The sequence below is a fragment of the Enoplosus armatus genome, chromosome 7 (genome assembly GCF_043641665.1).
Source record: "Enoplosus armatus isolate fEnoArm2 chromosome 7, fEnoArm2.hap1, whole genome shotgun sequence".
NCBI lineage: Eukaryota > Metazoa > Chordata > Actinopteri > Centrarchiformes > Enoplosidae > Enoplosus > Enoplosus armatus.
In genome coordinates, this window is record NC_092186.1 from 22,445,959 (window position 1) to 22,499,950 (window position 53,992).

General features: G+C 44.4%; 3 protein-coding genes across 6 annotated transcripts; 1 reads left to right on the top strand and 2 right to left on the bottom strand.

Moving 5' to 3' along the window:
- Window positions 1-15,625: 15,625 nt before the first annotated feature.
- Window positions 15,626-16,324, top strand: LOC139288263 (transmembrane protein 125). Its single transcript, XM_070909540.1, has one exon. It carries the CDS (start codon window positions 15,626-15,628, stop codon window positions 16,322-16,324), a length of 699 nt encoding a protein of 232 aa, XP_070765641.1.
- Window positions 16,325-19,529: 3,205 nt separating this feature from the next.
- ap1m3 (adaptor related protein complex 1 subunit mu 3) lies at window positions 19,530-44,924 on the bottom strand. Of its 2 annotated transcripts, none has more exons than XM_070908572.1 (12): window positions 44,790-44,924; window positions 39,552-39,708; window positions 38,794-38,861; window positions 38,425-38,555; window positions 33,320-33,467; window positions 31,889-32,015; window positions 28,350-28,492; window positions 27,009-27,080; window positions 26,549-26,707; window positions 24,245-24,370; window positions 23,691-23,766; window positions 19,530-21,117 (listed from the first exon to the last, which is right to left on the bottom strand). In XM_070908572.1, exons 1-12 carry the CDS (start codon window positions 44,829-44,831, stop codon window positions 21,095-21,097), a joined length of 1,272 nt encoding a protein of 423 aa, XP_070764673.1. In that variant the 5' UTR covers window positions 44,832-44,924; the 3' UTR covers window positions 19,530-21,094. The 2 variants fall into 2 exon arrangements, with proteins under 2 accessions (XP_070764673.1, XP_070764674.1); XM_070908573.1 differs by having other exon boundaries at window positions 28,350-28,498.
- Window positions 44,925-45,573: 649 nt separating this feature from the next.
- Window positions 45,574-53,181, bottom strand: c7h1orf210 (chromosome 7 C1orf210 homolog). 3 transcript variants are annotated; one of them, XR_011597431.1, is made up of 5 exons: window positions 53,066-53,181; window positions 48,319-48,948; window positions 47,925-48,119; window positions 47,101-47,512; window positions 45,574-46,871 (listed from the first exon to the last, which is right to left on the bottom strand). XR_011597431.1 is itself a non-coding variant. In XM_070909246.1 (4 exons), exons 2-4 carry the CDS (start codon window positions 48,374-48,376, stop codon window positions 47,313-47,315), a joined length of 453 nt encoding a protein of 150 aa, XP_070765347.1. In that variant the 5' UTR covers window positions 48,377-48,948; window positions 53,066-53,181; the 3' UTR covers window positions 45,574-47,312. The 3 variants fall into 3 exon arrangements, 1 of the variants encoding a protein (XP_070765347.1); XR_011597430.1 differs by having other exon boundaries at window positions 45,574-46,080; window positions 46,823-47,512; XM_070909246.1 differs by having other exon boundaries at window positions 45,574-47,512.
- Window positions 53,182-53,992: the final 811 nt, after the last annotated feature.

Genomic DNA, 53,992 nt, shown 5'->3' on the forward strand with positions numbered 1-53,992 from the left:
AGCCTTTCAGGTGCATTAATCCCCAGTTTAAGGTGATGGAAGTGAGTTTTGACTATCTGCGACTATCTAACTTAACGGCCTACTGACTTTATGAACTCACGACGTCTTTATTTATTTTTACCCGAAAGCTGAATTGAGCCTGAAAGCGAAGCTCTTGGTTTACAGTCGATCTTTGTTTCGATCCTGACCTGCAGTACGGCCATGAGCTTTGTTTAACGACTGAAAGACTGGAGGCTGCAAATACAAGCAGCCGATGTGAGTGTCCTTTGTGTGTTGGGGTGGGGGGGGGGCTGGGCTCACCTTTAGGCCGTATCCTCCTTATCCTGTTGAAAAGGAACAGTCCGGCAACACAACGCAGAAGACTCCTCCCGCAAAAAGCACTCTTTCAGGATATGATATGAACGCCAGGAGCCGTAGCACAACCCCAACACTTTGAGATGATGTATCGTGCTTTCTTAAAAGTCTAAAATTCATAATAATTTAGGTTCATCTTGGAAGAATTTTTCATTCCCTGAAGAAGGGCAGTAGATTCTTGGCAAACATCGGCGCGATCATTAGATAGAGCGAAAAAAAACCAAACTGTTATTGATCAGAAGAGCTCATTTTGCCGCCGCTATTGGGCAAGAAAAGTTTCTGCTCCCCTCATCATTGGTGATAGTTTGTATTGTCCTGCCAACTTGGGGTAACTTTAATTTAAATGGAAATGAGACACTGGTCCGCATAGATCGAGGATCAGGTGCCTGATCAGTGCTTGATCAGCCTCCCCTCTCACTCTGTGTGTGTGTGTGTGTGTGTGTGTGTGTGTGAGAGAGAGAGAGTGAGTGTGTTAGCGGTCTTGGACTTCTCTCTATTTTTCTGAGCTTTAGACCTTTAAATACTGGAGAACATTCTTGGAGGACATTTTGGCCAAGAGCTGTTTACGAGTTAAGAGGCGTACCGTGGTTGCAGTTCAGAGGATATACTGTATGCATGTGTTTTTTTGGAGTGAAATCAATAAAGAAATCAATAAAAAGGCTGCAAAGAATAAGATATCACATTTACATGATGCATGTTTGGTATCGAATGTGAGTTTTCTTTACAAATGTGGAGTGGAAAGGGAGAGCCTTGAACTTGATCTAGAAGTTTTGGGTATTTTTGGGGTATTTACATGTATTACTCATGTTGTGGGGACTTAAATATGTTTTTACAGTCACATTGTAGGGACTTATGTCCCTTTTGGGGACCAAAATCAAGTCCCTGCATTGTCATTCATTCATTCAACACTTGGTTTGGTTAAGAATTAGGGTTGAGGCATTTAGTGGTTGTGGTTAAGGTTAGATTAAGTCACCAGGGAATGATTGTAAGTCAATGTCCTCCTAAGCGATGGAAGCAAATGTGCAATACAGTTTTCCTCAGGCCAAACACTGCAAAGTGCGAGCAGGTGTGCGGGTGTGAATCTGGGCGTCTGTGCATTCATGTGTGTGAAATGAAGAGTTATTGAAGTCGCTAACCGCTTCCATACATTGGTGACAAATGCCCCAGGTCGTCTGCCACTTTCTCCTCTCCTCTCCCATCTTACCACCAAAAACAAAGTCAAGATAAACCAAATGACCCTCCCGTCTTAAAGTTCAAGTTCACCATCGACAACTGCTCTGTGACTGTTTCTGGGGATGAGAACTCTTTTTTCCCCCCCCTCGCATTTCAGGGAGAAAATTGATGTTTTCTTGCAGCAGTGTCACCACTATTAACAGATTGTGGTACATCTGCTCACAAGAACACTCCCCTTTCCTCCCAGGTAGAGGTATAATAAACACAGATGGAGTTTTCCTGCCACGGGGAGCACCTGGAGAGAAACATGGTGGCTCTGAAGAGGAACATGATGAAAAACAAGTTGCGACACGCAGAATGTCAACCTCTTGGCACTTTTGGCCCCGTGTAGGTGACAGTGGAAAGCTCCTCTCGATATATGTACGTATCAGTTTTAATGATTTAAAACCCTGTCTTGCCTTGTGTTTCAATGCATTTTAATTCTCAGACATGTCATGGCTGTGCATGGTGTCTACTTCTAAGGGCTATGAATTATCAAGGTTCTACTGTAAAGAAAGTACGGATCACATTTGACACACAAACGACGCTCACAGTCAAGGTCTGACCTTAAAACTGTGTTGCAATTAAATAAATTGTATTACATTATCCATCAAAAGGAGCACGTGTGTTCTGAATGACCGCAAGTTAAATGCTAACTGCTGTGCAGCATTGGAAGGAACATGCAATGCTCAATATCACGTGCCAAACTGATGATGAGTGTGTGGAGTCTGACCGGCGATCAGTTGTTGTGTGAGAAGCTTTTTTTTTTTAAGAAAACACGGCCTTTTTGCAGTTTAATTTCACTTTGGATAAAACACACTGCTGTGAGAATGCATCAGTAACATTTTGCCTCCCGCTGATGTTTCAGTCTCCCTCTTCGGGGCCGTGTGATGGCAGCCGCTTTGAATTCATTTTTGGTTGATATTTGGTTTAGTTCAGTGGGGGGGCCACATAATGCAAATCACAAAAATAAACAAATAAGTCGGCTGCTAATGTAACCAAATGATTGGTGTTCGCCCCCCCCCAAACACACACACACACACACACACACACTGCAGCCCCCTCTTACCTCCCCGAGTGAGTTTGCTGGCTGGAGCGACAGAAGCACGGCGCTGTGCCTCAGCAAGGCTGAAAGGGATGAGTGCATCATCCAGCACCAGCAGCTGCAGATGCAAAACACAAGATCTGCTTGAAAATGTTTTTTTTTTTGTTGTTTTTTTTTTTGGAACAACACATTTCAAAAATAGTGTAGGTTTGTCTCGGCATCACTCCGCAGGTCTTAAAACTGACAAATAACCCACAAGTTAACGTCGACTCGTGTTTTGCTGCTCTTCAGCGCCTCCTCAAAATCAGACATTCAATCACCACAAGAGGCAGCGGGCCGTCATCTGAGACGCAGACTGAGAGAAAGAACTAGTCAGGAGGCGAAAGTGTTCATAGCTGTTCTGAACGGCCACACTCGAAGGCAGGGTGAAGAGCCTGCCGTCATGGAAACACAATAATCATTTAAATACGAGGACAGTGACGAAATGTGTAAAGAAGAGCTCAGATCCTGCTCCCTCTCTCGCCTCCACACACCTAGCGTCCGACAGGTAGTTCCGTTGGAGTATACGAGCACCTTGAGGTGAAGCTTTTTTTGCGAACAATCCAGCCTATAGTCCACACACACACACACACACACACACAAAAACACCTAAACATGTGCTTTTACTGTCCAACAGACGCAATCTTTAGCTGCACCAGAGACCTGTTTTCAGTGTTGCGGGAAAATCCAAAATCCTAATAAATGCTAATAAACACCTGAAACATTGATTTCCCAGGAGATCCACTGATATTCAACGCATGCTCCACAAAGGACAGAGGCTTTGTTCCAGTCTCAAGCTGCTCGGCTTTGCTTAAAAACCATCATCGGGATTAGCGTGATTTGGGCGCAGCGCGCTGTCAGATGAGATGAACAGTCGGCCTAGGTGGCTGTTCTTTCAAATGATCTGTTTTACATATCAAACATTTTCAACTGCATCAAAGAGAGGCACTAAAAATAGAAATTAAAGTAGGGGACAAGCTGAGGACGGTATAGGGCCAAATTAAAAGAGCATCAGCATCCGAGGGACTGATACTCTTCATCCTGGCATTGCAAGAGCCTTGCTCCTTCTATCATATTTGAATCTTCTCTACAGGTTGGGACGCTAAAGGCAATGAAATGTTATTTTTACATTATCCCAGTTATGGCACGCCTCTAGGCTACAGATGGGATGCGAGGTACTCTTGGCACAGCCAAACTAAATCAATCAATAACAGCCATTGTGTCAGAGATGCCATGATCGATGTGTTATACCACAGGGAGGCTATTTATTAGACGGAACAATTAACTGTGAAGGTATTTTTCTGTAAATATAAAAACATATAGAGCTCTTGCATCCAGCTACAGTCCCACATTCACACTCTCACGCGCCCAATATTGTACCCAACACAGCTACACTGATCAGCTCTTGTTCTTTGGTCTATAAATAAGACTTCCCTGTCTCCACATGCCATTCTTTGGTAGCACCACAACGCGCAAGTGACTAACTGTGAATGAAGCTCTTGATCTAATTTTGGATCGTGGCCCTGGTGAGGATGAAAATATCGAACCTGAAGAAGTGGCACAGGAGGAGGAGGAGGAGGAGGAGGAGGAGGAGGAGGAAGCCTGCTGAGAGAGAGGATCCAGATTCTCAAGAATCAACAGATGAGGAGGCACATGCCAACCCGCTTGGTTCAACATCAGTTATTTTGATAATGGTTTAATGATTTCAAGTCATTTCCTCACTCTCCTGTGATGGCAAACAACGCACGTCTGTGTGTTTCGGCTGTTGGTCGGACAAAACAAGACATTCGCTGCCATCACCGGTGGCTTAAGGAAACTGGGAAGGGTATTTCTCACCGCTTTTCTGACGTTTTGCAGACAACGAAATGAGCAAATAATCAGCAGATGAATCAATAATTAAAAAGAAAGTCACAGCCTGCAGCTCATGAATACAACACCACCATTACCATGCAAACAGACAGGTTTATTCTCCCTGTGTCCTCTAGGGAAAATAATATAAGAATAGTGCTTTAGGAAACTCAACAGCTATAAAACTAGGACTCCAAACATGTTATTATAGTAAGATTAAGTTGGCTTGTAAAAAAATGAGTTTACCATCTTTAATTTATGCGATCAAAAGCTCCAGAACAGCCACCCAGTGGACCCTGTGCTCAGCTTGTTTGGCTGCTTCCAAGGTCAAGAAATGAACTTTCAACCTTCAGATCACGAGTGAAGTTGATGTGCCTGATCATAGCAGAACGGCAATAAAGGTGACCACGTGCTGACCTCGTGGCTAATCATTATTAACCGCTATTAATTATTATTATATCAATCAATCAATCAATCAATCAGTGATGACTATAGGCGTTATTGATGAGCTCTACGCAGAGACAAATTGCGTCTCTCCCTCCTCCTTAGAGCCTGGATGGGTTAAACCACTTCTGCTCAGCCCGTCGGCGGATATCAGCACCACAGACTGGCTTTTATGTACCAGAGCCGTCATACCCCGCGTCATGTGCTGCGGTTCCCTGCGGGGACCCACGGCGGCGCGGAGGTCGATCCACCGACTCTCTGTCCCCTCCCATCGGCGTGCGCGGCCACACCTGCATCAAACCGGGGAAAGTCCGTCCGGTGGCGAGTCAGAGAGACCGAAGCGGCTTCAGCGGAGCGGGAGCACCTCCAGCAGCGGACATCGCAGCACTCCGGACCCCGGGAACCCTCGGATCCGGGAAGGGCGAAGGCATGACGGCGTGCGATGTGTGTGTGTGAGACTGGGGCTGTGGAATCAGGATTAAAGACGAAATAGACCGGCACGGCTCGGAAGGATAGAGGAGACCGAGTGTGAGCAGCCGGGCGCACAGGTAAGACAGGCTCCTGATAAACTAGAGACAGGAAGACAGACGGGAGCTGCCCCGCTGCAACTTTTTTTAATTTATTTATTTCTTTTTCTCTAGAATCAAACAGCTTTTCCTTTTATTTATTCGTGTGGTCTCGTTATTTCCATTTCAAACTTATTTACGAGTCATTTGTAGGCGCTAAATGATCTCCGTTTCCCTCCCTCCCCAATGAAAACAACAATAACATCATAGTGGCAATAATTCATATTATTAGACTAATGGATTATAAGACTAACACTTTAGAACTCATACCACTTGCTTATATTCAGTAAAGGAACATGAATGGTGTCATACTACAGCTCAGTATGTGCAGGGGTCTTACCTCTCTGTTTGATTTATTTATTATCCACTATTTGTGTCAGTGCAGACAGGTGACTTGGTAGTATATTTCTGTTTTCTTGTTACTTTTGTTGTTGAAGCTCTAGGCCTATGTCCAACCCCGTCACACGTGTCACGCTCTTTAAAGTCATCCAAAGTTCTCAGGTGCAAAAGCCACATCTTGCAGCCGAATGAGTTAAGCCATTATGGAAGCACTCATGAGAAGACGAGACTGTGGATTCAGAGGCGCCAAACACACCTATTCTGAATGGATTTAATTGAGCTATCTGAATCACAGGAATCTGGACTACGGATCTGGACACTTGTCCCCGAGCAGCAGCAGCAATGCAATGATCGTGCGATCTGGACCCGAAAGAATGAATTGCCTATTTTGTTTCCGTTAAAAACAAGGAAGTGCAGCATGTTGACACTGTATCACTGTATCACACCCTAACCTTTGCACTGGCGGGATGTCAGTTTCCAAGTGCACATTATAGGCACATATACTCAGAGGTCAGCTGCTGCTGCATTGTGGAAAATGAATAAATCACGGAGAGAGGAAGTGTTGTCGATGCTGTATTGAAGTTACTGCGATTGGAACAGATCAATAAGCTGTCCATGCTCATATGCATCTGTTGTAACAAATCCAAAGGCCGAAGATAATTCATGACATCTGAGGCAGGTGACGTGCTGTCGCTCTCTCGCAACCCCAGATCTTTTAAGATGCGACATCGGACTCTCAAAAACAAGTCCGGCTGAGAACAACATGTGATAGGCCTCATTAGGAAGAGCCTGAAGTCAACACGGAGAAGCTGGATGAAAGAACAGGAGGAGGGCCGCAAAGTGGACTGTGATTGTGTCAGTGGACGACTGTTATATGAGAGCGCTGTATAGGTGTGTGTGTGTGTGTGTGTGTGTGTGTGTGTGTGTGTGTGACATGGATGCCAGACAAAGAGTGCAGTAGGGAGGAGGCCAGAATCTTAAATATCCCCGAGAGGCGTTTTGTTTCACAGTCAGCAGATAGAGTCAGGCATGTAGTGTGTCATCAATAGCGGCTGTGTACCGCCTGCGTCCGCCTCTGTCCCTGGGCATGAAACGCATTCACCTATAAGCATAATCAATTCAGCTGAGCCAATTCAATATAGCGAGAGTTGGTGAAAGGTTGTGGAGACGTTCCTGCGTTGAGGAAAGTTCTTTCTCTCTTGTAGCCTCACCCTCTGAACATGCTCATCATAGCTGCAAGCCACTCTGCTGCAGAATTTGTCTACAGCCATGCTAGCATCGGTGGGCTAACATGCTCACATTGGCAATGCTATGCTGATGTTTAGCAGCTGTAGTGTTTACCATGTTCGCTGTCTTAGTTTAGCGTGCAAGCATGCTAACATTTGCTAATTAGCACTAAACGCAAAGTTCAGCCGAGGCTGGTGGGAAGGTTTTGCGGGTGTTCGGCCGGACTGTTTCTCGGCCAGGACCAGTTGCTAGGCAACCAGGTAGCTACACATAACCCCCGTCAAAATAGCAAATTGCCGTTTGCACACTTTTGTTTTTGTACCAATTAAACAAATGAGATGTAACGTGTTGATTACGGAGCTTTAGGCAGATTTTGTTACCTTTGGACAGAGCCAGGTTAGCCCCCCCCCCCATTTCCAGTGTTTGTGCTAAACTGATGTTATCAGCTGCTGGAGCTTCTAGATTTAGCGTACTGACAAGAGAGCGGTATCAATCTTCTCATCCAATTCTTGGCAAGAAAGCAAATAAGTGTATTTCCCAAAAGGTCACCAGAATTATGACAAATCTTCCTCTGGGGAACAATCCATTCAATAGTTGTTGAGATATTTCACTTAAAACCACAAATGTCAACCTCATGGTGGCACTAGAGAAAAAAAATATAAAAACAGGGGATCACCAAAGTCAGTAGGCTTCATTCTCTGGGGAACATGAATGTACGTAACCAAACTTCATGACAATCCAAAAATAGCACCAGTTTCTCAACCTAAATCATAAGGTGCTGCTGCAGGCAGCAGAGACGTCACGTCAGGTAGTCAACAAATGAGACAGACAGCCAGACATCGAGCCAGCCATCTCATTCATTACAATCATTATCGCTAGACAGCCAATATCAAATTAGAATATGCTGAATATCACCTCTGAACCCACAAGAGGACGGAAGGGGGGGTTAAAAAAAAAAAAGAAAGAAGAAAAGGCAGCCTCTTTCCCATCGTCAGCAGGAGTGAGGCAGAAGGGGACCAGCATGTTAATTGGTGATTTGATTAGCGTTTTAATATTGCAGCTGCGCACGACAGAGGAAAGCAACCGGCTGCCCAGAGGTTTCACTTTTTCTTTTCTTTTGTTTTTTTTTGTTTTTTCAACAGTCACTCCTCGAATGCGGGGGGTGGGGGGGGGGGGGGGGGTGACACAGCATGCACATTATTCAGTTAATTTCCTCAGCAAAGGCTTACTCGGGTTTGGTAATGGAGATTTGACGGAAGCAGAAATATTCAAGCCGTTTTCCGTTGGGCCCAGCATTTAAGAGCCCCATTTGGCTCCTGCCATAGTAAAGGAGCTGAATGGGGCACACAGCCTGTGCTAGAAGTGAACTAGACTTGGCTGGGCGACATTTTTGTCAACAGTGTGTGCCACCACTGAGAGGAGGAAGCTCTATTTAAAAAGAGGGAAATGCCATACGCCGTATTAGAAAGCAGACTGAAAATGTTTTCTGCAAATCATGTTTTGATTATCTGGGTCCACATGTGTGTTTGTGTTGGGGGTTGACAATACTGAGGTTGATGAGTAGTTGGATTTGCAATGCTGGGAATGATGGGGAGTAGATACAAGAGGGGATGAGGGGGCAATGACACGACAACCTCGCTGAGAAAACAGTGTAAACACCACAGCATGAAAACAGGTGCGGCACACTGTGTATATGTATGTGCTTGCATGCGTTACGACAGAGGGGCTTTGAGTCAGGCAGCATTACCTGGAGCCAGAGGGGAATCTGTGGCAGACAAGTAATCCCCCACCCCATGCACACACCTCTCTCTCTCTCTATCTCTCTCCGACGCCAGAGCAGACAGCAGACGGGAGAGATAAGAAGTTAGCCAGATAGAGGAGCATTGGTGGTGAGACAGGGGAGGAGAGGGGCGAGGTAGAACAAAGTAAGGAAAGTGTGGAAGGCTGGGGAGATAAGGAGGGAAAACAGATGGGGATGTGTGTGTGTTTGAATGTGGATAAGGTGTCAGGGGGGCAGGTCTTGGCTGGTCGTGCCGGTCGGGGTGATGCTGTGCCATAAGATGAGAAATGAGCTTGCTCAGAAAGGGTGGAATTAAACCATCTGAGAGGAGCCAGAGAGTAAGAGGGAGAGTTGAAATGGGAGGGGTCTGTTTTAAAGTCTCCAAAAATACCAGTGGCTGTTAAGACTGAGAGTCTACAGCCGCGCTAGCGTGCAGAATGCTAACCTGCTCGCGATGACGATGCTGATTCGGGTATAATGTTTATCTCGTTTAGTTCAGCGTCCTTGCATCATCTATTTATCTATAAACATCTATTAGCTCGAAACACCAAGTACAGCTGAGGCAGATGGGAATGTCATTCATTCACATTTGGTCATAAACCAAAGCATTAAGAAAATCCTTGTAACCTGATGATGGTGCTCTATGGAGAGGATCACCAAAGGATTCATCCTCTGCAGACCATGAATGCTTGCACAAAATGGCAATCCGTCCCATCCAGTCGCTGTAGAGAGTATTCACTCCAGACCAGAGTGGTGGGCCGACCGACTGGCCAGCCAGTGTTTCCAAAAAAAAAAGAAATCACTGCTTTGTGACGAATGTGGCTATGGCTGCAACGTCTGTATGATTCCAGTGAAGGGGCACACCTGTGCGTCTCCTCCTCTCTCAGAGTCTAAGTGGCTCTCGTTCTGATTGGGCTCGTAGCTCAGATGATGCGATAAAAGACGGCGATCATACCTCACGTCTCGAGAGAGGGAGCGTCTTAAACAAGATGATGCAAAGTGATGATTTAAACAAAGGGTTGCCGGGGCTGTTGGAGGGATATAAGCTGCGATTCATTGGCGGAACAGGGGAGGACCACAAAGGAGAGCCATAGGGGTGTGTGTACAGTGCAGTGTGTGCAGCTGGTGTAAAGGTCTTTCTTTCTCTCTTCGTGTCTTAGGTTTTCCCTTGTGATCCCTGACAGAGGGAGGAGAGTGACACTGACTCGGCCATTGTCTCCTCACTGTTTCCGGACAGAGTGAGGCTCCCATGGTGCCTCTGCTGTCCATTGTGACTGTGGAGAAGAAAGAAAGATCCAGCTTGTCTACATAAAGCCCTATTCAGCATTATTTCTCTTTGCCAGCCACACTTGCAACCCCAAGAACAGCAGTGAAGTCTCAGCACTACCCCGAGCCCCGGGCCTATCCCTCCATCCTCAACCCGCTTACCCCTACCCCACTCTCCCAGCCCCTTCCCTCTCCCCAGCCCTAGCTTCAACCTCAGCCCTCCGCCCCATTCGGCTTCCCAGATGACAGCTCAGAAACATCCGTTACCCTCCCACTCCACACGAGCCTTCTTTCCTCTCCCTCCAGCCCCCGTGGCGCTTGGCACCAATGCCCATCACATAGACAGATGGAGCCAACCCTGACCCCTCTCCTCGCCCGTGGGGACGCCTTGAGAATCAACGCCTGACGAGAGGAGATGGGGTGTATGTGAGTGCGTGTGGGGGGAGACAGGAAGGAGAGAGGCACAGAGTATTGCTTTGTCACCACGGCAACACATTGCCTTGTCTCCCGTGGACTCCCCTTCAGCCCTACCCAAGGCCTTCGGATAAAAATCGCACACAGCAGGAAATTCAGCAGCCGGACCAGAAGGACCTCGCCCCCCTCCCCTCCCCTAAATTGTGCCTGACATATTTTTGCTTCGATTATTTGGCAGAGATATCTTGTTCTATGTTTGTGTGGAGAAGAAGATGCAAACATTCTAAATATAGCACACGTCATTTGAAACCGGAAACCACAAAAAGACGAATGCTGAAGGGAAACCCGCCCCTCAGTCTAAAGTGTTGGTTTTTCTGAACACCACAAACGTTTCATTCTGAGCCTCACACTTCCTTTTCCCTCTGGCCTCTGTGATATATTGCCATTTTTACTTGCAAATCAACACACAGGGCGGATTTCTTTACAGCAAGAAAGAAGCGCTATTTTCTTTGTGCTTTTCAAACCTGAAGAAAGCGGAAGAGGCTTTTTCCTGACAGCAAAACGGAAATACATGTGGGACTCCAGAGATTCCTTAGGCGTGCATGTATGACTTTATCTGAGCTGTACCGTCCTGCGGTACGCCTCTGCTAACTGGCCCAACATCCACTGCATGTCAAGGGTTCTGCAGTTTCATTCTCCTGACCAAACATCCCACCTGAGTCCCTGCAATTTTCACCAGAATCAAGATTTTGGCTCCTCCGCTTTCGCTGGATGTTGCCGCCGTCTTCTAACCTGACCGGCATTGCAATTAGCATATAATGCCCGACGACCAATTTTAAAAGAACCGAATGTATCAACAATGAAATGGGACACTAATGGCCGGTGAAATGAATTCGGCGGGCTGACATAACAGAGGGGGGAATACCGGAGTCCCAAAGCTTCCCAGGTAATTGGAGTGCAGTATAGTGTTTTTTTACTCCAAAGCACAGCTCCTCTGGTGACCTTGCAGGCTGAAAAGGTAGAGGAGGCAGACCCACAGAGAGAGAGAGAGGTAGAGAGAGAATGATACTCTATGTCCAAAGTTTACGATTATCGTACTGATTTTTTCATCATTGCTCTCGTTGGCATAGCAGAGAATGTTTGGACTGTTAGCGTCAGCCTAGTCATTTTAGTTTTCGACTGCAGGGCTGAGCGTCCAGGACGCTTGTTATTCCTGTAACTTAAAAACTGTCAGATACAATTGTCAATTCAAAACTCCCTAATTGCTCCAAATGAAGGGAGAACGTGATTCATGTTGCTCTTTTTCCGACGCAATTGTTTTTACAGTCGCACGTGGGCGGATGCATATTTTATCAATATGCAAAGAGCATTGTGGGAGTTGCGTGAAAATTCACAGCTAAAGGTGTGAAGATTCGCCATGAGACATAATGCACAGGAGGTGTTTAGTGCGCAGGGCTAATGGTTCCTGAGTAAAGGCGCCTTTAGGCTGTGCGACAACAACGACCCCGTGAGTTTATTGCACGTCCCACGGCGCGAGATGGGTATGATAACGTCTTGGTCGCAATCTGCATCAGACTCTGCCATATCAATCCGAGGCACGTCATCGGCTACCACAAACTTCTCTTTTCTTTAGTCTCCATGTTTTTCTCCCCCCTAGATTATATTCAAGAATGGCGTCACAGCTCCAAATCGACCATCTTAAACTGGGACTACCATTTTTGAGTTTTTTTTTACCAGGTTTCTTTAACTCCAGATGACCAGAGCGCTGTGGTCCTTCAAAAAAAAAAACAAAAAAACAGAGTGATGTGGAGTTGTGTAAATTGTTTGTGCCTCGGTGCCTGTTTTCTCTGACTTGAAAAGCAGGCCAGTGAAGCAGTGAGTCAGTGCTTTTGTAAAGATATTTATGAGGCCAATATGACACGGCTGATATGACAGAGTCTAGAGGTCATAGAAGTGATAAAAGAGGAAAGGCAGACACAGTCCAGCAGTCCTGTGTGTGTGTGTGTGTGTACGTGTCTATGTGGATCAGAGTGTGAGAAACACTGTATGGAGTAAGATATACTCCTGTAGTTAAGGGTTCGATTTCATCTTATGATCCTCGTTGCGTGCCATTGCCTCTCGCTCGGTCACCCGGTTTGTGTCGCTGCTTCACTTTCCTGCGAGCTATCTAATGAAACAGAAAATAATCTTTCAGAAACTTGTGCTGTTTGAGGGAGGGTGATATTTTCAAAACCTTAATAAGACAAAGAGGTGGATAGTGGCGGAGTATCACATATATTGTTTTTGTCACCTTAACACCTTTGGCGCCTCAACGTCAGAAACAAAAAGCAACACACAGACACACCTCAATTACTGTGCTATTTCTGTGGTGTGCTACCTGTCAGTGACACTGAGCTCAAACCATATGGGATTAATTAGTAACTTAACACATATGCCCCCCCCCCCCCCCCCCCCCACACACACACACACACACACATACAAATGCATCTTCATCTCTGTCTGAAATAAACACACACACATCATCATCATAAGTGAATAAACACACACTAACCCTTTTCTATCTTCCCCTCTCCGCGCTCATATACAACTGTTCACTCTTGCGAAACACACACACACACACACACACACAGAAGCGCACACACACACACACACGCACAATCACCCATCAGATACAGGATGTGAAAAGCTTCCAGAACAGCATGTTGCCAATAAACACCCCTCCTTCTCCGCTGTAATTACCTCACTCTTCATTTCACACCTTGTGTATGCACCTCATATCTCCCGGTGTCACAGTGATACTGCTCGGCCTCAGCACAGGGCAGTACCTGTCCATGCTAATAGGAAATGTGGTCGTGCATTTAGTTCATAGTCTTTTCTAAAGAGGCGGAAAGAATCTGAAAGAAAGTTGCTTCTGTCTCTGTGTTTTGGCTGGTTTTTAGAGGTGCCCCGAGTCTGAATGTGAGATCATGTTTTACTCGTTCGGATTGACATTTCGTTTTTTTTGCTTTTTTTTTACTTCACTTTGCAGAGCAGTGTTTGTGTTAGCAAAATGCACGGCCGGTGAGGACAAGCCGTAACTCCTGTCAGCCTGTGTCGGGGGGCGCGTGGGCTTGTGCCTCGCACTGCTGACTTTGATAGAAATAAAGCCACTGATTTTAAAAGACAAGCTGTTGACAGCCATGACCTTGAGGATGTTTGTTTATGTGTGTGCGCTGTGTCTGTTTACATGATTGTGTTATTTGGGTGTGATAAGGTTACAAACTACAGTAGAGAGTTTGAATATGCTGAGGTAAGGTAAAGACTGACTAACGAGAGGAGGGGTACAGAATATAAGACATTGTCAGGTATAGTGAGTCTGGTAAAACATATATAACAGCACAGTATAGACAATACACGCATTAGGGAGAAAATTAGGGTACTAGAGAGTTCAAATAGGAGGATTCATTGAGTGAGCTAGTGTGGGTGTGTGTTTGGGAGGATGAGAGAAAGAGAATTTACATTTGTGCATTAGCTGTTGGATCGTGTGTGTGTGTGTGTGTGTGTGTGTGTGTGTGTGTGTGTGCGCGTGCGCGTGCGTGTGTGCGCGGAGGGGCACTGTTTATTCTATCGGCAGCTGATGCTTGTTTTATCCAGCCACCTCGGTAGTGGCAACTCATTAGCATAGTGATAATGAGAGATAGAAAAGGTTGCCAGTGTCAGCACACCAAGTTTTTCACACAGTCAAAACAGCAAGTTTGGATGTTCAGAGAAACTGTGTGTGTGTGTGTGTGTGTGTGTGTGTGTGTGTGCATCTTTGATTTGATAGATTATTATCCACCACGTACCCCAAAGATATACAAACATCGCATTTTAAAGAGTAACTTAACACTGGTGCATGTCTCCCCACGCCCAGCATCACTGGTGGGTGTGGTCAGAAGGATGCTCCTATTGGGCACCTGTCACCACACCTACGTGATGCTGAGATGTGCCGAATGACGCCTGCGGGTGCACTTCTACATCACTACAGCTAGCACAAACAGGATTTTTCTTTTTAGCTGGTGTGGAGTTACTCTTTAACTCGGTTCGCACACATCCGACCGTTCAAGGTGTGCACAAACCAAACAAGACATTAAAGCTGCAGTCTTTGTCCAGAGAGCCTTTAACGATCGGAACAAAGGCGGTTTAAAGTCCAAATTTTAGTGCTCATGTAAAACCAGTCTCCAACCAGCTGAGCGAGACACTACTAAAACTGGCCAGTTAAGGAAACCCTAGACTCTGTGCTGTGCTGGGTTTAAGGAATGGAGGATGGGAAGCCTTATCGTCTGGTTAGGAACAGAACATGTGTACTGGTCAGTCATACAGTCCCAGCACACTATGACCAACAGGTTATTTTAGTACAACAGCTAGCCAGCTTGTTTGCCAAGCGCACTATTTCACGTTACGTGACCCATTTAGCATCGTAAAATGCATCACATCCTCTTGTTGTAGCATTTCAAGAAGTCGCAACACCTGCATGGCGATACATAGGACATGAATTTGTGCAAAGTACTGAGCTTAACCAGCTACCTTGGGCGTACCTCTTTTGAGCGAAGTTACACAGCTACCAGTGGCAGAGAGGGCACCCGTGAGCAAATAAACCTACACTACTTTATATGCATGGCAAGTGGAATCACTCACTGAACAAACCTTTTACATCTGCGTCCGTCTTTTCTTCCAGGTGACTGCTGACGCCCTGCAAAACCAGACCGGACATTCAGTGGATGTTTGGATTCTTTGCTTTGGCCTTAGTGTGAGCTATAATCATTCACACAGGACCAAGAGACCTGAACTGATGTTGTAGAACCTTTGTATGCAATACACCAAGCTCAGTCAAGTGTTTTAGTAAAGTTGGTGCATTACATTCATTTGCTCTGTATATTTGCCACCAACTCAAGCCACCTCTGAGCTTTCCAGGATAATATACGGAGCAACCCCATGAAGCGACTGGAATCTTCTGCCGGTGCTGACACACTCCGTTGGTGAATCAAACAACGTCTGAAAGGATCATCAGGTGGATTCTGTCTTCTCTGTGGTTGTGGCGACCTTATTCAGCAGGGTGGGAGTGGCATCAGGATGCCTGAACTGGATAACTTTGCACCCCTGAGGGGTCCCAGAGGCCCTGAGCTGGGCCTCAATGGTCCAGCAGACCCACTTCGGATTCAGCACAGCATCCTGGAGGAGCAGGTGGAGCTGTGGTGGTTCCGAGATCCTGGGAAGTCTCTGCTCTGCTACTGCGTGGCTGTGCTTCTAATCCTGGGCTGCGGGCTGGGCGGCGTCGGCCTTCTATCCACCACCACCAGCGTCTCAAGCGAATGGCGTCTGGGCGCAGGCACGGCCCTCTGCCTGCTAGCCCTGGGAGTCCTGCTCAAACAACTGCTCAGCTCGGCTGTGCAGGACATGAACTGCATTCGAAGCCGACAGCGGATCAACATGCTAAAGAGTGGTGGTTTATCGGACCTCCTTGTGGTTTTGATTACCGGGCTGTCACTATTGATTTGTGGAGGGGTTCTACTCCGTCTGGCCCTGGCTAACCACATGCCGAAGCCTGGCCAAGCCCTTAATGACATGTACATCTCTGGAGTGGTCTTGCTTGCTGGAGGGGGGGCTGCAGTAGTGGGCGTTGGGATATACTCCGTCGTGGTGGTCCTGCTTGAAAGGACAAGGCACGGACGAAGGTTGTTGGACCGAGTTTTGAATATCTTCACTGTTTCTGGACACATGGACCGCCAGGCTCGCAGAGAGACTACGTCCAGTCTGGCTAATCTCATATGAGATGTGGCCCCTAGCTCAGAACATTTAGCCTCAACTAAATTACAGCAGGCTTCATGCCCAAATATTACAAGACATCTGATTAAAACAAGATTCACCCCTTACATGCTTACATGCTTTGTCACTTGCTGATCAGACTGCGTATGTTGAAGATGTCAGCAATAAGCAATCAAGTGTCAGCCACAGATTTAGGGTGAAAAGGATTGAAGAGTGACACACTGAAGAAGAATTATTAAATGCATAGCCATGCTCACAACGAAGCTGAAAATTAAAAGATGATCAACACGTGACCAGGTCCAAATTCAGTTCCTGTGGCATATCGTTATACATGCGAGTGGTATTTGAAAGCTGAAATCAGCATTTTGTTTATGTTCTGTAACTCTTTACTCCGGTCACGTAGGACAAATGCCAGATGTTCTGTGCCTGTGGGGCGGAGGCAGTGTTTGTACGCAGGACACCGACACAAAAGCATGGAAAATGAGTTTAACTGAACTGTAAAGTGGCGTTTAGGGAGATCCAGTGAGATGAAAAGCACATATATTAGCGGAAACACACCTGAAACCAAAGGGAGAAGTTGGTTCACAAACAGAAGTGACATATTTTGATGCTATTGTTGTTGGAAAGGTGAAGCAGTCTGGAAGTGAACAGAAACATATCTTGTCGAAGGTGACACAAGGGACTGGTTAAAGGGGTCATCTACAAATTGGACTGTCGCACGTCCAAGGCATTGTATCTGTTATAAACATGTATTCTGTCAAAGTGTCCTTGAGCCACACATCTGACCGCTACCTGCTCAATTCACGTAAGAATGAGTGGGACAACATAAACATGATAACAGCACCTTTTTACATTTACTTCTCTCCCTCTTGTCCATGTCCACACGAAGATTGACGAAAATATTCAGCTGACAAATTTGAGGGATTTCTTTGATTTCTTTGTGGGTCAATGAGAGGCCAAACTCCGGCGAATTGGAGTGACTTCTCCCTGTGATCTCATTTCTATCCTCGGTTTAATAATAATTTAACGTAATACATGCGGCAGGACTGTGGAGTTTGTAGCAGACCCTGTCAAAACTTCACTGTAACATTTGGCTGCCTGTACACATGTTAGAAGACAACATGCTGGTTGGACATATCCTATCACGGCACCTGAGAATGTATGGATGATTTGTTTTTTTGTGCATCAACACGGTATTGTCTAAACTGTTAATCTTGCAGCGCCGGCTTTAATCTATATTTTTGATATTATACAAGACAAGAAATTCCTTTGGCTCTAAGTTATATTGGTATGTTTTTTTCGGAGAGAGTAACTTCAGTATGTTGAAATCCCTGAAGCACACAAGGAAAGAAAGAAAGGTGCACATTCTTTGATTTTTAAAAATCATCTGTATTTAAGAATGTCAGTGCACTTCTCTAAAAATATATGAGTCATGGTTTACAAAAAAAAAAAAAAATGCGTCTTTAATTTCAGCATGAGGCTGTAGGCCTGGTTGGGGGTGACAATTGTAGTCCAAGCACTTCTGATTTATTGAATGCATTATTGGCTCAGATAACGGGTCATTATCATTCCTCACAAAGCAGAAGAGGAGAAATAACTGTTGGGGAAAGACATCAGTGAAATTAAATCCATTGCAGTCATAGAATTTCAATGTGCTTGCAAAAGTTTGAACTGGGTTGTCAATATGCTTTATCATCTGTCACTAAATTAGGGGAAATCTACAGTGCTGACATTGCTGCATTGTTATTGAGTTTCATTTGTGTTAAATCATTTCAATCACCTTTCTGTGGAAGGGGGGGGGGGCTATGCACAGTGGAAAGTGAAGGTCGTTTGTGTTTGTAAAATGTTTCCAAAGCCTTTGAGACTCATTCCTCACATCGCCTTACAAAAGGTCCTGCATTGTGTCTCATTTGTGTGTGTGTGTGTGTGTGTGCGCACGCACACGTACGTGTGTGTGTGTGTGTGTGTGTGTGTGTGTCAGTCACGCCTCTTTATCTGTCTGCACATACGCACAGCCTATTGCCTTGAGACAAAAGGGGTCACACAGTAAAACATTGTTGGAGTGATGACGGACAGCAAACTGAAGGCACAATGCACAAGGCAGCGGCCTGCAGGGGCTGGCATAGACTAGCACCACTCTCTCTCTCCCTCTCTCTCAACACACACACACACACACACACACACACACACACACACAGAAAAAAGAGACTTCACTCTGCATTTCTTTTTTTTACAACACACACCGAAATCCTGTAATCCTTACTTACATGGATCTGTCTTTTGACCCACAGTATAAAGTTGCAGTGGCAGGCTGTGTATCCATGCATGGCAGCAAGGAGAGGTGAGCAGAGGCCAAGAGGGAGGCAGGTCTGATACTGAGGAGAGACGACTGTGTGGGAGGAGAGGATCCAGAGCTTTTCTGCCAGCCCAAAAATGCTGAAAACATCGGAACACAAACAACTTAGACCAGACAAAATGTGCTCTGCCCGTTTCGTGCTTTCACGTGCTACGTCAAAGTTCGGTTGTCAGTTTGGTGGTCATTAATCGTCTATTCATAAACCCTCCACATTTACTGCTTAAGCAATACTTCAATCGATGTTTTTAAAGTGGTCCGATCTGGACAGGTGTGACCCTGTTTGATTACCTATAGCTTTATCTCTCAAAATCGATCTCTCCGAGAAGATTTCGTATGAATGAATCCTGCTCATGCTTGATTGGGACTATGGGTTGTCAAGTAATTCAAGGGAAGTAGAAGTCAGACGAGTAACTGGTGAGCTTTCGAGATGCTGGTAGGCAGTTATCTTTGGAAAGAATCAGGGTGGCTGTTTCCCCTCTGTTAGCCGTCTTTATGCTACGCTGAGCAAACCTGCTGCCGTCTGCAGCTTCGTATTTGGTGCACAGACATGACATGGTATCAGTCTTCTCATCTAACGCAAAAATGTCAAACTATTTCTTTAACGGCATGAAAACTGCTTCACAGCTCCTCGACTTTTAAAGAAATAATGTATAATGTCAAAATGTCGGGGTTTGTTTTTTGTTTTTAATCAAACTGAGTATGTATTCCTGTATGGGATATTTTCAGCTTAAATATTTATAGAAAGCTCAAAGCTGATCTCTCCACTGCAATTCATCATATTATTTATCGAGCACAATTTGGTGAATAAAAAAAATAAAAAAAATCATCTTACAAACAAACAACAGTATTCCAAAACAAGATACAAAAAATGTTTTATTTCCAAATATATCCCTTTGCTTCCTATCGGCAAATAGTAATAATAGTACTTGATAAATTAATGAAAACACATGATAATAAACACTTAACAATCCTCATTGGTGTCTGAAACATGCCCCCACAGAAGATAATGGAGTGATTGTAAGGTTTTGTACTTAACAGCAGAGATGCAATAAATCGACACAGGACTCTCTTTCTTTGCTGTTGGCAGTGCAGCTGAGCTGATGTGTGGTGCAGTGCGTACACAACAGAGGGAGTGAGTTACACCACAAACTGCTTTGAAGACGTATAGAGGCCCGCAGAGGTCGCATATAAAAAAAAAAGAAGGAAAAACAGTTACCCAATATTCTCAGATTCTGCTAAGAAATCCTTTCAGGTTATTTTACCTTTGTCCTGCCCCCCGCCCCCTTCCTCCTCAAACCCCTCTTCTGTCCTTCCTTTTTCCATAGGGGACTAACTAGTACAGTATAAACAACAGATAAAAACACGCCAAAAGAGTCCGCACCATGCTCATTCCTTCAGTCTCTGCCTCAAAGCTGCAGGCTGATTTCAAGCACAAGGACAAGGTTACAGGCCCCGCGGGAGTGCGTCGCCGGTATTATGTTACACTGCCATCGCCTCTGACAATATTGTGCCTTATTAATCATTGATCTGGTCGCTGGTGTTAGTTTCAGTGCACTGGGGATTATATTCACAGTGCTAAAAGGTGATGACACATAGGGGATTTTTTTTTTTTTTAAGGCAAAGAACATATAATACAGCGGCTCCGGAAAAACAGACAGAGATTAACCGCCGAGTAAAAATGTAGTGTGTGTGGATAATAAAGAGGACATTAAGGACAAAAGATATGAGGAATAAAAACCCTTGCTGTTAAAGATGCTGACAGTGCCAAGATGTGGTGTTGCTCAAATCCAAGGGAGTACATGGCACACTTTTGATTTAGGAAAATCACCCATCTGCAATATTATGGCCCTCCGAGAAGTAAAAATTGACAGTGACCCGCCACAGTTCCTGTGTACTGGCACTACACAAACTGTTGGTTCACATAGTAGAGACACGTCCCACTGGACAACAGACGCAAGCACCCAAAACAGATTCTATATTTCGTAATATTTCTCTTAAGTTTTCTCTTTCCTCCGTGGAAAAGGTGATTAAAATAATGTCTCCTTCCAAAAAATGTGTTCCCTGTTTAAATTAACCTCGAGGGATATCACATCAAAAGCAAGGAAATGAGAGCTTGCCAGAGCCAGACGGTGTCATAAAGTCATCAGTTCATTATTCACATATTAAAACATTTCACTGGAGTCCTGAGGAACCCTAAAAAAAAAAAAAGAAAAAGAAAAAGTCACCGGTCAGAGGTGATGCAACAGCCTTTCCCGTCTGAGAATGTCTTGCCTTGTTTCCGTTCAGAGCCGGGGAAAGATTTCCTGTGTCCTCCTGCACTTGTCCTCTGCTGTCCATTGCAGACACGGAGAGAAGAGAGAGGGAAGAGGAAGACAGACAGAGGGAGAAAATATCCATTCGTCTAGCAGCATCTGTGCCCTTTAGTTTGTCCGGAGCTGGTAATCTGCCAAGAAATGTAACAGCAGAGCATTAACGCAGCTTTCTTCCCCTCATCACCCCTGCACATCCCATCACTGCCAATCTGCCCTATTAAATCCCTAAACAAGATTTGCACGAATACTAGCTGTAGTGGCATTTTCCTAAATCACATCACTGTGTTAATATTTAACACGTTCCTTTCTCAGACAGACACTTCATTCTCTGCAGACTCAGGAGCAATATCCCAATATTCAATTGGCAAAATCAGATTTACAGAGTTATTAAGTTGGATGTGTGTATCCAGGAGTGTCTGATAAAAGGATAACACTACACTTTGTACTTTTGGTTTGGGGCGGTTTTCATTTCTTTGAAGTCGAGGCCTTTTAGTTCCAGTTGAGGGAAACGTTAACGCTGACAATAACGACGGCAGTGTGTTTCTAACTTTTGCGGAATGAAACTTTGTTCTGGCTCAGTACAAACAAGCACGGCACATGCGCTCAACAGCTCGCCAGCTATTCACGACCGAGTTATCAGAACATGGCTGTCTTTTATTGAGGAAGTAACGCACTGTGGATCGCAGCTGAGCTGGCCAGTGACGTGAGCTTCACTGCACTGATTCAGTACAATAAATATTCATTTCTACTTGTACTGAACACCTCTAGAGCCAGGCCTCGTCAGCCAAGGCCAGCCAGGTTCTCACATTTGGCGTAGATCCTCCCTAGAGGAGCGGATATTAAAGTCTGTGGTTGTAGAATAAGATGTTAAATAATCACGTATGTGTGTAGTGTTTGGGGGTCCACATACTTCTGGCCATTTACTGTACTTGACATTACTGTCTGAAAATGTATTACTTCAAGGCATGAATGTATCCCCAATGCAAAAACATATAGATGACACTTAATACACGTTGGTGCTTGAAAATTCAGCATTTTCATTTCAGGACATCACGCCAACGATGCAGCTGCTTCTGTTCTGACCGCTGACAGTCTGATATCTGTGAAGTCGTCACTAACTGCTGTACGGTACGGCTGCTAAATGCCTGTTCACCACTCATTAATAAGTCAGCGCAGTCAGTCTACAGGATCAGGGTATTGTTTAATCAGTGCGAGTGTGTCTGCATGTAGTGCCGCGTGAAATGTGATCGTCACTGTCCTCCCTCCCCGTGTTGCTGATGGTAACAATAAGAGAAAAGCGATATCCTTCTCTCCCAGTCCCCCTACCTTCATCACTCTTCTTTCTCTCACCCTTACTCGTCTCCTGTCCTCCTCCTCCTCTTTTCCCATCTCTCTCTCTCTCTCTCTCTCTCTCTCTCTCTCTCTCTCATTCGCTGGTGTTAAGGCAACGCGATAGTAACCTTGGCATTCTCTGAGTGCCACCCTGGGAGCCTGCAGGCGCTCTGTGGCATCATTCAACCTCCTCAGCCCCTGACTCGTACCCGACACCTCCAGGTAATGTGTATGATGGATGTTTCAGGTTCATTCCTAGGGCGTATGGTAGGTATGAAATTTTTCTGACCGTGGTCCAGTGGAGATACTGGGTCAGTCTGTCCCAAAATTCATTGTGTTTAAGGTAGAGACGAAGCTTCTTGTATATTTCAACATTATTCCAGGTAAAATCTCGAGTTAGTGGGGTGATAAAAGTTCAGCATCGCAAACACTGAAACACCTCTGGGGTGTGATGCAGAAGGGTTCATTCCCAGGGCAGCGACTGAATGTACAGATCCCAGGCGACAGCTTTGATAAACAAATTTGACCGCATTCTCTCGACTGTACGGTAGCCCTGCGCAAATCTGGACGGCCGAGACGTGAAGAATTGTACGCTCCTAGCTAGCAGGCTTGTACAGTTTCTATCCTTGGCATCCTGTGCGGTGTCATTCTAAGCCCCAGAGGCCATGACTCATGGTGATAGAGCCAGGTAATGGATATGATGGATGTTACACAGCTGGGTTCACTCTTAGGGCACACACACTGAATAGTGTTGCAGAGAGACTGATCGTGACACCTGCTCTCGCAAAAGGAAAACATCATATTTAACCTCATGATAACCTCCTGGCTTTGGACTTTAGACAGAAGAAAGCGGAACAGCAACAGTGGAGTTCATAAGTCCTACACAATGTGGGCACTTCACATTCATCTTAATGAATCATGTCTTTTATTATGTGCTGGTATTTTAACGTCTCTGTCAATGTGCTTTGGTGTGTTTGAATGTGCTCTTCTCTTGGGGAGATGCCAATATCAAGCAAATCTGACCAAACCACACCAACGCAGTCCTGACGAGGCAGACACGTTGAGTTTTTGAGTGCTAAACTCTGAATACATAATACCTGCAGATGCTACAGAAATACTTATCTGAAAGCAGGTTTTCAGGGGATTTAAAACTACGGACGCAACAGTCACAACAGGCTGCCAACTTAGTGCCACAATCCCTGACCTCATGTAACCTTACATAATGAGTTCCACACAGTCAGATATGCAGATTCTAAATTTGGGGAAAAAAAGAGAGTAGAGGTGTCAGAATCGGTAGTGTGTGTGTGTGTGTGTGTGTGTGTGTGTGTGTGTGTGTGTGTGTGTGTGTGTGACTGTATGTGTTGGTTCTCACCTCCACTTTGTGTGATGTAGCGCACCCACGGTAATGCCTGGTAACCGCTCTTCTCTATGATCTTAAGGTAACGCACCTAGGGAACACAGACAGGTTAGATATAGTTATTTCACACACCGACATCTGCTGTGTATAGCCTGTGTGCCTCAGTGTGTTCATGGCAGTCCACTTATAGCAGGTGTAAATCGTCCCTGTCCATGACAGGATGTAAAACAGGAAAACTGAAGCACCTTAAGCTTGATATACTCAGGTGGGGATCACACATTTCATATATTTGTCATTTATCATTTGGCAGTTGTACTGTAATGGAAGATTTACACTCTGCGGCAGTGGAGAGCGAGCTGTGACAGAGTGTATGATGTGATTCGAAACTACAGGAAGAGGACTCGATACGTTTATTTAGCCTAGTGTTAGTAACGGCCATTTATATTCCCTCTGCAGTGCACCCCCGTGTGAATGTCAAGCAGCGCACTGTCGAAGAGACAGTTAAAAAACAAACAAACAAGGAAGTAGAACTAAAGCCTGTGTGAATGGGTGTGAATGAAGGGTCCAACCTGAATCCCAGACACGGTGAAATAGGGGATCTCAAAGTTAACTGTGATTGGTCTCTTTGCATCCAGCTCTTCACTCTCCACGCTGGGGAGCCCGAAGTGCGCCCGCATCATGTACTCCTTACCGCCCTGCGCACACGGAAACAGAAGAGGCCGCAAAGCTGTTACTGTGTACTGGTAAAACATTACATTCAGAGTGATGTTGTTCACAAAGCCTTTCAGGTTTGTCTGATGAGCTCGGTTCCCAATTGACACAAGGTTGTTTTGTCCGAACACAAAACAAACATTTGTATCCACGGCGACGTGAGGCAACTCCCATGTCACATCAGATACCAATTCATTGGGAAAAACAGGTTAATTATTCTTCAGACCAGCAACTGCGTAACACATCATCCGAGCACTGAGCCTTGTTAGTTTGTACTTTGGATTTACTTTCTGCAAATGGGTTACCTTTTTGACTTTAAAGCCCCTGAAACGTCACATCAAATAACTATTTCTCTAGAACATTTAAAATGTATGACTAAAGCAACAATCAAAGTCGTAGCCTTGTCATGTTTTATTAAGAGTTGAACACTCAAAGACTAAGCTAATTTGTTCCATCAGGGCCGTGTGGGTGTGCTCTTATCAGTTACGACAGACAGTAGCATGGCAACGAACGCAAACAACCCCACTGGTTGTCATCACATCTTCTTTTTTTGCCACATGCTGTTGTATGTGACGTCACCAGCTGAGCCCTGCCCGCTTGGAAGCAGCGAGCTCAGACAAAAAACGCAAATACAGACGAAACGGTCTCCTTAAAAGTGACCAAAACTGTTCTGTTCTGCCAGATAATTGTGTGCTCGTGTAGGAGCCTGTCTAGTCATAAGAAGCTGATTGGGAAAACACGTTTTTAGAACATTTAATAAACTGGAAAAACCGGAATAACTGATGCTAATTAACAGTGTTATTTTCCTTGCCATTATATAGTTGTGGTTGCCTACAGCTGATAAGAATACCCAATAAAATCTCTAAAATATGTACATGCTCCAGCTGATGGTAAATGGACTCATTTCTAAAAGCTGTATATACTGTCCCTGTTACAGGAGGGTAACGTTCAGTGTGTTTATCAGTCTCTTTATCACGACGAGCCACCGCTTCATCTATGTTTCCTCGACACCTCCATCAAACATTACAAGTTAAGTATGGTTTCCAGTGAGAATATGCAGTTTTACAGTGGTTGGTCGACAGCAACAGAGAAGAAATGTAGTGCAGACTCACACACGAGCTGGACAACAATACGTCACCAGTGGAAATTCTTAACCCTCCTTGACAGGCTGAAGGTGTAATGAATTACTGAGGGGGATATCAGAACTTGACAGATAAAAAGGAACCTCGACTGAATTAATGTTCGGCTCGCGTTTAAAAAAAGTTTCCTTCTGAATAGTTTAGTCCGCAGACAGCAGAGACTGACACAAAGACTGTGAGAGGAACAACAGGAAATGGAGAGATAAGATGCGATCGTGTGTGTTTTTCTGTGCGTGGGGAGGCTGATTGCAATGTGATAAACAGCTGCTGTCTCGTACTAGTCAGAGTCAAAATGCAACCCCATTTTTTTTTCGACACTTGGCCTGGTTCAAGCTTATGAAGCTATGATGCATCATGAGTGGCGGAGGAGGTACGTAAAAGTAGCAACAACTAAGTAAAGGACCTGCATTCAAAATTGTACCAAAGAAAAGTATTAGCATCGAAATATACTTAAAGTACCAAAAGTAAAAGTACTCATTATGAGAAGAGAGAATGGCCCACTTCAGAATAATGTATATTATGTCACTGGATTACAATTATTGACGCATTAATGTGTACATGCATCACGTTAATGTTGCAGCTGATAAAAGTGGGGGTCACTTCAATTACTCTATATACTGCTGGGTAACTTGTGTTGCCCCGGGGATAAATACATTCATATCTTATCTTAGCTTATAATAACACATCATAATGTATTTGTGGTATTATTAATCTGTATCTGCAAAGTAACTAGTAAGTAAAAGTATGAAATAAATGTAGAGTGAAAAGTACAATATTTGGCTCCGAATTGTAGCGGAGGAGAAGTACGAAGAAGCAGAAAATGGAAATACTCGAGTAAAGTACAAGTGCCTAAAATTGTGCAGTACTTGAGTAAATGTACTTAGTTACTTTCCACCACTGTGTATCATACTGATGCTGCTCTGCCTTTAAAACCTGATAGAGGTGGAACAAGATGCATCAACACGTACTGAATGCTAATTTTAGGTTACAAACTGTGATGTTCTGTTGAGTTGTCTCACTAACAGGGAAAGACTTGATGTTCCACTGCACCACGCTCTTCTCGGGCACCCACTTGGTGCTGCCTGTGCTGGTCTTGAACTTGGGTGAGTCCGCATCACTGGGCACTGGCACCAGAATGGACACATTGTTGGCGGTGGACCGGCTCTTAAACTGACTCCGGGCCTGCGGGAGGTGACAGAGGATGGAGTTCAAATGTCGTCCGAGACCTTTGCAACAACAAAAGGCCACGCACATCCAAATTCAAATCAAGGTCTTTATGATTATGCACACTGCAGCTTGTTATTTTTCAAGTCTGTGCGGCCGCCGCTGCCTCAAACAGATGGTAAGCGGTAATCCACCTGAGAAGTATGTGCCATAAATACTAAATACGTTTCAGAGAAGAGACTAGACGAATGGATAAGGACATGGTAGTCTGTGTGTGTGTGTGTGTGTGTGTGTGTGTTTGTGTGTTGTTCATCATTACCTTCACCTTGATCTCCACACGGCTGTGAGAGAACTTCTCAATCACGCTCTCGATCCATATGAGAGGCTTCACCTGTCAGAGAGAGAGAGAGAGAGGACAAGGTCAGAGAGAGAGAGAGAGAAGAGATTGTGTTTGTACAAGGGAGACAATAACTGTTAAGAAGGCACAGCAGACCCCCCCCCCAGATATAGTTAAGGTCATCAGACGACATGTACGCCAGCATGGCAGGATGAGAGGCAACATGTGGCGTAGTAGGTTAACTGAACCACTATTTATCTTGACGCATGTGAGTCATTATTACAGGGCACTGACGTATATTTGCAGCCATATTGCTTATTTCTTAGTGTGACATTTTGACATAATAAATACTTTGCTACAAGCAAATAGAAGCTTTCTTAGTTCATAACTTGGCTGTCCACTTTGTTCTCTTTTAAGACCAATTACGTCAGTATATCTGACGTTGTATTGACACCCTGCGGACAGCGTAACCCACTGGTTGTGTATTGTGTGTTACATTGCAGCTCCTTATGGTGATGATGATGATATCAGTGTGATGTTTCTGTCATTCCAGCACGCAGGCAGTGTACACACGTATGGCCTTCTGAGAAAGTACAAGAAACCTTTAAAGCGTACTTTAACCGACCGACCACAGTGACTGCAAACTCCACAACCGGTGATATTTATTATGAGGACTACTACATACTAATCTCTAATAGCTCCTTCTGTTATAACTGTTAAAACAATGTATTTAGCAATTCCATTACTACTGTTAATACTTTACTATAGCAGCTACTTACACGGTCACTACCATTAGGAGGCAGATATTGATCGATATTAGAGAGTTTTAAAACGAATGGATGCTGACGTATTGACAGATAGTTGTCTTTTTACGCAAACAGTTGTGACGATATTTACAGAGGCAAGATACTTTGCAGTTGAACAATAAATAATGACAGTGACAGTAAGTATAAGACCACGATGAACGTTGGACAGCGAACGTCACCGCAAGTTCAATCATTATAAATACGAACAAAAACATGGGTAATGTTTTAAACATGAAATAGGTAATAATAATGTTTCCACACTGCAAGTTATAGTTACGTATTTGCCAACATAGACGTCAGTGCCGATGCGTCTGTGATATCAGCCGATGTCAGCCGATATCTACCAAATTGAGAGTTTGATTAGAAATGATCAGTTTCTGTTCTTGACCATTCCAAGGTTGTGAAGGTGTCTGTGCGCACACTTTACTGTGAGACAAATAAGAAGTGTGTTCTTGGTGTTTGCTGGTGTGTAGGGTGTGTGTTGCGCGGGAATCATTTGTCTGTGTGTCCTACTCACCGCTGTGTTGAGGCGGTAGGACATGAGCTCGCTCTCGCCGTCGGGGGGGATGAAAGAGATGGTGCGGTCGTTCTCGAAGCGTGACAGACGGACGCACTGATGAAACTTCACATCCTCCAGCTCCACTGTCTTACTCTTCTCTCCTGACACACACACACACAAACAATACACACACAGAAATACACAAAAAAGATTGAGAGGCTTCCACGCAGCCTTGGGGAAATCAAGGTCAAGGTAATGATGACTGACAAACATTCACTCAGTCTCTCTCTCTCTCTCTCTCTCACACACACACACACACACACACTGTACACGCAGTGTGCTACCAAATCCATCTGCCCTCTTCTTGCCCCCCCCACTGAACAGTTATTTTGCTGCAACACACAAACACACACAAACTGCCTGCCTTCAAAACCTGCTGCCATCATCTTCTCCCCCCACTGAAGCCCATTCAGCTGCCTCACAAATATAGCCACACCTGCACTAACACACACACACACACACACACACACTTGAGGTCAGTTGAGGTGTTTGCCAGACACAGATGACCTGAGGAGGAGACATTAATCCGGAGTCGAAAAAGTAAATTAAAACGTAACAAATCCTCGGTTTTGAGAGGCTGAAAGCAAGTGATTATTTGGCTTTTTTGCTCGATCAATAATGACTATCATTCATTTTCTGTTAATCAACTAACGCATATAGCACTAGAGTACACTGCATCTGCAGTCCGCTGGAGAACGGCCGTCGTTCTCCTCCTCTTTGGTTAATGGAGGGTGCCGAGTGGTGGGAAAACTGCTGTCATGACTGTGGGCCTTCAACTAAATCCCCCATTCAACGGCTAAAGCCTGCCTCACCTGCTGTAAATGCAACCCTGGACCAGCACTGAGGCCTGACGGAGAGACTGTGTGTTGTGTGTGTGTGTGTGTGTGTGTGTGTGTGTGTGTGTGTGTGTGTGTGTGTGTGTGTACAGTATTTGAGTATGCACCTTCATTGTTCATTGTTCTCTCTTGAGTGTGTGTACGTGCATAGGTTTATGCATGTTTGCTCGTTTCTCTATTGATTTTTGTGTGTGTGTGTGTGTGTGTGTGTGTGTGTGTGTGTGTGTGTGTGACATTTCCTCATGTCATGAGTGGGGAATGGCTGAGGTCAGGTCTAAGGAGAGCACAACACTCCTGGACAGGGAAGCCCTTTAGAACAGCTTCTGTCTCTCTCAGTCTCTCTATTTCTGTTTGTTTTTATGTTAGTAACACACAAACACAAACGCACACACACACACACACACACACACACACACACACACACACACACACACACACTCACACGCAGCGTTATCAAGAAGACAAGAAAGAAAGGTCATGTGGGACACTCTCTGTCATTGCTAGGACCTCAGGGGCCGGAAGAAGAGACAGGTGTGTGTGCTTCTGTGCGTGTGTGTGTGTGTACATGTCGGGTGAGGATTGAAGATGCAGCAGTGTCCCCTGTGGTTCACCTTTAAAGCTGCTCTCACCTGTTTCTGTGCTTTTAATACACAGCAGCAGACAGGAGGAACCTAATCTGTTTTCTGTCTGCTGCCGCGCGGCAAGAGGAGAGACACAGGGAACCGTTTCACCCAGACATTTTTGGGGAATGTTTCTGTCCAAAAGCATCTTACAGTGCTGTGATGTCACTGACGTGTGTGGCCAAAGAGACGACTTAACAAAGACGCCTCGGCATGTAGAGGTCGAAGAGGAGGCGCAGGACATGTAGCCTGCAGAGCTGAAAGCCATTCCTGGATTCTTTTCTGGAGAGAACATGAACATGCAAATCGTTCCGCGTTCTCAAATGTTGAGACACGACGCAATAATACGACCAAAAATACAAGCACGTCAATTAAAATAATTTAAAATAATTATCAGATTAATTGACAATGAAAATAATTGTTAATATGCTGCATCTCATCTGAAGGAAAAAACAGCAACTCAACTGACGTGATTATGATTCATCTTGAGGGTCTACACCTGCTCACATGTCCTGAAGGGTTACAACTCACCCGCTATTTTAGATAAAAGGCGTCAGTGTTTGTCCTGACTGAATGAAAACAGGCTTTTTGTGGGCTATGTCATCTCATGCGGCAGTTTTATGAGAGCGACTTGTATGACACTTCACTCAGCTCCTCCGTAGTGACCATTCTGGACTTCTGCCAGCAGAGGGCAGTGTTAAATGATCTATATTCTTTTCACAGTTCAGCTGCATCCAGCTGAGATAAAATGTGCAGATCAGGGAGACATGATAAACACCAAATGACTGAAAAATGATATGTAAAAAAGTGTAACTGCTGAGGAGGAGAGTGTAAAACCCATTTTCATATTTGTATAAACATTCAGTGTGTGTTTGTGCATCCGTCAGTGTGTTTGTTTGATCATTATTTCTGATCTTTTTTTTTTTTTTTTTTCCTGAGGATATGTTATTTCCCAGACTGCAACACACAGCAGGGGGATTGTGGGCTGCATATCCAGGATATCCACAGACCCTCACCTTTCATCTGCAGGGCTGTAGCCTGGGGTGGGGATTAACTCCGAGGCAAAGGGGCTAGACAGTGATGGGGCCTTTCCCTTTCACTAAGGAGCGGTAGGGGTGGGGGGGTGAAGAAATTTAGGCACAAGAGAGGAAGGAAAAGAGGGAGAAGAAGGAGGAGAGGGTGCGGTAATAGACGAGGAGAGACGTAGCAGTGGGAGACATTAAAGCAGAAATTGGGAAAGTAGGAGGAGAGGAAAAAGACGAGGAAGGATGAAAGCTAAGCTGAGTGCGGGATTTGTAGAAGTGAGGGGTTTAGACAGAAAGAGGAGGTGGAAGTGTGAGGGTGAGTTCAAGGAGTGACAAAATGAATAAGCAAGTGCTCAACCATCAAACAGTAGCATGTTTACAGATCATTTTTTGGCACTTAAGCATAGTTCTCGAAAGATTTTAAGGCAAATTTGGAAAAGTACATTTAGGTTGAATTATTTTCATTTCATCCCCGTAGACAGTTTAAAAAAAACTGTCAAATCTTGGCGTGCGGGAATGACGAAGATCTCGTAAATATTCCTCTCACGTGTCACGAATGCATAACAGTCTCTCGCTGTCTGCTCAGCGTGAGGAATAAAGCGGTCAAGTCCGACTGAAAGGAAAGGCGGACCAATGAGACGAACGGTACTCATAAACCACTGCACTTAACCTATAAAAGACTGCATTCATCAAGAAGCAGCAGAATTATATTGTCAAACTAAACAGTTGTGTGCTTTGCATTAGTCAGTGATTCCAAAACCAGGGGTGCATGCTCCCCAGAGAGACCAGGAGACCGAGCCTGAACATCCACACTTTTAAATGATTGTAGCAACATCAATTATAATTATATTATTTAAATAATCAACAGCGCTCAGTAACATCCACTTTAAAAATCAACACAAAAGAACATATTTGGAACACGACAGATGGTGTAAATGAACGTTTGGGAACCACTTCACTGTCTAGACGTATAACTGTACAACTACAGACAGTGAGACTGACTCACTGTTACTTACTGCCTGTGATTTCAAACAGCACTTTGTCATTGAGGCCCAATCTGAGTTCCGGCATTCCCGACAGGACCACTTTGAGCTTGATGGTGCCCACTATTTCACTCCGCAGGACGCTGCCATTGGCACTCACCTGTAGGCGGAGGAGCAAAGCATCACATTAAACAAAGTGAAAGTAAACTGGAAGTACACAAGCTTCACTGTTAAGAGCACACAAACGTTGCTTTGCGCAGATCAGTAGTAAGACGGAATCACAAGGGCACTCCTGCTCATGAACTGGGAGAAATCAACAAACAGACTCATACCCCAGATCAGCCTTTCAGCAGATACAAACAGACTGAGGAACGAGACTGCAGAGCTCTCGGCGTTCAGCGAGAGGAGTGTAAGCAAGGCATTAATGCGAAAGAGGATCAAAACATTTTTTTTAAAAAGGTCCCTGGTCACAGAAAAGGGAAGGAAGCGGCAACTGCGGCTCTCCGGCAGCGGTTAAATACCTACACTTCATAAAAACCTGCAACTGTATGTTGAGTTGTCCTTGTCGCTTCAAGGACATGAAATTTCAGAGGAAAGCCACTTCTCTTCCCTCTTCGTTCAGAACACGCAGCGTGTTCGCGTGTACAAAGCTGTTCTGCTTCTTTTGCTGCAGGAAGTCTGAGCCCTTGACTGCATTCCTCAGTAAAAACAACAATGAAGTAAACTAAATGTATTAGCTTATGAGTCGGTGTTATTATTAGATCATTAGTTAAAAATTCCTCTCCCTTCTTAAGGAAATAGTATTCATTCCACTTTCATCCCATGCATGGGGACGTTTCGCTCGACATTTTACAGCAGTTAAAACATTATAAGTAGGTAGAGATCATCTCAAAAGTTGCACGTGATGTGTCCTAATGTATTTTGTCTGCCTCACTGACGCAGTGAAGAAACATAAATACCACAATATGACACTGAGAAAGAATAGCGCATTGTTGATATCAGAGACTGTTTCCTTCGCCATTCAATTCAAGGAAAGAGGAAACTGTTTGAAAGAGTCAAAAACGCGGCAGGCAATTTTAGCAGTGACGCACCTACGTAGCCTCAGGGAAGCATTCTGTTAAAGAAAATCCATGAGGATGGGTGGAGAATGCACTGAGAGCTGATACTGACCTTAAATACATGACTGGATGAGTCAGTTATGTGTATTTAAGACTTCCTGATTAGTGGTTTCTGTGTGTGTGTGTGTGTGTGCTTCTTGTGACATTATTTATTGTGGGGAAAAAATATATATATATTTGAAATCCAATAAATAGATTCAACAGCAACCAAAAAGAGCAATTAACACAAAATAAAGCATTAATAACTGCAAGGCTCGCTCTTTCTGTCTCTTGAGTTGGGTCTCATTTTTACTTGAGAATGTGTTTTTGTAAGATATGATGATGACAGAGCAAATATTGTCCTCACCAGTAGATTTACGGACTCAATGACGTCCATGAAAACTTCGTTCTTCCTGTACTTGATGCCCTCCGACCGCCACGACACAGCGTTGGTGACGGTGGCAGGAGGTCGCGGAGCCCCGACCTCTAGTTTATGACCCTGCTGGGTGATGTACCTGAGAGAGAGAGAGAGAGAGAGAGAGAGGCAGAAAGAAGTTGTGATACATGTCAAACCGTTTTCTAAATTCAGTATGTAATCACCGCAAAAACCCATTAAGTAAGTTCATCAGCATAGTTATTAGCTACTAATTGTCATAGTCCTCGTTAAGATGCTTCAGCAAGAGACAGAGTTTCCAAATTTGGAGAAATACAGTATCTCAAGAAACGGCTGCCGTGTTAAATAATAATTGAATCTCCTAATCTCCTTGAGAGACTGTCAGCTGACAGAGGAGTAACATCGCTGAAGTCTCAACAACAAAATAAGATTCTTAATTTGAAGGAATATAAATAGGAAATGGCAACAAGCAGTATGTTTTTGGGGTTGTTTTTTTTTTCCTGCAACATGAACTCAATCTCTCTTGAGGAATGTTTTTTTTTTTATATTTTGTATTAATCACACCTCGTGGCTTAAAAATAAATGAGCTATTCCAATGTGAATAAATTAAAGAAGCTTGTTGTATGAAGTTTATTCATGGACGTAATTGGAAAATGGAGATTTACATAAACCCATTGTGACTGCAGTCACTGATAATAATGTGACTTACTGTTTACACGATGCAAAAAGTGTCAACCAGGAGATGCCAGAATAGCTTTAATTCAATCTAATAAGTTTGGATTCTTCAAAGATTTACTGGGAGTCACTTCTTCAAGAAATCCCATCAATGGATTTTTTTTAATGGTGGTGGAAAGTCTTAGGTGGGTTAAGATGCAGTGATTACGATAGACATGTGTCTTAATGCTCATCAAGCCATTCAGTGATGTCTGATGTCTAAGTCACAGATGGTAGCAGTAGCATTGCTGCTGCTAGCTGGAGGAGTAAAATGGGGGATTTTAATCAAACATGAGGTATTACTTCAGAAAATTCAGGAAAAGCAATTTCGAAAAAATCTGATGCTGCGCAAATGACAGCTGGCAACGGTGGTGGAGTTGAACAACTGGAGCAAAGCTTCTTGAACGCCACGCAGGCGTGCACGTAGCACAATATCAAGAATCAGAGGAAGCACAAATTCTTACGTAATCAATGAAGAAAGAATCGTGCAAAGAAACTGATGCACACTTGCTCCAAGTGTGTGATGAGCATTTACTTTTTGCTAAGACTTTGACTTTTAAATACTTAAACCTGGATTTATTTATTTATTTTTGGCCAATTGGGAGCAGCGCGACAAGCTGTAAACACAACACTGGAATATTATCATCTCATATAGTTGATTTGGTGAGTGCGTTAGCATACTGTTGGGTTTCTGTAGGAAACACAGAACAGCATTACTGTAACATTCACTTTGAGTTGTGTTTCTGGACACCTGGCGAATGAAAGCCCAACACTCTAGCTACTTTTAGCTCTCACTCCAGAGGCAAAATATCGGTCTCTTCAGCTGCTAAAGGCTCCACTGTGTTCACCAGGTAGTCGCCGACTTTGTCTGTCAGCCGTTTGGTGGAAATGATACCAAGGAGAGCGGTGAGAGCGAACCAAAAACAGTAAAGGCTGGAAAAGCAACACAATGAGCTGGGAAACGTTAAAGCTCCATGGAGCTTAGGGGATCTGCACAGTCCGGTGATAATTCATGACACATGTATTCATTTGATCCATTGGTATTCTAAAAATATGGATTTGTGCAGCTTTAAAAGAAAATAAATAAAAAAAGACGTTGAATCAATTAGTTCCAGCCTTGACTGTGAAAAATAAAAACAAGTCAGTTGACTGTTTTATATTTACATGTTATAGTTATCAGCAAGAATCTGTTCATCCAAGATCCATCCATTGAGCCCCTCATTCACTGCGCAGCACTGCAGGTTGTCTCTTAGTGTGCAAGCTTTGTGTTAACAATCCTCCGACTGTGTCCAGGGAGACATAACGACTTGTCATGAGAATAGGAGGGCGCTGCACACAGATAAACAACATGTGACCAGACACCTGCCACTGCAGAGCTGTCTTCTTTTTTTCACACACCACCCAATAATAACTCTCTGGAATATAATGTCCGAATACATATTTCACATTCAGTTTTTATTTTGTTAGATATAAAAGTGATTGTACGGCGCCAATATTTTATACATTTAACGCAAATTAAAAAAGGACACAGATCCTAACTGCTCCATCCCTGAAGCGATCTCTCGTCTCCTCCCTCTGTGTCCTCTCTGCTGACCTCCTCTCTTCCCCCGTTCTCCTGTTTCCCCCAGTCAGTGACTTACTGACCCAATGTTCCACATAAGTCCGCTGTCCTCAAGCTCCTCTTTTACAAAAAAAAATTAAAAAAGAGGGAAAAGTGCACAGCCAGCGGTAGAGCAAACATCGCAACGACTTGTAATTTCATTATTTGTGACTGTGTCTGTTTGGAAATTCTGCAGTACCCAAAAAATCTGCCTGAGACAAGGTGGGTGAGGTGCCACAGCTGACTCTTAGGTGGGTCGTATGACGTCACATGTGTATGTACGAGGTCTGTCCTTTCGGTTGACTAAAATACAGCAACATGAACGGTATGCGTGCCCTACGTGCAGCTTCTAATTTGAGAGGTGGGCTGCATGTAGTCACGCACAAGTCAAACAGCTCGGGTATTAATAATGAGCTGTTGCCACGAGGGAGAAATATCAAGGGATAGAGGGCAGACAGGCTGTAAAAGCCCATTGAGGCACATTTGTGGGCTACATGAATGAAACTGCCTTGACTTTGACCACAAGTTTACACTTTCCAGGGAAATTGAGCCATTTGGTCTTAAATCCGATCAGTATTAGTGGTGTATTTGTGTCATTGAAGTATATTAACTCTATACCAGATTGTTTGTTTGTTTTTGCTCAAATAACTAAACGCTTTTTTTTAATCTTTTCAGCAGAACTGATTTATTTATTATCGTCACCTTTTGAGTTGATATGGTGAACTTGTTGGCGAACCGGTGCTTATTTACTACACTCAGCAGCTATGGAGCGACATTATCATTCATTTAGAGTCGTGTTTGTGGCCACATGGTGAAAGTCCAATATTCACTCTGTTTTTAGCTCTGTGATCTCTACCAGCTCCTGAGGGAAACATCTGACTCTTTAGCTTCTAAACGCTGCACTGTGTTCACCAGCGAGTCGCAGGAAGTGTACAGTGAATTTTTTAGCTGAAAACAATGAGCTGAAAGTTGGCGCAAAGCACCGTGAAGCCGAGAGGAGCTGCTGGTTCATCACTATGAGTGACCCCTTTCACGCTCTTATAAAACACTGATTATAGCCGCTCCAAACTGTTCAAGCATGGGCCAAGTGTCATGACTCAGGAGGCCAATCAGAGCCTACCGAACAAATACAAAGCACAATCACTAACCGAAGGGTCTTGTTTTCAGTTCAACTGCACACTTCCTATCTGATGTCAACAACAAAAAGTGCTAAATAAACGTTTTAGATTGATTGACGGATTGAGGCAAAATGTTCTCCCTAGTTTTCTGTCCCAGTTCCTCCCACCTAGAGGGGTCTTGAATACATGTTGACACATAGCAAAATCTGAAAGTGCTGAGAGATGAAAGGCGGTGACAAGTGGGCTTGGGGTCGACGTCGGGTTGTTTTGCTGCTTTGCCGTTTGTTCTGTTTTGCCCCGATTCTCCTCAGAAATGCTAATGAAAGGATGTGGAAGCGGGGGTTGGCAGCAAACTGACAGATTAGCATAACAATAGCAATCATAACAAACACACACACAGGCATGAAGGTTCATACGAAGGCACACACATGAACACATTCACATGCATATGCATCCCTGCAGTCTCACTTCTCTTGCATCCACCCACACACACCCACACACACACACACACACATTCACACATTTACACTTTCACCAGGTAGTTTGTGTTATAATGTGGTGGTATAATGTGGTGGTTGGGGGATGAAAAGGTCAGAACTGGAACAGCCTGCAGACAGAGACACACAGTAAACGTGAGTGTGTACTGTGTGTGTGTGTGTGTGTGTGTGTGTGTGTGTGTGTGCGCGCACAAGAGAGAAATGACACTTTTGTACGTCTCCTCGGAGAACAGAAGAGCAGGGCTTTTCTGTCTGAGAGTCTCGAGTGTGTCCAGCTGACGGTGTCATTGTGTTTGAGTGCCAATAGGAGCCTGGTGATTATCAGCCCTATTCAGACACCAAACACACACACTGTACACACATACATACACGCACGCACACACTTGCGACCTCAGCTAAGCCTTGGTGCACAAACAGCACACGGAAATTAAACATCAATCACACATATATATATATATATATATATATATATATATATATATATACCAGAAAAAGCCCAACCACATTTGAGATGTGAAAAGGGGAAACATTGCACAATGCAAATATGAAGTTCACCATTCATTAGGAGCAGAGCTAATCATGTGCACACAGAACCAACGTTACCGTGGCACTGTAAAGTGAACGCCCCCCCCCCCCCCCTTCCTCTCTGAGGAGCCAAGAGGAGGGCAAAAGCAAAAACAGCCCTGCATACGCAACGTGACACAAAACACTTGTGGAGCTTCCAGTTCATTTCGCTCACCGCGTAAAGTGCCGCCATTCATTGCAGCTTTAGTCACCAGCTGTACTTTGTTGAATGAAAAGACAGCAACAACAAAAAAACTGAATCATCATGTACTCTTACTCCCATCTCTGCTGGTCACTTACAGTCTGAAATACAAAGCTGTTATCTCACTGCAAAACTTCCATGTTCTGCTCACTTGACCTCATGTGGTTAACATTAAAATCAGACTGGAGTGCAGTGAAACTTTAACCTTGTACCTTCGACAGCCTGACTAGTGTTACGCTTAAAATGCCAAAATGCAACGTCGAATTTATACATTTTGAACTTTCTTAAACCAGTTCTACGGTAACTGCTTCACTTTTAAGTTTCGCCAAGAAGGCGAAATCCTTATTGCATGCCCATCGCTGTTTGTGCAATAGTTTTCTTACTCTTGTAGGATCTTGCTGTCAGTTGTCTGAGGGAAACCAAAGTCCATCACCTCGTCCATCAGCTCGTACACTGTCACGAAGTTGTCCCGAATGCTCTCCTCCTCAAGCTCCTTAAAGTACTCCTTGAAGACCTTCACAGACACACACAGGGAGACGTAGTTCGGCACACACATTATATCATACAAGTTGTTTGGCTGTGCATTCATGCTTTTTGCATTGTGTATTTGGTAGGGAAAGTCTGGAATCATATAATCTGCCACTTCAATTAACAACTACTCAATCAGGCCGAGTGGGTTGATAGCACGTGTTGAACACAAGTAGCAAGTGGAAGTTAAAGATTTGGACTAAAGTGTCGGGGGACAGACGCACCTGGACAATTTTATAGAGAAAGGAGTACACCAGGGCAGCGTTGGCATTCTTCTTGGTCATCGCCACCACTGAAGAAAGGACGGTTAAGAAATACGTGTACATCTACATGTGACAGGTACAGTCCCTCGAGTTGAAAAACCTGCATATTGTCACGAACCAGAAATGGACAAGACGGAAGACATGCAGTGAACATCTTTTAAAGATACTGTGGGTGGTTATGAGATGAATGAAATGAAAAAAAAAAGTTAGCAGAATGCATCACACTCGCGAGCAATTGAGAACATGGCCACGGGGAGGTAAAACAGCTCAGCCGTCTAATGCAGTGCACTGGGAATACCACTTACTGCAATATCATGCTGAATTAATAATGTGTGAGGCGGTCTGACTGCCCAATCTCGCGTTAAGAAAAAGAGGATACACAGTGGCTGTGATACGTGATGTGACGAAACAGAAGCTGCCTGCTGCAGAGACCTGAAGCACAGGACTTCATATGGAGCTGGAGGCAGCTCTATTCAGGTATCAGATGCTGTAAATCTCTGCTACACTGTATATTTACTCACCCCTCTGCATATATGATAATGAATACACATGGCTGATGGGACATTTAAGTAGAAAGTAGGGATGCCGCTTACTCTGGGAAACTATACTATGATAAACTGGGGAATTTCTTCAGACCCACATTCAGTTTACTACAGTAAAGGCTCATTTTCAGCAGACAGAACAAGGCACGGTATTCAGACATGAACTCAAATGGATACGGTAAAGGTTGCTGTGCTTGATCCACAGGAAGTGCGAGGAGCCGTGGCTGACCATAGGCGTCATCTCGGCCTCCTCTTCTCTCTTCATCAGGATGGGCATAAAGTGGTCAATCTCATTCATGTCCATGTTCCCCATGTAGTTACGGCAGATTAGCACCTGGATCCATGGCGAACACAACAGGCAGAAGACGTCATTAGAGAGCCACCACTCAGACATTAATATTTAAAACTGAGCGCTCAAGTCCAGTATTCTTAAACCAGGGCCCAACTTTTACATATTTTGGGTTCTAAATGATAAACAGGTGCAAAGGGTTTTTGGAATTGGTCCAAGTACGTCCACTAAAAGTGCTTGTTTTTGCCAGTGACAGGCCCAGATTGTTATCGTAAGCGTCTGACAACATCGTGGAAAGGGTCCCGACAGAGACAGACCACAACCAGGAGTCTCGTTCAAGGAGTCCTGCTCTGAAATCTCAAGTTGTTGCAAGAAGATGGCGGTGGGCGACCGTTTGTAAAAGAACAGGTGGGTTTGTAATATATATATATATACCTAATTACTTGTGGACATGTCTATGATTGCAGCCTTGCCCCGATTCGAAAGACGGAGCCTCTCATGTGACACCCTTCTTTCTTTGAATCTAAGAGACATGACATTCTGACATTTACTAAACACACAGTTGAATCCATTTTATTTTATTTGTTAGGCAAACAAACTCTGTTGTGGATTCACAGAAAATAATACACGCGAGATAAATAACACATGTCCAGACCAACCAAAAAAGATGAGCCAGAAACTCAAGTTGCACTGCCAATAGCATTGGATGGGATTTGAAGTGATGACAAAAATCACATTTACCAAAAATCGACCTGCATGTTTATGTCAGAGAATTGCACAATTTATGTGCAATATTATCTGCTGAAATTATTTTCAACCTAGCTTAGGTCTGATCGCTTTCAGGGACTGTGACTAAGACAGAAACAGTATATCAGGTGCTGTCTTGACATTTGCAAGTCGCAACTGTGACTGTGACGATATTTCGGATCAGCCCACACTGTTCTTCACAAAAATGAAAAGATTCATTTCATTTAGCCCCCGAGAAACCGCCAAACCCTGTAATTTTAAAAAGACACACACTCACACACACACACACAACAGGATGAGTCAGCAGTCTTGCTAGAGTCCAGACACACAGAGTGAAGTGAAGCAAGAGATCAAAGCTTCTACGCTTGAGGGATCTAGATGATACACACACACACACAGGCCCCCCACCCCCCTTCTTTAATAGAGGAGTCTGTTGCGGAGGGGTCACACTGGGGCATATACAACAAAGGCAGGAGGAAATAAGAAATAAAAAAAAGGAAATGCCAGGAAAGTAAAGTAATCTGCGAGTGGGGGGTGGGGGGGTTTGTATGAACAGGCCACTGCTCAGCTTCTGTGAGAGGAGACTGAAACCACAGAGCGAGTAGTTCAGAGGTCACCCCGAGAGAGAATGAGGTATAGACAAATCCTTGTATCAAAAAACAACCGCTGCAACACTGACGGCCCCTGGGAAAGTGTCCCGGGATGTACTTTTGTAGTTCTGGAAGCAAACTTTGAGAAAAATAAAAGAAATAAAATAAAAATAAACACGACAGCAAAAATGTGCAACTTATTCTGAACTGCAAATTTAGGCCTGCCATTATTATTACTGGTCACTGAGCCGTACTCTACAGCTGATGAGTGGACGTGAGGACAGCGGCACATTGAGACGTTCGGAGAGTCGCCAGAATGCTGGTTAATCCTTTGACAATGCATACTGCTTGTGCGGCTGGAAGACGTTTGTGTCCCGGGCTGCGATCGCAATGACGATTTAGGCCAGCTTGTGTTTCACCTTTAGCACAATTACGAGTCCACATATCACTGTCATGTCACGTCGGTTCGACATGTGTGTCAGTTAAACTCTTTTTCCTAAAAAACAGAAAGCATCAGATAGCGGCGTATGCTCAGCAGAGGCAGAGCACATCAAACAGAACACCTCACACAAACAGTTAGCATATTTCATGGCCCGAAGCAGAGCGCAGCTACTTAATAATCCAGGTCTCCCTAAATTCTACTGTAAATGTGTTACTTACTTACTTAAGACACTACACTGTCTGATAAAAACATATTCGGGTAAGGAGCGTTGGCTTTTACGAATACTCACTGCAAATCTTATAACATCTACATCGCTCCATTGCATTCCTACAAATGTAACCACACATAACATTCATATATGACAAGTGGCTCAAAGGGGTTCACATAGAAATGGATGAGAGTGAAAGATTAAAGATTAAAAACAGATGGAAAGAAGGCAGAAGGGGATAAAAAGGGAATACAATTAGAGAAATCGAGCACATGGAAACACTTGAAACACAAAATAAGGCATATTACAGAGGCAGACACATTTATAAAAGGAAACGACAACAACATTGTTTCTATTAAAACCACCGGTGGCCTTAAAAATCACCACTCATTCCAGGGATTTAGGGGAAGTTCGTTATTGGGGCTGTTTACAATGCGCGCAATCAATAGGAACCACTCGCCTCTGACCTCTAAAAAAAAGGCAAATGGCAACCAGAAAACCCTCACTGGGGTGTATCACCGGAGGGCAAACAGGAACAGAAACGAATCCACGTCTCGGAGCATAACTCCATTATCACTCTGAGAAAAATGCGGCAGAGCAATGGTGATGTTTCAGAGTGACACGGCTGTGGGGAGTCAACAGTGGCTAACTTGTAGATGAAGCAATGGCACGCTGAAGAATGCAAAAAGACGCCACTGACTTGGTCCATCAATTGCAACCATTTAGCATTGTGCGTGCTCACAGTGCCTCTTTTTCTGGACAGCCCGAGGTCCAATGTTGCGCAGCATTCCCACTTCAACTAAACCCAAGAGTCCCCACCCCGTGCTGGAAGCCCTGTGCGGCGGCACTTAGGCACAGTGGTGCACTGAGCACTGTGCACTAACGGCGGCATGATAACATTAGGATAACATGGATGGCCGGCAGCGCCTTTGACCGTGTTCACCATCTTAAGTTTTTGCATATTAGCATGCTAATATTTGCTAATTATTGCAGGTAAAGCATTGGACAAATGAAACTTTTGGTCTGATGATGAGGGCAAATGGACCACAAATGTATGCACCAAGTTTCAGGGGTTAGGGTTAACCAAGAGCCACGCGGCTCGCGTGGCTAAAGAACAAACTGATTGGACTGATGAAAATAAGTCAGTCTTGGCTAATTCTGGCACATTTACACGCCAATGTTGATGAATGGGGCACTGTCCCTGAAAGACAAATGAACACAAAACTCAAATGCTCGGCTGCTCACGGCAAGCCAACACTTCTGTGTGTCATACTCTCTCCTTGAAGATCCTACTGGGAAGCACTGGGAACAAGCGATGCCATGCTGATTTCAATATTCTGACATTTCGGTCTACATAGCTGGTCCCAGCAGCCAGCAGCGTGCGGTCTCGTGTCCAGGAGCTACAACTTGGAGGACGGGGGGGTGGAGGGCTGAGGGCGGAGGGATAAAGGGCAGAGGTGGAAACATGGCTTCTGTAGTAGCGGTGTGTTTTCAACTGTGTCTAGAAGCGTGTGTACTGGAGTGACCTGTCTACCCGTACATGATTGGTTTTGGTTGACAAGGTTTCTTACAGGATTATCTTTATCGGCAGTGTCATATGCCATTATTTTCACTCTGTCCTGCATTTTTGGAAATTATGGCTACAACACAACAGCTGCTTTTTTCCTGCTCTCAAGAGGACAGAGGACCTCGTCTGGTCAGGACAGAGGGGGCGAGAGCACTGAAGGTGGAGAGCTACTGGCTTGCCCCAGGGTAGAGACAGACAGACAGACAGGCAGGGAAAGAGAGCAAGAGAAAACCTTTAATCTGTACAATCAGACAACCAGGCTATGAGGGACTGATCCCTTTCCCTGATGGGTGTTGTCAAGCATATAAGGCTTCTTCAGCAATTCCTTTTCTTGCTCTCAAAGAAATGAACCCTGTGAGGTTTAGATGTAAAACCAGATGAAGTGAGACATAGTGAAAATTCAGTGTCCTCTTCTACTCATCCCACACTACAGCATGCACACCTAAAAACGCAGTTTCAGAGACTGCTGCGATGTTATACAGTCGTTTTCAGATGCTATTAGGGCTGCAACTGAGGACTATTTTCATTATTGATTCAACTGCCAATTACTTCTTCAATCAATGGTGGAAAATGGCGAAAATGTGCCCCCAAGAATCTCACAGTTTACAGAGGTTAAGTTTTATCTGACCGAAACCCAAAGAGATGCAGTTTACTGTGTCGAACCGATCAGTCAGTTCCTGTTCCTGCCTCTCGAATGCAAATATTTGCTGGCTGTCCCCCGGCGCCTGATAGTTAGCTGATCATCTTTTGGGTCCTTAAGCGCGGGCCGAAAAAACAAAACATGCCATCTGAAGACATCTGGGGGATTGCGTTGGACAATTTGCACACTTTTTTTCCTACAAACTCAATGAATCGAGAGCGATTATCTGCAGATTAGTTGATCTTAAAGCCCCTTGGAAATAATGTAGATGAAAGCAGGGCGTCCTCACATTCGAGGAGCTGACACCAGAGCGTGTTTAGCATTCATCTTTTTAAGGGAAAAAAATGACAGTCAGTTAATTTCTTAATCGGCTTGTTGTTCCAGATCTGAACACTGTAGCCTGCAAGTGTCTTAAATATGTTTGTTTTTTTGTCTCTCAAAATGCATTTCTAATGTATGTCAACCTCATGTTGACACAATTCTCCCATCACATTAAGTGAGCTGCACTGCACATCTTATGGGACGACCAGTCGGGGGGCTGCAAAAAGTAAACTTTGAAACTTTGAAACAGGACACATCACAAACAATAGAGGCTGCGTCGCTGCACAAGAACAAGCCCTGTTTGTGTGTGTGTGTGTGTGTGTGTGTGTGTGTGTATATACTCAATATTGGAGGAACGAGTTTGGCAAGTTGAGCCTACAGGACTCATACAGTAGCTCAAGTTAGCCTGTCTTTGCCAGGAAATTGAAGTATTCGGCCATAATATGTACAATTACTATAAGACACCGATACAAAAAAAAAAGAAGACGAAAATCTCCTTCAATTCTGAGACATTTCTGGACTTTCCAGCAGCCAACATACTCTTTTTTTTTCTTGTAGCAGGTGCTCCGTTGACGTCAACTTCCTCCGACAACAAGTCGCCACAAACTTACCTTTCCCTTCAGGTCGAGGATAAATATCGCCGACGCCGACATGTTGGCGGAGAAAAAAAAAATCCTCGCGAACAGGAACTAGCCTGGATGATACGTGGGTCTGCTGTAAGATATGGGTCACTTAAAGGGAATAATGTTCGCTCCCATCATCCTCCGTCCTCCTCTCCTCCCCTCTCCTCAGTCGTCGCGTTTCGCCGCGACTCGCTGCTTTTTCCCCCGGACCGGAGCGTCAAGCTAGCTGCAGTACAAGAACCACAACTTCCGGCGCTGAACGTAGGCTAACAAGATTACCAACGGCGTGAAGTAACGAAGCACATTTACTTACGCAGCTCAATGTACATGAGCCGTTTTTGAGGTACGAGTACTTTACGATTACTTGAGTAATGCCATTCATCATTGAACATACCTGTACTTGAGCTAAGAAGCACCTTGAGATATGAGCAACTTCTGCTACTTAGCGTTTAGCCTTGTTTATATTTTGGCATTGTGTAGCACAACAATTTCCCTCTGGATAAATAACGTCCTATCTTGTCTCATTTCTCAGCTACAGCTACTTTTGCAGGTTAGACTTTACACACAAAACATACGACCAATTTTTACAAATGTTTGCGTTGTGAAAGAGGAAGCCACGCAGTTAATAAAGCAGTCAGAATTAGCTAAACGTCGACCAACTACAACTTTCAAGTACTGCTTTTATTGAAATGCATCAAAAAGTCTTTCGATACATCAAGCACATTTTATAGCAAATAGCCTACTGTACTTCTTTAAAGTAAAAAAAATCTGAATGCTGTAGGCCTATTTTAACATTGATTACTACTTTACACCATTTTATTTCAGTGGAAAATATTGTACTTTTTACTCCATTAGCCTTCATTTATTACCAGAAACATTTCACATTAAAATGTTAAACCAAAAACATGTGATAAAGTTGTAAAATATGATGCATTATTATAGATTCAACTACCCAACAGTAAAATAGTTAAAAGTAGTTTAACCTTGGCGACTTAATATTACATCGTTGTTTTGTTTTGTCAACACCCATAGTAGTGATTTCAAATTCCCTTTTATTTTGAAGGCGTCGTCGCCGTTGTTCCGGTGTCGCTCCGGCTCGCCTACGTGGACTTGACGCGCCCGTGTTTCCGTGTTGGAGCCTCGCCTGACAGCTTCACGCGGAACTGTCAGACCGCTCTCATCAGCTGGATGGTCTCAGAGGACCCGGAACGCCCCGGGCCTCTTTCTCGAGACACAGTGTCAGCCTTAATTACCGCTGATGATACCGGCGCTGCAAAGTCTAAAAAGAAAGAAAGGTGAGGCGTGATCATTCCAGTGTTTGACCAATGAGGTGAACGACAATCAAGACCAAATGGTGGAGAGACCAATTCTCAGAAGTTAGTTACGTCCATGGATTTAAGAAATAGTCTTGACCTGTGCAGACAGACAGGGTTTTGGTTACAGGTGGATTTGTATTGAGCTTCCATTATTTACAACATCCTGACCAAACCGTATGGTAAGTGTACAGTAGGGGAATACTGGATTCATGCACAGTCCCACAGCAAAAAAAAAAAACCCAGTGAAGTGGGCAGTTACTAATTACAAGTAGGCTAATGCTTTTACTATAATTGAGTCTGCCTACTTTTTTTTGTTTTTTTTATGGATCTCGAGATGACCTTTTCTGCAAAAGTGTGCGAGAGACGCATTGTGCTTGCATTTTATTTCAATTGCAGCGTAGGCCTGCAGTGATGCTTGTAAAGATATAGGCTCAATTTGCTTTTCTCTTGGAAAGTGGATTCACTCGTCTGAACCCCCTTTGTGGAGTCTCAGCGTTGTCCTCTGCGTTGCTTCCCCGGAGCTCTCTACGAAATCTGAACATGTGACACACCCGTGGATACTGGCCCCTGCACCTTTGTTTGCATGTACGCTGACAAAACGTGATGGGAGTGGAATGTTCCTGTTTGCGTTCGGCACACCTCTATCTGTCTAAATCATACGGACATATATTCATTCATTCATTTATTTATTTATTTTTGCCTCACCCGTGCTGTCAGATCAACCGATCAATCACCCAATCAGGTCAGCCAAAAGCTGTCAACAGACACAACAGGTGATTGGTTAATGTTTCAGGACAAAATTCCTTCCCTGATTATCGCTTAGAACTGAGAAACATATTATGGCTATTGACTGCTGTCAGTATACTGACGAATGAGGCAGGCAAAACAAGAATGGCTTATATTTATCGTCCTCAGTATATTCTGAAATTCTCTCTCATGGATCCTCAGATCGCACATTGAGAGCTACTGCCGCGATAACGCACCTTACAGTCATTCTGCTCTCCTCTGACGCTCTTGAGCGCTGGTATTCACATTTTTATACCTTCCTAACCTTAACCAATGTTTGCCAAGTGTCTGTTTCCTGATCAACAATGCAAATCTTGCTCAGAAAACAGAAAAATGAAGAGAAGGTGGGAGTGTAGTAGGTGGTTCGGGGTGGTTTACACAGCCGAGGAGGTGCAGAGACAGTCTCAGACTAAGAGATGGTGAATTCAATTTCATCCATCTCCTCCTCCGTGTCCTCCAGGATCTCCGCTGCCCTCTCAGCCCTCGCTCTCTCACTGGCCGGGATGTAGTTGTCCTCAATGAAGCCGTCGTCGTCGTCCTCGCCCATGTGAGGGACACAGTGAGGGTTGATTCCACGACCCTGTTGCATGGCAAACTCCACCTCCAGCCCTGGAAAGCAGTAATAGAAACACAAGAGTTGGACCAACAATCGTTTAAAGGTCAGTCCTGTATGTTATGTTCAACGACGTACAATTTGAAGAAACTAATGAACTGGATTCGTGTGATGAGACGGAGATTTGGCAGAAAAGCGTAGCGTTTATTGATGTTTTCATTCTTTCTGCATTCCAATGTTCATTCCAGTCTTGATATTGGTGCCACCTCTGTAAAACATGCATCGCCTCTTGTGTAACCCAGAGGAAGAGTGTTTCTGGTCATCACCAGTGAAGTATCACTGTCCTCAGTGCTGAATACAAACAGGCTGTACACACTGGGCGTCAAAATATAGCAGCATTTTCACCTACTGCGCAAAGAATGTCGAGGTTTGTTATATTAAGGCATGTTTTATGGGTGAAAAACAAACCTGACGGGTCGCACTGGCTAACAGTGTCCGTCTCCCTCAGCCGCGTGTGCCTGTAGCTGGCCAGGTAGCGCCGCACCACCTGGCATTTAGCCAGAATGGCGACGACAATGGAGACGGAGATGGCTGTGACCAGGACGGCCACCAGGAACTCCCAGTTGTGAGACGTATATTTGCCCCTCTGGCTTGTCAAAGTGTCTGCAAGAGAGGAAAACGAATCACATGCTTGATTGTGAAGCAGCCTCCCGGCCTGATCCCAGGCTGGTGTCTCCACCCTTGCCATTGTGGGAAGCACTTAAGTACTCAATCTCAGCTCAGTCCCAAACACAGAATCCTCTGTCACGAGATTCAGACAAGCAAAATCTTCTCACATTTGACGAGGCTGACGAACTCTTACCATTTTGTGTTGCTGGTGGCGCAGCTGCAGAGGGTGTGCCGTTTGATGATAGTTCCATCTGGCTTTGCTCTTGTTTGTGCAGTCTCTTTTGGGGTGTGACTTCTCCTGTGTGGCTCCTGTGGGGATTTGCCTCTTGTTGGATGAGACTTGTCTCTTGCTGTGGGGCACCATCAACTCTAGCATGAAACCATGGAGCATGGGTGTATAGCACACATATGCCAGTCAAAGGACAGTTTTAGTGACCTGCTAACTGGGAGTATCTCTTTCTACAAGATCCGCAAACTTCTGTAAATGAAGCTGGCGAGAGGGATTTAATCCCCTCACCAAGCGACGTTTTGGCAATGTGCAGAGCTGGTTACTGTTGTATTGCCTTCAGCAGGTAAATGATGTGGGACGGGATCTGAGGGACGGGATCTTGCAGGGCAGGCATCTCCCCAGATGAGGGAGGTAGTTGTCTGGAATATTTCTGTTGACCAGGAGGGAGTTAAACCTTCAGAGCTCCACTAGGTGGCAAGGTTGAGTGACAGGGGACTGATTGGTTCAGTAACAAGTAGAAGGTGGGGGCAGCATTATCTTCCTTTGTATGAGCTGAAATATGAGCCAGCGTCCTCTTGCTGCAGTCAAACGAGGCTTTAGAGAAAGTGTGAGAGAGAAATAGAGAAAAAAGTCAGTGTGAATCTTTGAATTTTAACACACAAAAAGATAAAATATCATCCTTTTCATTTATGTAGAATATCAATGAACTACAATGCCCCTATATCCCGTGTGCATTATGGCTTTGAGTTCTTTTAGACTCTTTGTGCCAGTAAATGCATATTTCATAGCAGAGCCACTCAAAAAGAACACGAACAATCAAACGACCTAAATATTTCACTTAGTATGTATGAAGAGTGAGAGTGTCATCATAAAAAGGAGACGCTGCCGGGATCCTTTAACTCCAGAAGCCATAATTGAGTACAAGCTGTCAGGAGCTCAAGAGGATATCATCCACAACAGGAAAAGTGTGTCGCAAACAGGAAGTCCCACATACTGTTGGACCTTCCTCCGTGGGTCTAGCTGACACAAAACATTGGTGAAATCACCAATATGTGTGTGTGTGTGTGTGTGTGTGTGTGTGTGTGTGTGTGTGTGTGTGTGTCTATGTGAAAGAATCTGATCTGATGTGTGCTTCACAGCTTCCTACGATACGAGGGGCCACATACTTAATGATTCTCAAAGGACAATTAAATGAAGCCTACCGGACATTATTTGTTTAGAACAACACATTTAAAAGCTCTCCAATGAAATTTCATGTTGCCATGACACTTGGCCAACATATGAAGACGATGCAGATTTATGATTTATTATTTTTATGATTGGATTTTGGAGGAAAACCAGCATTTTTGGGAAATACACTTACTCACTTTTTTGGCAGAGCATTAGAAGACAATTCTAAGCTGGAGCCTGTAAACTTAGCTTAACACAAGGACTGGAAAGGGGGGGGGGGCAGCAGCTAGAGTCCCCCCCCCCCGCTCACCAATTAACACATCTTGTTTGTTTAATCCATACAAACCACAAATACCAATAACTTCCCAAAGTCTTTGCTCGTTGCCTGGCAACAGTTCCCCCTTTTCCAATCTTGGTGCTAAGCTAAGCTAACTGGCTGCTGCTGGCTGGAGCGCTATATTTACTGTACAAACACGACAAATGGTGTTGATCTCCTCATGTAACTCTCAGCAAGGAAGCCAAGAAGCGCATTTCCCGTAACGTCTAACTATTCCTTTAATGGTACATTTGTATTGTAAACCACCAATGATATTCCCATTTCCAGTCTATATTTTTGTGATCCCCATTGAATTGTGTCATGGATTCAACCTCTCACTTGCCGGACTCACAACGTCAGGGATGTTCTGAATGCAAATACAGGCCTGTCATTCACAGAAGCTCGGTGTTTGAAAGACGGAGGACCTTTGTGTCCAGCTATATTCAAATTTGCCAGATATTTGCATGCATGAGTCTACAGGCTGGCTCCCCGTGTTTACAGCAGAGCTGTGAGGATGCAGTCAGACAAGTTCACTGTGCGCTATCTGTAGGCCTGGCTAGCACCTGTATTTTTGATGTCTTCGACCTGTACTGAACGTCATAGTTTTAAAGGGCATTTTAGTTTGTTTTCCCCCCTTTTCTTTTACCATTTTCGAGTGTTTTTTTTTTATCATGTTAGGGCATAAATGTTTTATGTTTTCCAGATATCCTATAAAAAGTACTGTACTGATGTAAAAACAGTTTTGGACATGTGCTTAGATGAGACGATTGACACCACTCTCATGTCTGCTGACTAAATGTGACGCGACAGGCAGGCAGGCGGTTAGGTTAGCTTAGCTTAGCTTAGCATAAAGACTGGAAATGGGGAAACGGCCGGCCTGGCTCCGTCCAAAGGTGACAGATTCTGCCAACCAGCACCTCTGAAGCTCACTGAGTAACACAATACATAAGTCAATAATTCAATCCGTGCAAAAATCGAAGGATAAAAAAAACGTTGTCTGGTGAATTAGTTCAAAATATTAAAGCTGCTAGCCTGATATTATTCCAATGGAGCCTTGTAAATCACAAATGTAGACTTCTTGTTCACACCGATCGACTGACCCTTACCTAAAAGTGAAAGTCATTTAGAATCTCATTCACATGTTCTGCCCTTCTCCAAAATGCGGTTGTTGCATTCTTCTGCAGCCTAGCTGAAGATTTGTGTATCTCTCTCTCTGTCTCTCTATCTTTCTTGGCTCTGAGGTGATTTTTCAAAGCAAGAGGAGTCCGGCTGCTTAGCGCCAGCCATTAGGCCTCTTCCTTCTCGTCTTCTACAGCTATTCTCTTCAGCAGTGTTGTTCTGTAAACACGGCAACGGGGCTGCCTTTATCTCTTCCTGTTCTGTCCTCACACAGGCAAAGCACAACAAAATATACACACCGAGCAGCACAGGACCGGGAGCTGTGGGAGAGGAGCCCTGGGAGCGAGAAGCCTTATGTGTGTCAGACGTGATAGTGTCTGGGAGCTGCACTCTGCACTGCTGCCGTGCATTTGTTTGTGTTTGTAAGCGAACGTGCACGTGAAAGAGGCGGCATTTGCATCTTTGTCTGCATTAGTCTGTGTTTGAATATTATTCTCAAAGAGAGGAGTCAGTTTTTCCTAGTCATTCTTTGTTTCAGTGCCCCAAATTGTGAGTCGAGTGTCAGTTTATAGACACTAATGATGGCCGGGGGGGGGGGGGGGTTGAAATGTTCTTTCTGTCATCAAACTGAATTAAACATTAAAAATTATTTTCGGTTCATGGGGCGCGATCACATTCTTTTGAACAGACAAATTGACTGTAAGCAATTTTATGGTTTGTAATTTGATTATGCTGGTTGAAATGTCAATTTATGCAGTGGTGGAAAATAAGTACATTTTCTCATGTACTTGTACTTTACTTGAGTACTCCTACTTTATGCAAAAGTATACCTTGTACTGTTTCATTACATTTCAGAGAGAAATATGGTACTTTTTACTCCACTTCATTCATCTTATCATCAGCGTGCATTTTGAAAACCGCTCACACAAACTGCACTGGCTCCCTATAACTCAAATCACCCGAATCATACTCGACTAAGCAAACATCTCTCTGGCTAACAGAATCACAGACATTCATACATCATAGAGGATCAGAGAGCCGTCCTTCAGTTGACCCTCGCCACAGCAACATGCAGCAAGCCTCCCTCTTTCCCTCTTATCCCACTGCCAAGATCTGTATTTTTGCCTTTCTTTGAAAATGTGTGGAGGAGTCAGGCGGTGCCATTGTTTGTCAAGGATAATAGCGCAAGGTCTGATGCGGTGCGGTGAGTTAAAAAACAGCTGGCACAGACATTGTTTACGCGCGTGATCGCTGTGAATCAAGCTCAGAGAGCCCATGCAAACTATTTTGCTGTGAAAACTGCGTGTTTCGAAGAACGATTAACCTATTGTACTTTTGTGCTTTTCCCCTCTAAGTTTAATTGAAGCGAGGTCATAATAGCTGAAGCGAAGTGGCCGGGTTTGGTTTTTGCCTCTCAGCCCCTGGAATAATGGCAGTGTCAACAGAGAAACTGCAGGGACGCGATGGGGGGAAAGCCAACCTTAGTCTACGTGGGGCTTACACAGCAACACACTGCACACGCCTGCATTATGACAGCCAACTGCGATATTAGATATTTAAAGATTAGCCTTAGCACCTGGCTCCTTTTGTTCAATAGATGCTGTAGAACTGAATGTGTGCTTCTATCTAAGACAAAAGATGATAAACAAACATCTTCTGGTGAAAGTGAGCTGCTTATGCTGCAACACTGTTTTGGGTGAAAACAGCAAGTGGCCAGCAGGTGCAGGATGTGGTTTGGCGACCAGGTCTTTAAAGTGAAAACACTTTGGAAATGTAGAACAATTTATATGATGATTCATGTGATTTTACTGGCAATGCCTTCTTCAGTCTGTCCTCCTTTTTGGTCAAAACCCAAAGTAAACCTATGAGTATATCTGACAATGTACGTTTTGGAGCATTTTCAAAGCACATTCTCAGCACATTGTGACATTTCCGTACATTATTTGGTAATTATTGCATTATCAGTTCACATGATAAGAAATCGCCCCACAAGCAAGTCAAGGCAGTCATGTGATCTTTGCATAGTGCAGCGCAGTCTGTAGACGAGGCTGTCAAAGCTCCCCGCTTATAGCAGACCAGTTGTTCTTTCCAGTCTTACCCGCTCACCTGTCTGTGTGGTTTCCTCCAGCTTCAGCGAGTTCACCTGCCGTCTGTCCGCTCTCGCATTTCACGCCGGCCTTGACTGCATTTCCCTACGCTTTCGCCTGTAAAATGGAAGAACGTTGTGCAAAGGTTGAACGAGGCGTGCTCTGCAGCTGCTCCCCTGAAGGACAAGTTAATGGGTAACTTTGTAACTAAGGTGTGCTCCCTCCCGCCCACTATTGCTCCGTCTCTGTCCAATGGCACGGCAGACCTTGTCAGAGGCAATGCTGTCACTCAGCACTGCCAAACCAGGAAGAGGTTAAACATGACTTATGAGCTTAATGGCATATTTTAAATAGTAACTACCAGTTTGCATTCATAAATGGAAGTGTGAGCAACCAGTCAAACCTGCCTTTCTTGCAAATAGATGTTCTGTTTGTTTAGATATGCTTCCAGTGGGTAATCAAATAATACTCTCTGGTATCAGCTTTGTGTGGTTTTTCCACCTCTTCTCCTTGTAGTGTGTGTGTGTGTGTGTGTGTGTGTGTGTGTGTGCCTACCAAGCGCCACGCCTTGCTTTGTTTATCTAACATCTAAACCCTTTGCTCAGTCCTTTTCAGATGAGGGAGGAAATCAGACGAGATACAGAATGTGGCAACAAGGAGTTCTGTTTATTTAAGACGTACAGCCTGAGGGGAGAGAACAGACCTCTGGTGGCTCTGAGAGGAAAAGCGAGGTGACCCTGAAAACAATAGGGCCACTTCCCGGCCACTCTGCACTGCAATCCGCATCTTTACATCTCCCTCCCTTACTCTTCCTCCTTCCCCCTCCCCCTCCCTCCCGCCATATGTTCCAGGATGCTTCATCTGCATGTCTTGGGGCAGATGGCAAGGACGAGGATGGGTTGGGACAGTAAAATGATAACTCAGCATCAGCTGAAAGAAGCAGTAG

Bases quoted from the DNA above. Each gene is read 5' to 3' on its own strand.
- LOC139288263 (XM_070909540.1), top strand. From the start codon at position 15,626: ATGCCTGAACTGGATAACTTTGCACCCCTGAGGGGTCCCAGAGGCCCT.
- c7h1orf210 (XM_070909246.1), bottom strand. From the start codon at position 48,376: ATGGAACTATCATCAAACGGCACACCCTCTGCAGCTGCGCCACCAGCA. The intron at 48,120-48,318 runs GTAAGAGTTCGT...CCTCTCTTGCAG, and splicing joins GCCACCAGCAACACAAAATG to ACACTTTGACAAGCCAGAGG. The intron at 47,513-47,924 runs GTTTGTTTTTCA...ACTGCTTTCCAG, and splicing joins TAGCCAGTGCGACCCGTCAG to GGCTGGAGGTGGAGTTTGCC.
- ap1m3 (XM_070908573.1), bottom strand. From the start codon at position 44,831: ATGTCGGCGTCGGCGATATTTATCCTCGACCTGAAGGGAAAG. The intron at 38,862-39,551 runs GTATCCATTTGA...TCCTTTCTTCAG, and splicing joins CAAGCACAGCAACCTTTACC to TGGTGGCGATGACCAAGAAG. The intron at 28,499-31,888 runs GTAAGTAACAGT...TGTGTGTGTGTG, and splicing joins GCTGTTTGAAATCACAGGCA to TGTCAGGAGAGAAGAGTAAG.